Genomic DNA, 56,416 nt, shown 5'->3' with positions numbered 1-56,416 from the left:
AATAATCAATCCACCTGACAGGTGTGGCATATCAAGAAGCTGATTAAACAGCATGATCATTACACAGGTGCACCTTGTACTGTGGACAATAAAAGGCCACTCTAAAATGTGCAGTTTTGTCACACAACACAATGCCACAGATGTCTCAAGTTTTGAGGGAGGGTGCAATTGGCATGCTGACTGCGAATGTCCACCACAGCTGTTGTGAGAGAATGTAATGTTAATTTCTCTACCATAAGCCACCTCTGTCATTTTACAGAATTTGGCAGTACGCCCAATTGGCCTCACAACCGCAGACTATTTGAAACCACGCCAGCCCAGGACCTCCACATCTTGGTTCTTGGTTCTCTCCAGACCTGACTACCCTTAACCAACACAAAAACATCCTCTGGCGTTCTGTATTCACATCGAACAGCCCCCGTGAAATGCAACTTTTCAGGGAAGTTAGAAACCAATATACACAGGCAGTTAGAAAAGCTAAGGCTAGCTTTTTCGAGCAGAAATTTGCTTCCTGCAACACAAACTCAAAAAAGTTCTGGGACATTGTAAAGTCCATGGAGATGAAGAGCACCTCCTCCCAGCTGCCCACTGCTCTGAGGATAGGAAACTCTGTCACCACCGATAAATCCACTATAATTGAGAATTTCAATAAGCATTTTTCTATGGCTGGCCATGCTTTCTACCTGGCTACCCCTACCCCGGTCAACAGCATTGCACCCCCCACAGCAACTCGCCCAAGCCTTCCCCATTTCTCCTTCTCCCAAATGCAGTTAGCTGATGTTCTGAAAGAGCTGCAAAATCTGGACCCCACAAATCAGCCAGGCTAGACAATCTGTGTGAGGCCGATTGGACGTACTGCCAATTGCACTCTACAGACCCTTTCTTTCTAAAGTTATCGGCTGAAATTGTTGCAACCCCTATTACTAGCCTGTTCAACCTCTCATGTCTGAGATTCCCAAAGATTGGAAAGCAGCTGCGGTCATCCCTCTCTTCAAAGGGGGGAACACTCTTGACCCAAACTTCTACAGACCTATATATATCCTACCCTGCCTTTCTAAGGTCTTTGAAAGCCAAGTTAATAAACATATCCCCAACCATTTCGAATCCCACCGTAACTTCTCCGCTATGCAATCTGGTTTCAGAGCTGGTCATGGGTGCACCTCAGCCACGCTCAAGGTCCTAAACGATATCTTAACCGCCATCGATAGGAAACAATACTGTGCAGCCGTCTTCTTTGACCTGGCCAAGGCTTTTTTTTTTTTTTACTTTTTCTCCCCAATTTCGTGGTATCCAATTGTTTTTAGTAGCTAATATCTTGTCTCATCGCTACAACTCCCGTACGGGCTCGGGAGAGACGAAGGTTGAAAGTCATGCGTCCTCCGATACACAATCCAATCAAGCCGCACTGCTTCTTAACACAGCGCGCATCCAACCCGGAAGCCAGCCGCACCAATGTGTCGGAGGAAACACCGTGCACCTGGCGACCTTGGCTAGTGCGCACTGCGCCCGGCCCGCCACAGGAGTCTCTGGTGCGCGATGAGACAAGGACAACCCTACCGGCCAAGCCCTCCCTAACGACGCTAGGCCAATTGTGCGTCACCCCACGGACCTCCCGGTCGCGGCAGGTTAAGACAGAGCCTGGGCGCGAACCCAGAGTCTCTGATGGCACAGCTGGCGCTGCAGTACAGCGCCCTTAACCACTGCACCACCCGGGAGGCCCCTTGGCCAAGGCTTTCGACTCTGTCAATCACCACATCCTCATCAGCAGACTCAACAGCCTTGGTTTCTCAAATGATTGCCTCGCCTGGTTCACCAACTACTTCTCCTACGGAGTTCAGTGTGTCAAATCTGAGGGCCTGTTGTTCGGGCCTCTGGCATTCTCTATGGGGGTGCCACAGGGTTCAATTCTTGGGCCGACTCTCTTCTCTGTATACATCAATGATGTCGCTCTTGCTGCTGGTGAGTTTCTGATCCACCTCTACGCAGACAACACCATTCTGTAAACTTCTGGCCCTTCTTTGGACACTGTGTTAACAACCCTCCAGACGAGCTTCAATGCCATACAACTCTCCTTCCGTGGTCTCCAACTGCTCTTAAATACAAGTAAAACTAAATGCATGCTCTTCAACCGATCGCGGCCTGCACCTGCTCTCTCCTCCAGCATCACTACTCTGGACGGTTCTGACTTAGAATATGTGGACAACTATAAATACCTAGGTGTCTGGTTAGCCTGTAAACTCTCCTTCCAGACTCACATAAAACATCTCAAATCCAAAGTTAAATCTAGAATTGGCTTCCTATTTCGCAACAAAGCATCCTTCACTCATGCTGCCAAACATACCCTCGTAAAACTGACCATCCTACCAATCCTCGACTTTGGCGATGTAATTTACAATAGCCTCCAATACCCTACTCAACAAATTGGATGCAGTCTATCACAGTGCAATCCGTTTTGTCACCAAAGCCCCATATACTACCCACCACTGCGACCTGTACGCTCTCGTTGGCTGGCCCTCGCTTCATACTTGTCGCCAAACCCACTGGCTCCAGGTCATCTACAAGACCCTGCTAGGTAAAGTCCCGAATTATCTCAGCTCACTGGTCACCATAGCAGTACCCACCTGTAGCACGCATTCCAGCAAGTATATCTCACTTGTCACCCCCAAAGCCAATTCCTCCTTTGGCCGCCTCTCCTTCCAGTTCTCTGCTGCCAATGACTGGGACGGACTACACAAATCTCTGAAACTGGGAACACATCTCCCTCACTAGCTTTAAGCACAAGCTGTCAGAGCAGCTCACAGATCACTGCACCTGTACATAGCCCATCTATAAATAGCCCAAACAACTGCCTCTCCCTTGCTGTATTTATTTATTTTGCTCCTTTGCACCCTAGTATTTCTACTTTGCACACTCATCTACTGTCAAATCTACCACTCCAGTGTTTTAATTGCTATATTGTATTTACTTTGCCACCATGGCCTTTTTTTTGCCTTTACCTCCCTTATCTCACCTCATTTGCTCACATTGTATATAGACATATTTTTCTACTGTATTATTGACTGTATGTTTGTTTTACTCCATGTGTAACTCTGTGTTGTTATATGTGTCGAACTGCTTTGCTTTATCTTGGCCAGGTCGCAGTTGTAAATGAGGACTTGTTCTCAACTTGCCTACCTGGTTAAATAAAGGTGAAATAAAAAAATCTGGCTTCTTCACCTGGAGTATCATCTGAGACCAGCCATCCGGACAGCTGATGAAACTGAGGAGTATTTCTGTTTGGAATAAAGCCTTTTTGTTGGGAAAAAATAATTCAGATGCGCTGGGCTGGCTCCCAAGAGGGTGGGCCTATGCCCTCCCTGGCCCACCCATGGCTGCACCCCTGCCCAGTCATGTGAAATCCATAGATTAGGGATTTATGAATTTATTTAAATTAACTGATATCCTTATAGGTACTGTAACTCAGTAAAGTTGTTAAAATTGTTGCATGTTGCGTTTATATTTTTGTTCAGTTTCGAAACCGTGAATAAAAGTTTTTGTAGTTCTGAGTAGGGCGTTTGAACGACATATTCCACTTACCCGCAATTGTTACCTACGCACTTCCGTTGTGTCTTGTGTATTTCCTGTCACGGTTGGTAGGAGGAAAAGCAGCAGGCAACAGAGACGTGTATTTATAGAGTTGGAAGAAGGTAAACCGAAATTTTTATTTTCTAATAAATTACCTAAAGCTTATCCCAACGAATTAATAATGACTGTGCCATATGAGGTGTCGTGTTTCTTTGGTTTGTTCCCTAGCGTAGAGCCAAGCTAGAAAGCAAAATGCTAACTAGCGAACTTAGCTAGCTTGCGAACTCTTCTAAACGGCACTGTCATTTGTTAAACTAGTTTCACTTTCTAGTAGCTAAGTTGTGTGTTTTGGTTTCTAATAGAAGGGGTATTGTTTCACTTGCTTGACGACTTTCCAAAATTGTTAACTCTTCCACTAGCTAGCATATAGCTAGCTAGACTTTGGCCGTGTTGAAAATGTAACTTCGTCCACATGAATTCGTTGCTATGCTGGTAACTTGGCTAACTAACGTAAACTGTCGTTCGCCATTTCAGATACATTTTACATTAGTATAAGCGTGATTATTGGTGACCAACTGACCGAAAGCTAGCTAACTTAAAGGTTTAAACTAGACGTTTGGCAGTTACGTTTCTTGCTTTTCTCAAGTGCAGGTGCAACATGTGTTTTATAATAGCCAGCGAACATTTGAATATTCGGATCTGTAACAGAAACGGCACAGTTCGATTTTTCCATATACAAACATAATAATCGATTACCATTTTTTTGAATACTATGTTTCAGGCATTTCATCATGAAGAAACAGGACACGGAAGAGTCGGCCACGCAGGGCAGTGACGCGGCTCCACCACCTGGCACTGGAGAGATGGAGGGAAGCACAGCGGCAAAAGACGTTACAGAGACCAGTAGCCCAAAAGACGTTATAGATACTGTCAGCCCTAAAGAGCCAGACAGGCCTTCACAGATTGATGGGGCTGAAAGTTCAGGTAACGTTAGCACTGTGTCCTAGGTGACACTGGTTGTCACAGATGTGATGGAACTAATAACGCTAGTCAAATGCACCAATTTTCAATGTTTATGGTCAACATCTTTTGACAGGGTTGGCTATTTGTCACTATAGTTTTGTGTAGCTATCACATCTTTCAGCCACAACGTGTCAAGTTTTGCAGTATTAAAATAATGAACGTAACTCCACGTCTATTGCGCTAGGAACCTTCAACAACGCCCATGACACTGAATTCTTGTTTACACTTTAGGGTTGGAAATTTTCATGCTATTTTTTACAAATGTTCCATCCGGAGAATAAATCACTTTTCTGATTGAAAATTCAAGCCTGATGCTAAGCGGATCCTGATGAGCCATACATTAAATACACTTTGTCTGCCCTACATTAGACATTTCATGAGCCCAAGCCCCAAAAAAGCCCAAATGATTGTACCGTTATCCAATACAGAAAAACATAAAAGCTCATAGATGTGGCTAGATCAGGGGCTCTCTTGGGTAAATAAATGAAACTAGCTTCAGTAGGTTTATCGTTTTGGGTGTGAACTGTATTGTTGGGACTGGAATTACGCACATCCTTCAAACCGTGATAAAGCAGGGAGAGAACATGATTCTCGTGCAGCACATGCGGCCTACAAAAGTTATTTAATTGAACCTTTTATTTGACTAGGCGACTCGGTTAAGAACAAATTCTTATTTTCAAACCGTCCGGTACCTGGTTCGAATCCAGGCTGCATCACATCCAGCTGTGATTGGGAGTCCTGTAGGGCGGTGCACAATTGGCCCAGCTTCGTCCAGGTTTGGCCGGGGTAGGCCGTCATTGTAAAAAAAAAATATTTGTTCTTAACTGACTTGCCTAGTTAAATAAAGGTTCTTGTGTTTTTTTTTTTTTTTAATCCCCTAACCCAGCTGACGCTGAGACAATTTCTGCGCCACCCAAAGTTACAAGTATAGGCTAGAGAATTTGTTTTTCATTTAAAATATAAATGGGCCTATTTGTATTATTAGGCTGACTCGTGTGTGTGTGTGTGGTATGTGTGTATATATATCTTTCATAATAGTTCCCCTGTTATTAGCCTACCTCTATGTATTGTTGCTTCCTTCCTCACTTTCAAATGTTAAATGAAAGTATGTTTCATTGTCCTTACCTTCATCATTCTAATGACATCCTTGAATAATATAGGACTAGAATTAGATGCAGGAGGCTTTCACTTCTGTTCACGAATGGTTATGGGTCTGAATAAATAACTGCTATAGCCTACCACCATCTGAATGGTTATGGGTCTGAATAAATAACTGCTATAGCCTACCACCATCTGAATGGTTATGGGTCTGAATGAACAACTCCTATAGTCTACCACCATCTGAATGGTTATGCGTCTGAATGAACAACTCCTATAGTCTACCACCATCTGAATGGTTATGGGTCTGAATGAACAACTCTTGTAGTCTACCACCATCTGAATGGTTATGGGTCTGAATTAATAACTGCTATAGTCTACCACCATCTGAATGGTTATGGGTCTGAATTAATAACTCCTATAGTCTACCACCATCTGAATGGTTATGGGTCTGAATTAATAACTGCTATAGCCTACCACCATCTGAATGGTTATGGGTCTGAATTAATAACTGCTATAGTCTACCACCATCTGAATGGTAATGGGTCTGAATTAATAACTGCTATAGCCTACCACCATCTGAATGGTTATGGGTCTGAATTAATAACTGCTATAGTCTACCACCATCTGAATGGTTATGCGTCTGAATGAACAACTCCTATAGTCTACCGCCATCTGAATGGTTATGCGTCTGAATGAACAACTCCTATAGTCTACCACCATCTGAATGGTTATGGGTCTGAATGGTTATGGGTCTGAATTAATAACTCCTATAGCCTACCACCATCTGAATGGTTATGGGTCTGAATAAACAACTCCTATAGTCTACCACCATCTGAATGGTTATGGGTCTGAATAAATAACTGCTATAGTCTACCGCCATCTGAATGGTTATGCGTCTGAATGAACAACTCCTATAGTCTACCACCATCTGAATGGTTATGTGTCTGAATGAACAACTCCTATAGTCTACCACTATCTGAATGGTTATGGGTCTGAATAAACAACTCCTATAGTCTACCACCATCTGAATGGTTATGCGTCTGAATGAACAACTCCTATAGTCTACCGATATCTGAATGGTTATGCGTCTGAATGAACAACTCCTATAGTCTACCACCATCTGAATGGTTATGGGTCTGAATGGTTATGGGTCTGAATTAATAACTGCTATAGTCTACCACCATCTGAATGGTTATGGGTCTGAATAAATAACTGCTATAGCCTACCACCATCTGAATGGTTATGGGTCTGAATGGTTATGGGTCTGAATTAATAACTGCTATAGTCTACCACCATCTGAATGGTTATGGGTCTGAATTAATAACTGCTATAGTCTACCACCATCTGAATGGTTATGGGTCTGAATTAATAACTGCTACAGTCTACCACCATCTGAATGGTTATGGATCTGAATAAATAACTCCTATAGTCTACCACCATCTGAATGGTTATGGGTCTGAATTAATAACTGCTATAGCCTACCACCATCTGAATGGTTATGGGTCTGAATTAATAACTGCTATAGTCTACCACCATCTGAATGGTTATGGGTCTGAATTAATAACTGCTATAGTCTACCACCATCTGAATGGTTATGGGTCTGAATTAATAACTGCTACAGTCTACCACCATCTGAATGGTTATGGATCTGAATTAATAACTCCTATAGTCTACCACCATCTGAATGGGTATGGGTCTGAATTAATAACTGCTATAGCCTACCACCATCTGAATGGTTATGGGTCTGAATAAATAACTGCTATAGCCTACCACCATCTGAATGGTTATGGGTCTGAATGGTTATGGGTCTGTATTAATAACTGCTATAGTCTACCACCATCTGAATGGTTATGGGTCTGAATAAATAACTGCTATAGCCTACCACCATCTGAATGGTTATGGGTCTGAATGGTTATGGGTCTGAATTAATAACTGCTATAGCCTACCACCATCTGAATGGTTATGGGTCTGAATTAATAACTGCTATAGTCTACCACCATCTGAATGGTTATGGGTCTGAATTAATAACTGCTATAGTCTACCACCATCTGAATGGTTATGGGTCTGAATGGTTATGGGTCTGAATAAATAACTGCTATAGCCTACCACCATCTGAATGGTTATGCGTCTGAATGAACAACTCCTATAGTCTACCACCATCTGAATGGTTATGGGTCTGAATAAATAACTCCTATAGCCTACCACCATCTGAATGGTTATGGGTCTGAATTAATAACTGCTATAGCCTACCACCATCTGAATGGTTATGGGTCTGAATTAATAACTGCTATAGTCTACCACCATCTGAATGGTTATGGGTCTGAATTAATAACTGCTATAGTCTACCACCATCTGAATGGTTATGGGTCTGAATTAATAACTGCTACAGTCTACCACCATCTGAATGGTTATGGATCTGAATTAATAACTCCTATAGTCTACCACCATCTGAATGGGTATGGGTCTGAATTAATAACTGCTATAGCCTACCACCATCTGAATGGTTATGGGTCTGAATAAATAACTGCTATAGCCTACCACCATCTGAATGGTTATGGGTCTGAATGGTTATGGGTCTGTATTAATAACTGCTATAGTCTACCACCATCTGAATGGTTATGGGTCTGAATAAATAACTGCTATAGCCTACCACCATCTGAATGGTTATGGGTCTGAATGGTTATGGGTCTGAATTAATAACTGCTATAGCCTACCACCATCTGAATGGTTATGGGTCTGAATTAATAACTGCTATAGTCTACCACCATCTGAATGGTTATGGGTCTGAATTAATAACTGCTATAGTCTACCACCATCTGAATGGTTATGGGTCTGAATGGTTATGGGTCTGAATAAATAACTGCTATAGCCTACCACCATCTGAATGGTTATGCGTCTGAATGAACAACTCCTATAGTCTACCACCATCTGAATGGTTATGGGTCTGAATAAATAACTCCTATAGCCTACCACCATCTGAATGGTTATGTGTCTGAATAAACAACTCCTATAGTCTACCACCATCTGAATGGTTATGGGTCTGAATTAATAACTGCTATAGTCTACCACCATCTGAATGGTTATGGGTCTGAATTAATAACTGCTATAGCCTACCGCCATCTGAATGGTTATGGGTCTGAATTAATAACTGCTATAGCCTACCGCCATCTGAATGGTTATGGGTCTGAATAAATAACTGCTATAGTCTACCACCATCTGAATGGTTATGGGTCTGAATTAATAACTGCTATAGTCTACCACCATCTGAATGGTTATGGGTCTGAATTAATAACTCCTATAGTCTACCACCATCTGAATGGTTATGGGTCTGAATGGTTATGGGTCTGAATTAATAACTGCTATAGTCTACCACCATCTGAATGGTTATGCGTCTGAATGGTTATGGGTCTGAATTAATAACTGCTATAGTCTACCACCATCTGAATGGTTATGCGTCTGAATGAACAACTCCTATAGTCTACCACCATCTGAATGGTTATGGGTCTGAATGGTTATGGGTCTGAATAAATAACTGCTATAGTCTACCACCATCTGAATGGTTATGGGTCTGAATTAATAACTGCTATAGCCTACCACCATCTGAATGGTTATGGGTCTGAATTAATAACTGCTATAGCCTACCACCATCTGAATGGTTATGGGTCTGAATTAATAACTGCTATAGCCTACCACCATCTGAATGGTTATGTGTCTGAATGAACAACTCCTATAGTCTACCACCATCTGAATGGTTATGGGTCTGAATAAATAACTCCTATAGCCTACCACCATCTGAATGGTTATGTGTCTGAATAAACAACTCCTATAGTCTACCACCATCTGAATGGTTATGGGTCTGAATTAATAACTGCTATAGTCTACCACCATCTGAATGGTTATGGGTCTGAATTAATAACTGCTATAGCCTACCGCCATCTGAATGGTTATGGGTCTGAATAAATAACTGCTGTAGTCTACCACCATCTGAATGGTTATGGGTCTGAATTAATAACTCCTATAGTCTACCACCATCTGAATGGTTATGGGTCTGAATGGTTATGGGTCTGAATTAATAACTCCTATAGCCCACCACCATCTGAATGGTTATGGGTCTGAATGGTTATGGGTCTGAATTAATAACTGCTATAGTCTACCACCATCTGAATGGTTATGGGTCTGAATGAACAACTCCTATAGTCTACCACCATCTGAATGGTTATGCGTCTGAATGAACAACTCCTATAGTCTACCACCATCTGAATGGTTATGGGTCTGAATTAATAACTCCTATAGCCCACCACCATCTGAATGGTTATGGGTCTGAATTAATAACTCCTATAGCCCACCACCATCTGAATGGTTATGGGTCTGAATTAATAACTGCTATAGTCTACCACCATCTGAATGGTTATGGGTCTGAATTAATAACTCCTATAGTCTACCACCATCTGAATGGTTATGGGTCTGAATTAATAACTGCTATAGCCTACCACCACCTGAATGGTTATGGGTCTGAATTAATAACTGCTATAGTCTACCACCATCTGAATGGTTATGGGTCTGAATTAATAACTGCTATAGTCTACCACCATCTGAATGGTTATGGGTCTGAATTAATAACTGCTATAGTCTACCACCATCTGAATGGTTATGGATCTGAATAAACAACTCCTATAGTCTACCACCATCTGAATGGTTATGGGTCTGAATTAATAACTCCTATAGCCCACCACCATCTGAATGGTTATGGGTCTGAATTAATAACTGCTATAGTCTACCACCATCTGAATGGTTATGCGTCTGAATGAACAACTCCTATAGTCTACCACCATCTGAATGGTTATGGGTCTGAAATAATAACTCCTATAGCCCACCACCATCTGAATGGTTATGGGTCTGAATTAATAACTGCTATAGTCTACCACCATCTGAATGGTTATGCGTCTGAATGAACAACTCCTATAGTCTACCACCATCTGAATGGTTATGGGTCTGAAATAATAACCTCTATAGTCTACCACCATCTGAATGGTTATGGGTCTGAATTAATAACTCCTATAGTCTACCACCATCTGAATGGTTATGGATCTGAATAAATAACTCCTATAGTCTACCACCATCGGAATGGTTACGGGTCTGAATAAATAACTGCTATAGCCTACCACCATCTGAATGGTTATGGGTCTGAATTAATAACTCCTATAGTCTACCACCATCTGAATGGTTACGGGTCTGAATTAATAACTGCTATAGCCCACCACCATCTGAATGGTTATGCGTCTGAATTAATAACTCCTATAGTCTACCGATATCTGAATGGTTATGGGTCTGAATGGTTATGGGTCTGAATTAATAACTCCTATAGCCCACCACCATCTGAATGGTTATGGGTCTGAATTAATAACTGCTATAGTCTACCACCATCTGAATGGTTATGGGTCTGAATTAATAACTCCTATAGTCTACCACCATCTGAATGGTTATGGGTCTGAATTAATAACTCCTATAGTCTACCACCATCTGAATGGTTATGGGTCTGAATTAATAACTGCTATAGTCTACCACCTTCTGAATGGTTATGGGTCTGAATTAATAACTCCTATAGTCTACCACCATCTGAATGGTTATGGGTCTGAATTAATAACTGCTATAGTCTACCACCATCTGAATGGTTATGGGTCTGAAAAAATAACTGCTATAGCCTACCACCATTGCATGTTTGCTCTTCTTTCAAACTTACCTGTGAGTTCTGTTGGCTGCTGTACTTAACATTCAGCAAACGAGCTTGAGACCCTCTTCGAATAGTCTTTTGGTAGAAGAAAAGCTACAAACAACGATTTCCGGCAAGCTACTCTAATCTAGCTTTTCCTGCATGGGACCCCAAGAGCTAAGGAAGGTTTTTTTTTTTTTTTAAAGAGAGGGGCCAGTGGAGCAGAGGTGTGTGTATTGCTCAAGAAACAGGTGCTAAAGGCGTAGTTACGAGCTCATTTTGCTTAACCCATCGTTAATGAACTAAATATAAGGCTAATTCTGCATTGAGTTTATTACCTGAAAGGGGTCGGCTAGTGTGTGTGTCTGTGTTTTGAGTGCTGCTTTAATGGGGTTTTTGGGGAGAGGTTGAGAGTGTGCTCGCGAGTGTACTGATATAAAGCAACGATATTCAAGTGAAGTTTTAAAACTCTGCAGCTGCAATGAAAAAATTCTTTACTAAAAAATGTGACCCCAGAAAGCCAGATAGAGATGGGTAAATTAGACATTCGTTCTTTATATTACTGTAGTATAGGCTATGCAGCAGCAAATGTAGGCCTACCTGTCACAAGAAGAAAACGTTACCATGATAGGTCTACGTGCATTGGTAACTCACTCCACCCGGAGATGGGCCGCCTGTCCCCCCCCGCCCGGAGATGGGCCGCCTGTCCTGCGCCCGGAGATGGAGTGTTTTATGATTCATCATGTAAAGAAGCCAGATTTAAACATTACAGTTCCATTTCACGACATGCTGTTCTTTTTAAAAATACTTCTCCGTTATTTATCCTGGGTAAAGGGAGTGATTTGAGGTGGTAAATCTCAGTAACTGGGTTCCCACCCTTCAACCTCAGTACACATAAGCAGGACTGCAAAGTATCACAACTATGGCAGTAGCATAGCCATATATTGTGAAGGTGATAAGTTAATGCTTCCATACATCCGGTACACCTTAGCTAATGTTGTAATAACATATTTGTCCTTCCCTTCTGTGTCTAGTGGGTGAGGTGTCTGCCGTTCCCAACACAGCAGAGTCTGCAGCTCTCCCCGCGGTCCCACCTGTAGAAGAGCCTGCTTTCGTCCCAGTCTCTACTATAGCAGACCCCGACCCCGTCCCAGTCTCTACTATAGCAGACCCCGTCCCAGTCTCTACTATAGCAGACCCCGTACCCGTCTCTACTGCAGCGGAGGGGGTGTCGTCTCAGTGTGACATGGCTGAGGAGCTGAGCCGCCAGCTGGAGGACATCCTCAACACCTACTGTCTGGAGGACAACGGGGAAGACGGGGTTAACCTGCCCAACGGCCAATCACACGGCCCTGTGCTCAACGGCCTGGCCAATGAGAAGGAGCTGGACGTGAAGCCAGAGGATGTCAAAATGAACGCCTGCGGAGCGGAGAAGGCAAAGACTCAGGACAAGAAGAAGGTGAAGGGTCTGGGTAAGGACTGGTTCTGTTGCTCTGTCTGAAATCAACCCCTAGGGTGTATTCCTAGGTGCTTGTCGTTGGATCCTGGTCCGGAAGAACAGTATGGAGCTCTTACCCATCCATATTGGTCACTAATATATCTAGCTGTCATCCATTAGATTCCTTTATTCATACAGGTGGTGGCTAGGGGTTTAGGACTGGACAGCTTCCCCTTGTGTGTTGCTAGGCACCTGTTGTGATGAGGTGGTGTTGCACTGAATGCCCCCCCCCCCCCCCCCCATCCTGTGTGTTGCAGGTAAAGAGATCACCCTGCTGATGCAGACCCTGAATACTCTGAGTACACCAGAAGAGAAACTGGCAGGCCTCTGTAAGAAGTATGCTGATCTGGTTAGTAGTGACTCTAATAAAGTCTCTGGTGTGGTGTGTGTGGCTCGAAGGCTGTTGGTTTAGTAAATTAACTTTTTTATTTGTTTCATTTTAGCATGCTAGCAGCCCTCTTTTATATCTAGCCTCCATCTGTGTATCAGCCAGTAGTAGTTTGTTTTGTCTGTCTGTCTGTCAGGGCGCTTTCCCATGTGGGAATGAGTCGTGGATTTATTGCTGATTTCTGAATGTGTGATGCAGGTCTGTCCTGTGTGTCCATAACGTGTGATTACGTGATAGATTGCAGCAGTGTATGTAACTGATCAAGGGGGTGTATGTGTGACAGGCCTATGTGTTTTTAAGTCCTTTTCTGGATGTGGCTGATGGAGGGGAGGGAGCCCAGAGGGGGAGGGAGGGAGGGAGGCTGGCTGGTGGAGGGGAGGGAGGCTGGCTGGTGGAGGGGAGGGAGGCTGGCTGGTGGAGGGGAGGGAGGCTGGCTGGTGGAGGGGAGGGAGGCTGGCTGGTGGAGGGGAGGGAGGCTGGCTGGTGGAGGGGAGGGAGGCTGGCTGGTGGAGGGGAGGGAGGCTGGCTGGTGGAGGGGAGGGAGGGAGGCTGGCTGGTGGAGGGGAGGGAGGGAGGCTGGCTGGTGGAGGGGAGGGAGGGAGGCTGGCTGGTGGAGGGGAGGGAGGGAGGCTGGCTGGTGGAGGGGAGGGAGGCTGGCTGGTGGGGGGAGGGAGGCTGGCTGGCTGGTGGAGGGAGGCTGGCTGGCTGGTGGAGGGGAGGGAGGCTGGCTGGTGGAGGGTCTTTACTGGACAAGGACATGGCTAACACACCCAGCCACCCTTGGCAGCCTTGTTTGTTTCCCCTCTAGCCTTCATTTGTCTCATTGTAGCCATTTTATCAATGGCTTTTCATTTAAGTGTACTGGAGTTTTAATGTTTTATTATTATTAGTTCAACATTTAATAGTGTTTTTATAAATTAAACTCTAATTTCTCTCTGTGTGTGTGTGTGTGCGCGTGCGCAGCTGGAGGAGCAGCGAAACAGTCAGAAGCAAATGCGGGTCCTACAGAAGAAACAGTCTCAGCTGGTGCAGGAGACAGACCACCTAAAGAAGGAACACAGCAAGGCTATCCTGGCACGCAGCAAACTGGAGTCACTCTGTAGGGAGCTGCAGAGACACAACCGCACACTCAAGGTTGGCAGGATTCCCCAACTGGTGGCACCCAGGCCGAATTTGGCCCCGGGTGATATTAATTTGGGCCCCCAAAGTTTACCGAGCTGTAAATCTGTTCCAAAGTATTCCCACGCATAATAGAGAGATCTGATCGTATACAAATATATATAATATATATATTTAACTTATAAGGTATGAACTTATGTTTTAGTCAAACATCTGTTTGGGCTTCTTGCAGTTCAATTTGCTGTCTACAAATTATTCAAAAATTATGTTCCGGTCCCTTGACCATCTGCTCAAGAATAAAAACCGCCCCTTGGCTGAATCTAGGTAATGATCCCTGAGGTAAAGGATGATGAAGCTGTACCTTTTTCACACTCCTGAGCCAAACCGGGCTGAGCTTGAATGTGCTGGCCACCATTGTTGCTTGAACACTGCTGGAAAGGACGGGCCAGCACAGTGTGGCGTAAGTCGGGTATTCAGGCCAGCACAGTGTGACTCAGTCAAAGGTCAGACAGAGAGGGCGGAGCTCACATAGGAGTCACTCTAAAGCAACCAACTGCAGATAAGTCGGGGGAGGTGCATTTGCGACAGCCGAAAGTTGGACACCAATGTGGTTTTCCAACAAGAAGGCTCAGATCAACATGGCAGTGTTGCCATTGCTTAAAAAAAAATAACATTTTCTTGATAATGTCAAAATACACACGTCTCCAACCCCCAAATCATAGACTCACAAACTGGAATCATGTTTGTAAATTGTATAATCAATTATTGATAAAGAGCCTTAAATATCACATTAATTTACACTTTCTTTCAAAAGTTTGGGGTCACTTAGAAATGTCCTTTTTGAAAGAGCACAGTTTTTGTCCATTAAAATAACATCAAGTTGATCAGAAATACAGTGTAGACATTGTTAATGTTGTAAATGTCTATTGTAGCTGGAAGCGGCAGATTTTTAATGGAATATCTACATAGGCGTACAGAGGCCCATTATCAACAACCATCAGTCCTGTGTTCCAATGGCACGTTGTGTCAGCTAATCCAAGTTTGTCATTTTAAAAGGCTAATTGATCATTAGAAAACCCTTTTGCAGTTATGTTAGCACAGCTGAAAAATGTTGTCTTGATTAAAGACGCAATAAAACTGGCCTTTAGACTAGTTGAGAATCTGGAGCATTTGTGGGTTCAATTACAGGCTCAAAATGGCCAGAAACGAAGACCTTCTGAAACTCATCAGTCTATTCTTGTTCTGAGAAATGAAGGCTGTTCCATGCAAGAAATTGCCAAGAAACTGAATATCTCGTTCATCGCTGTGTACTACTCCCTTCACAGAACAGAGCAAACTGGCTCTAACCAGAATAGAAAGAGGAGTGGGAGGCCCCGGTGCACAACTGAGCAAGAGGACAAGTACATTAGAGTGTCTAGTTTGAGAAACAGACACTTCACAAGTCCAACTGGCAGCTTCATTAAATAGTACCCCCAAAACACCAGTCTCAACAGCGAAGAATCAGCCTAATGATTGGCTGACTGCAGAGCCTCCCACTATGCAGGGGATTGGCTGCAGGATTAAGTTGAAGTCTGACAATTTTATCCCCCTAAAGGCGGTACACCCCTCGAAAGGCGGTAACCAATGATGCTCAACGACTTGACAAAAGTGACCTGCTCCAACCCACTTACACATTTCAAAAACTAGAAGATGAGTCTTCTAGTTCTCTGATTGCTAGGACCATTATCTTTGTGAACCAAAATGTTTATTTTTTTATTTTTTAATGATTTATGAAGTGAACAACTTTTTGGGAGTAAAATGGAGCTGTGCATTTTAAAACCTAACTTGCTCTTGCAGGAGGACGGGACACAGCGTGCACGCGTGGAGGAGGAGAAGAGGAAGGTGGTGACATCACACTTCCAGGTGAGCCACTAGCATTGTGTGTAAAGAAGGGATGAATCTCTAGTCTTTCCTTGATTTATTGCCACAATCTTCTCCCAATTAGTGTTGAGAAGTAGGCCAAGCACTTCCTGGTTGTTTATCATGATGTAACATCCTCTAGTTCCTGTGTGTGTGTGTGTGTTCCCAGGTGACTCTGAATGACATCCAGGCCCAGATGGAGCAGCATAACGAGAGGAATGCCAGTCTGAGGCTGGAGAACTCTGAGCTAGCAGAGAAGCTCAAGAAACTCATCCAACAGTACGAACTACGAGAGGAGGTGTGTTTTGGAGTGGGGAGAATGGTGGGAGTGTGGTTTGGAGTGGTGGGAGAGTGGGTGGAGAGTGGTGGGAGAGTGGGTGGAGAGTGGTGGGAGTGTGGTTTGGAGTGGTGGGAGACTGGTGGGAGAGTGGTGAGACTGGTGGGAGAGTGGTGAGACTGGTGGGAGAGTGGTGAGACTGGTGGGAGAGTGGTGAGACTGGTGGGAGTGGTTTGGAGTGGGGAGAGTGTGGTTTGGAGTGGGGAGAGTGTGGTGTGGGGAGAATGGGAGTGGGGAGCAGACAGGAGTGCTGCAGCTCTACCAGGAAGGACATGGACATTTACTTGCATAACTAAAGCACACAAGGTGCAACTGCAGAAAAGGTCTAACGATGTTCTGGTCATGTGAGTATTATAACCCCCTGTCCTCTCTCAGCACATTGACAAGGTGTTCAAGCATAAGGATCTGCAGCAACAGTTGGTGGATGCGAAGCTACAACAGGCTCAGGAACTGCTCCTGGAGTCTGAGGACCGACATCACAGAGAGAAGGACTTTGTGAGTAACAATTGAATATGGTTGTTTGGTGAACACTCTAGTCAACGTGTTCAACTCAATGACTATATCATGTGGGATTAGAAACTGGGTGGTTCGAGCCCTGAATGCTGATTGGCTGAAAGTATACCACGAATATGACAAAACATTTACTAGTACTGCTCCAATTACCTTTGGTAACCAGTTTATAATAGCAATAAGGCACCTTGGGGGTTTGTGGTATCTGGCCAATATACCACGGCTAAGGGCTTTTCTTAGCCATGACGCAACGCCCCCCTCGTGGGTTTGATTTAAGCAATAAGGCACAACTCTTTATTTTGGTCTTCTGATGTCTCTCCGGCTGTTGAAGGAAGCGGTCGAGTCTGACGATGTGTTAGGGTTGATTTCATGTTAGTCTCCTCTTCTCTCCAGCTGTTGAAGGAAGCGGTCGAGTCTCAGAGGATGTGTGAGCTGATGAAGCAGCAGGAAGTCCATCTCAAACAACAGGTGTCTATTTAAGAACGCTCTCAGATGCATCCACTCTGTCCCATCTCTGGTAAACAACCAGCTGGGAAGTTACTGTGTTGGAACTGACCTTCCTCTCTTTCCCATCTGCCCATCCAGCTGTCCTTATACACAGAGAAGTTTGAGGAGTTCCAGACTACTCTGTCCAAGAGCAATGAGGTGTTCACCACTTTCAAACAAGAGATGGAGAAGGTGAGTGTCTGTCACACATCAGCAGAGATCTCAGAAGATGGTCTGTCTTGGTTGTAGTCCGTGGTCAGAAGATGGTCTGTCTTGGTTGTAGTCCGTGGTCAGAAGATGGTCTGTCTTGGTTGTAGTCTGTGGTCAGAAGATGGTCTGTCTTGGTTGTAGTCTGTGGTCAGAAGATGGTCTGTCTTGGTTGTAGTCTGTGGTCAGAAGATGGTCTGTCTTGGTTGTAGTCTGTGGTCAGAAGATGGTCTGTCTTGGTTGTAGTCTGTGGTCAGAAGATGGCCTGTCTTGGTTGTAGTCTGTGGTCAGAAGATGGCCTGTCTTGGTTGTAGTCTGTGGTCAGAAGATGGCCTGTCTTGGTTGTAGTCCGTGGTCATGTGACCCTGTGATCATGTGACCCTGTGTGTCCGTAGATGACGAAGAAGATCAAGAAGCTGGAGAAGGAGACGACCATGTATCGTTCCAGGTGGGAGAGCAGCAACAAGGCCCTGCTGAACATGGCTGAGGAGGTAGGCTGGGTTTTACTCACTGAATGGGGCCTTTTCTATTGGTTTGCCTGTATTTTGTGTTTTGTTGGGAAAAGTGCAAGATATACACTCGAGTGGACGAAACATTAGGAACATTCTTGATACACACAGGAAACTGTTGAGTGACAAAATCCCAGCAGCGTTGTAGTTCTTGACACAAACCGGTGCGCCTGGCACCTAGTACCATAACACAGCACTTAAATACATTTTTTTTGCCCATTCACCCTCTGAATGGCACATATACACAATCCATGTCTCAATTGTCTCAAGGCTGAAAAATCATTTTTAACCCGTCTCCTCCCCTTCATCTACACTGATTTGAAGTGGATATAACAAGTGACATCAATAAGGGATCATAGACTGACCAGGTGAATCCAGGTGAAATGTCATGGGGAGAGGAGGTGTTCTTAATGTTTTGTACACTAAGTGTAAGTTTGTGTATCTGTGTGCCTTCTGTAGAAAACTCTGCAGGACCGTGAGTTTGACAGCCTCCAGGGGAAGGTAGGGAAGTTGGAAAAGCTTTGCCGGGCGCTGCAGAACGAACGCAACGAACTCAGCAAGAAGGTTCAGGGCCTGAGCACCGGCCCCGGGGACAACAGCCCAGGGGCTGAATCCCCTTCCCTACCCCCCACAGACTCCCAGGAGCCTAGCCCAGACCCCGACACCACCACCCCTAGCTCCCCAATACCCTGCTCCCACGGCTGCCACTGTGGCCCAGAGTTGGACACTGAGAACCAGGCCTGTGCAGCCACCCTCACTGCCCAGGAATGAGACCTCTTGCCTGGGCAACACCGCTCAGTCTCCCCTTCACCGACCGATTACCAACTACCAGCCTGCAAGCCAAGCCACTATTAATGTGGGAGTTAAGAGTGTGGGTCTGTATGATTTCCCCCAGAGTTAGATAAAGTTGTCCCCTAACCACAGATCTAGGATCAGATTCCCTAACGTCCAACTTAAAACCAATAGAGCGGTGCAAGAACATCTGACCCTGGATCTGTAGTCAGTTAGCAGCTTCTACCTACTCTGGTGGCTCCTGGAGAGTTGAAGGTGATGATGATGATGGTGTCAGTCAGGGACGATTATTGGAGGTTCTTCATCCTGTGTGTTTTGTTTTTTGGTCTTTTTCTTTTTACATTTTCCTTTTGAGAACTCTAGCACACAAATGTTCATGGAAATCACAGCTTTTATGCGAGGCAAAGCCAGCTTTAAAAAAAGAGGCTTCATCCCAAATGGCACCCTATTCCCTATGTAGTGCACTACTTTAGACCAGAGCCCTATGGAACCCTATTCCCTATATAGTGCACTACTTTAGACCTGAGCCCTATGGAACCCTATTCCCTATATAGTGCACTACTTTAGACCAGAGCCCTATGGAACCCTATTCCCTATATAGTGCACTACTTTTCACCAGAGCTCTGTTGGAATAGTGTGGTATTTGGGACACTGGCTGCTTAGGAAGGTAAATCTACAGTAAAGATGTTGGGACAGGAGGGTTTTTCGTGTGTGTGCTTGTCTCCATCAGTCCCTCTTTTTCGTGTGTGTGCGCGTGTCTGTCAGTCATAGAGGTTAAGATATAGTGAATCTGCAAATGTACGGCCACAGTTAAACTTGAATTCTAGGATTTATATTTTTTTAAGTTGAACACACTGAAAGCATGGCTAACTCATCAGCGCATGTAGGAATCACCTGACCTTTCCTTCGGCACAGAGAGCAGAGTGTATAATATCTAGGTTGGGGATAATCTTGCAAAAGGGTCACTTTCGTTCCATTTTAGACGTCCTTGTTTAGGTCCAGAGCATCAAAACACTTAAAGGGATGGTGTAGATATTCTTTATGAATCTTACAGTATCGTTGGATCCACACAAAATGCTCTTAGACCACGAGGAACCAACCCGGAAGCAAATGGGGGGGGGGGGGGGGTGAAATAGCCGGCAGGGTGGCCGGCAGGGTAGCCTAGTGGTTAGAGCGTTGGACTAGTAACCGGAAGGTTGCGAGTTCAAACCCCCGAGCTGACAAGGTACAAATCTGTCGTTCTGCCCCTGAACAGGCAGTTAACCCACTGTTCCCAGGCCGTCATTGAAAATAAGAATTTGTTCTTAACTGACTTGCCTGGTTAAATAAAGGTAAAATAAAAAAAAAAATAAATAAAAATGAGGAGGGACCTGAGCTGAATTTGTCCAAGAAAAATTGTTTTCATTGCTTAATGTTTTCCGCTGCAATAATGTTTTGTTACGGTTTGTACTAATGAATACACCCGGAAGATTAGACAAAATCGCCTTGTTCTTTTCGTTTTGGTTTTGGGTTGCTTCTTTTATAGCGGTGTTGGGTTTTTTAATTCCGTTCAATTGTCCTCAATAGTTTTCAATTGGAATTGACCTCGACTCTGCTTAATATCATGCTGTACTCTGGACCTCCTTTATGTTGCAAAGAGTTTATACATTGTATTTGTTTGATATGCAACTGTTTCAAAAATAAATATATATATCTAAGGAAGAGTCAAAACACCGCTATATATATATATATATATATATATATATATATCTAAGGAAGAGTCAAAACACCGCTATATATATATATCTCTAAGGAAGAGTCAAAACACCGCTATATATATATATATATATATAATCTCTAAGGAAGAGTCAAAACACCGCTCTATATATATATATATATATATCTAAGGAAGAGTCAAAACACCGCTATATATATATATATATATATAATCTCTAAGGAAGAGTCAAAACACCGCTCTATATATATATATATATATATCTAAGGAAGAGTCAAAACACCGCTCTATATATATATATATATATCTAAGGAAGAGTCAAAACACCGCTCTATATATATATATCTCTCTAAGGAAGAGTCAAAACACCGCTCTATATATATATATATATATATATATATATATATATATATATCTCTAAGGAAGAGTCAAAACGCCGCTCTATATATATATATATATATCTCTAAGGAAGAGTCAAAACACCGCTCTATATATATATATATATCTAAGGAAGAGTCAAAACACCGCTCTATATATATATATATATATCTAAGGAAGAGTCAAAACACCGCTCTATATATATATATATCTCTAAGGAAGAGTCAAAACACCGCTATATATATATATGTATATATTTTTTTATTTATTTTCATTTTAAGCATTCATTGACCAATTTGACGTTCCTCCTCATTCCCACAATATGTTTCAGAGATGAGATAAGCCCTGATAGCTATGGTGGGAGGTGATGAGAGGATTGTGTTCGGTTTTTACATCTTTATTTACATTCCACACTCGTATTACGTGCTTTTCAATTTCATTCTACAACGTTGGTTCCGATGTAAAATGTTTTAACGGTTTCCTGCTGGCTGTCTTTGCGAACGTGATCGTTCATGGTTAAGATGTGTAGATTCCACTGAAACGGATGTGGAAACGTACTGACACAGGTGGCTGGCTACCAATGATACATTCTCTATTCCGTGTGTCCTTTTTGAGAATGCATATCTTTTAACAGGATTGTAACTCAACTTGGATAGTTTTTTTGGTTCAATCAGGTCAAGTAAAAGACGTTTAAACAGATTTAATCTATGCAACCTTGGCGTTGTTATCTAGTTCTGTGTCCGTTTTGATTTGAGAAGCACTACACTGAGAATGTATGATCAACTCCCTTTGATGTGCACTGGCCTGGGGTGTGTTCACTAGGAACCAAATGTTAGCAAACAGAATCTAACGGGGAGGGACCGACCTGAATTTCTCCCAATAGAAACTCACATTTTTGTTGCAAAAGGTGTTCCTGTTTGTGAGACTGTTTGTGCTACATGTTGAACCTGAACCTCAGTGGTTAATTGCAAATTCTTCCTTCTATATAAACCGTGTCACAAAACAACTTGCTTATTTTCTCTGTACTGTGTGGTGTTATGTTGACACAACGTGTATATGCTGTGTATATGCTGTGGTGCGGTCAGTGTGTTCCCCATACTCTCTGGGAGGGGAGGGGAGGGTGGGGAGGGGAGGAAAACATTCCGTTTTCTGTCCTGAGTTTATTTTCACCATCAGAATTATGTTGGAAGAATGATCGCTTTATTGCAATGAAAGTACATGAATAATTTCTGTAGAGTCTACCCTTGTTAGCATCACATGTCTTCCTCGTTTTAGTTTGTAGTGTTGGTCTGGCTCTGGGGGCTGCCGTTTGAGTAATGCAATACTTTTCTTAATTACATACAATAAATAAAATAAAGACTAACTTTCTTCAGCTTCATATTGTGTTTTTAGAGATTCATCCATGTTGATTCAGAACCCAAGATGGTTTCTCTTATTTTGGGTTTTTCCCCATTTTTTTTATTTTATTTTCCATGTGTTTTTCTTACCCTGTATACTTAATGTCTTGCTAATTAAAATATGTACATGTTGTGATTTGGTCATTGGTCTTTATTTCTACCCCCCCCCCCCCTTTTTGCAAGTACTTTTGAGAGCGTTGACCATTAAGTTTATTTATTTTTTTACCTTTAACTAGGCAAGTCAGTTAAGAACAAATTCTTATTTAAAATGACGACTTAACCCAGACGACGCTGGGCCAATTGTGCGCCGTCCTATGGGACTCCCAATCACAGTTGGTTATGATAAAGTCTGGACTCGAACCAGGATCAGTAGTGACACCGAGATGCAGTGCTGAAAACCACTGAGCCAATACCTTTTAACTTGGCAACAATGTACAATTCGCTGCAGTCTATCGCTGTACAACTTCTTAAATTACCTGTAAGCTTTTCCTTACATCCTTAATAGTTTATCCCAGTGAATATCTAAACTGGACACCGGGGGGCACTTTTAGCCTGAGCAAAATGCGCCATTTAAAATGTTCAGGGGTCACTGCTTGACACGGAAGTACTATCGCTCCTTTTCCGCCTTCGCCCCGGCGCCGAACAACACGCGTCTTCATCCTTTCTCGTTTTTGTGGCACATATAACGATTACAACGGATAAAGCGACCAGTGTAAAGCTTCGGCTATGGTGAGTATATCATATTAGAACTGCTTAAATTTGATTAGCCAATATGTGCTGAACTTAAGTGAAATTGTCTAGAATGTCCGCGGTTTATGCTAACCAGATAGCTCGATGGTGGCTAACTCGTTAGCATGAAAAGGATGATGCGTTGTCAGTCGAGCTAGCTAATAGTATAATACAAGCTGGCAAGTACATCGAACATGTGGTGCCTTTTTGGTTGATCATTTTATGACGCTGGTCATCCCCAACATTTTCGATGTTAAGCATAATGCTAATAAGTTATTATTTGGTTGTCCCATATGTTTGATTGCTTCTCCATACAGTCAATGAGCCACCCGTTAGCACACAGCTAGGTAGCAAGTTACTCCCATTCTCAACAGTTTAGAAGATTTAGATACTAGCCAGCTATAAACATCTATAAACATCTATCTTAGTCTTTTCGGTCTCGTCTCTTTTAAATACTGGTTTAGTTAGCAAGCTGCTAGTACTAGTAAAAAAGCTGGCAATATTAAACTGTCTGTGCAGTTTAACTAACATGTCTTATTCTTGTGCCCTGCAGAAACCCATCTTGCTACAGGGCCATGAGAGGTCTATCACACAGATCAAATACAACCGAGAGGGAGACTTGATATTCTCTGTGGCCAAAGACACGGTAAATAAGAAATTATACACAACACAGAAGAATGCCATGTATGTAGAAAATATATCACTCGTCCACCAGTAAGTTGAACAATTCACATTGTGTGTGTGTGTGCGCTTTATTCACAGGTAGCGAACGTGTGGTACTCTGTGAACGGGGAGAGGCTAGGAACTTACAATGGACACACTGGAGCGTTGTGGTGTGTGGACTGTGACTGTATCCTTTTACTCAAGACCTCTTAACAGCCATGCGCACCGTGGTGCAAGTTACCATTTATAATGGCCATCATGTCACATGACCAAGATTTTAAACTTCATTTGAAGCCCTTTCCAAAAATGAGAATTTTACAACAAAAATAAAAGGTTTGTCTGAGGATGGTGCTGGACCATCAAAGGGACAGTTTGATGAAAAAGCTTTAAATAAAGGTCTGGGTGATGTTACGTGGGATGTTTCTAGAAGGGTCATTGAGTGTCAGGGGTTTTGATTCGGGTGTATATGATGTTTCTAGAAGGGTCATTGAGTGTCAGGGGTTTTGATTCGGGTGTATATGATGTTTCTAGAAGGGTCATTGAGTGTCAGGGGTTTTGATTCGGGTGTATATGATGTTTCTAGAAGGGTCATTGAGTGTTGGGGGTTTTGATTTGGGTGTGCCTTACAACTGTTGCGCGAGCCCCATTGGGTGTTGGGATTTTTGTTTTGGTTCCTTGTTATGGGCAACATGAATTTACAAAGGGTTAGGCAATAGGATTGTTGGTTGTCCTTAACTATGCTCTCAGGGGACACCAAGAACGTGCTGACGGGATCGGCAGACAACAGCTGCAGACTATGGGACTGTGAGACTGGTACGTAGGTGTGTGTGTGTTTAAGAGAAAACAAAAGAGAACTCCTTTTGGTGCTTGGATGGGATACCTGTATGTGTGTTAGCGCATGGCTGTATGAGACTGAGGTTTGTTGATCAACTTCCTGGTTTGTGATGCAACTGTGTGTGTGTGATATGACCCCTCCTCTCTCTCTCTCAGGTAAACAACTAGCCATGTTGAACACCAGCTCGGCTGTGAGGACCTGTGGCTTTGACTTCAGTGGCAACATCATCATGTTCTCTACAGACAAGCAGATGGGCTACCAGTGTTTCCTCAACTACTTCGACCTACGGGACCCCCAGCAGATCGGTAAGTAGTGTACACTTCAGATTAGTATTAAAACAGGATAGAAACTGCTGTTTGCAGGTAAAGGTGAACGCAACATTGTGATAACTTTCCCTTGCCTTCTAATAGGCTTTCTGGGGTGTCCTTTAGATCTGAATGTATATATCTGGTTTCACAGCCATCAGTTGTCTGAGGATGTTTCTTCCTATCTTTCCCACTATCTCCCCACCTCTCTCTCTCTCGCTCTGTCCATGTCTCTCTCTGTCCCCGTCTCTCGCTCTCTCTGTAGAGGACAACCAGCCATACCTGACAGTGCCCTGCGCTGAGTCTAAGATCACCAGTGCTGTGTGGGGGCCTCTGGGAGAGTTTGTTATTGCTGGTCATGAGAACGGGGAGATCAACCAGTTCAGCGCCAAGGTGCACACACTGACACATTAACACACAACACTGAAGCATGCATGAGAGCACCAGCTGTTCTGGATGATTGTGTGATAACGCTCTCGGTAGTCAATGTGAGCAAGACCTTTAAACAGGTCAACATTCACAAAGCCACAGGGCCAGACGGATTACCAGGACGTGTACTCAGAGCATGCGCGGACCAACTGGCAAGTGTCTTCACTGACATTTTTTACCTCTCCCTTTCTGAGTCTTTAATACCAACATGTTTCAAGCAGACAACCATAGTCGAAGGTAATCTGCCTAAATGACTCACTTCGGTAGCCATGAAGTGCTTTGAAAGGCTAGTCATGACTCACATTAACAGCATCCTCCCTGACCCACTCCCATTCGCATACAAATCCAGAGATGTCGCAATCGCACTCCATACCTCTCTTTCCCACCCGGACAAAAGGAACACCTATGTGAGAATGCTGTTCATTGACTACAGCTCAGCGTTCAACACCATAGTGCCCTCAAAGCGCATCACTAAGCTAAGGACCCTGGGACTAAAAACTCACTTTGCAACTCTGGATCCTGGACTTCCTGACAGCCCCCCCCCCCAGGTGGTAAAGGTAGGTAACAACACGTCTGCTACGCTGATCCTCAACACGGGGGCCCCTCAGGGGTGTGTGCTTAGTCCAAATCAAATGTTTTTATATAGCCCTTCGTACATCAGCTGATATCTCAAAGTGCTGTACAGAAACCCAGCCTAAAACCCCAAACAGCAAGCAATGCAGGTGTAGAAGCACGGTGGCTAGGAAAAACTCCCTAGAAAGGCCAAAACCTAGGAAGAAACCTAGAGAGGAACCAGGCTATGTAGGGTGGCCAGTCCTCTTCTGGCTGTGCCGGGTGGAGATTATAACAGAACATGGCAAAGATGTTCAAATGTTCATAAATGACCAGCATGGTCGAATAATAATAAGGCAGAACAGTTGAAACTGGAGCAGCAGCATGGTCAGGTGGACTGGGGAAAACAAGGAGTCATGTCAGGTAGTCCTGGGGCATGGTCCTAGGGCTCAGGTCAGTTGAGTCCCCTCCAGTACTCCCTGTTCGCCCAAGAAGGCGTGGCCGAACACGACTCCAACACCATCATTAAGTTTGCAGACGACACAGTGGTAGGCCTGGTCACCAAAAACAATGAGACAGCCTATAGGGAGGTCAGAGAACTGGCAGTGTGGTGCCAGGATAACAACCTATCCCTCAATGTGAGCAAGACAAAGGAGATGATCATGGACTACAGGAAAATGGGGCCTGTTCGACCTGCCATTAACATCGACAGGTCTTTAGTGGAGTGGGTCGAGAGTTAAGTCGTTTCAAGTTCTTTGTTATCCACATCGCCAACAAACTATCATGGTCCAAACACACCAAGACAGTCTTGAAGAGGGCACGACAACACCCTTTCCCCCTCAGGAGACTGAAAAGATTTGGCATGGGTCCCCAGATCCTCAAAGTTCTACAGCTGCACCATCGAGAGCATCCTGACCGGTTGCATCACCGCCAGGTACGGCAACTGCTCGGCATCTGACCGTAAGGCACTACAGAGGGTAAGTGTGTGGGGCCAAGCTTCCTGCCATCCAGGACTTATATACTAGGTGGTGTCAGAAGAAAGCCCCAAAAAAGTGTCAGACTCCTTTCTCTGCTACCGCACGGCAAGCGGTACCCGAGCGCCAAGTCTGGGACCAAAAGGCTCCTTAACAGCTTCTACCCCCCAAGCCGTAAGACTGCTGAACAATTAATCAAATGGCCACCGCATTATTTACATTGGACCCCCCCCCCTCTTCATTTTGTTTTGACTCGGTACCCCCTGTATAGAGCCTTGTTATTGTTATTTTATTGTGTTACTTTTTACTATTTTCTTAACTCTTCTTGAACTGTTGTTTATGGCTTGTAAAGTAAAGCATTTCACGGTAAAGTCTACATGTTGTATTCGGCGCGTGTGACAAATAAAGTTTTTTAACACTTATTGAAGACAGAGGGGAGAGACGTGGATAATCTAGTACATGCAGGACATCATTATACTGACAGTATCGTCTCTGACGTGTGTTGCAGTCTGGAGAGGTGCTGAAGAAGGTGAAAGAACACAACAAACAGATCAACGACATCCAGACCTCCGTTGATCTGACCATGGTCATCACAGCATCTAAAGACTGCTCCTCTAAGGTATGCAGGGATGACCGCCCAGTGGAGAGATGTTGATGGACGAGAGGTGGGGGGGTTTAAAGACGAGAGGAAGAGTGATGGACTGGGGCTTCTTAACTAGTTTGAGTTCAACAGCTGACTGCCTAATATAAGTACTGTCTGACTGACTTGTCTGTCTACCCCACAGCTGTTTGACTCTACAACTCTAGATCACATCAAGTCCTTCAAGACTGAGAGACCTGTCAACTCTGCCGCCATCTCCCCCATCATGGACCACGTAAGACACTCCAGACAACCACTTATGTCAGAACATTTCTGCAGCACCTCTTTATCCCAGAGCTGACCTTTAACCCCTGTGTGTGTTGTAGGTGGTGATGGGAGGAGGTCAAGAGGCCATGGAGGTCACCACCACCTCCACCAGGATCGGCAAGTTCGAGGCCAGGTTCTTCCACGCAGCTTACGAAGAGGAGTTTGGCAGGGTCAAGGGTCACTTCGGACCCATCAACTGTGTGGCGTTCCACCCAGACGGCAAGAGGTAAGGTCCAAAAGGCACTAAAGAATAGAACTTGATTATCCTTCCAAGTGTAGCACACAGTCCTCAACCTAAATGTCCCCACTGGCGCTGCTGAGTAGCTAGCTTTTTGGTGCCGCGACTGGAAAGCCGTTTCGTTGAAAGACGGTCGTGTTTCCAGGGCAGAGGTTCTGGGTTGGAGCTTTGGTTGTGAGCTGAAACGGGGGGGGGGGGGGGGGGGGGTACTTGCTAATAAGCATGCGTTTGTGATGGAAATGAGTTGCCTTGTGATAAGACAAATCTATATTTAATTGGTGATTATTCTTCAGCTCTCGTTGTATGCAAGTAACAGTTTTGGGTTCCATTTAGGAACTCAAGTCGTGTAATGTCAACACTATGACCAGCTGTCCAACTCTGACCAGTGTCTCTTGGGAAACAAACCTGTTTTTTGCCTCTCGTCTTCAGCTACTCCAGTGGGGGAGAGGACGGCTATACGAGGATCCATCACTTTGACCCTCAGTACTTTGACTTCGAGCTGGAGGCGTAAACAGAAGACCAGCAGCGATACTCTTGTTTTTCTTCTTCTCTTTTTTTTTAAGCTGATAACACCAGACAGGAAACAACAACAGGACACCAGGGGTGCATCTCAATACTCTGTAGTAGCCTCCTCTCCTGATCTGAGGACGCAGGATAAGGGGACAGCAATAATGGTGGTGGATGACTACCAGGAATTGTTTGTTACTTGTTCAGTGGTTTTTTTTAAATCTGTGAAGGAGAGAAGCCACTGAAGACGATTGAGATGCACCCCTAGTGGTGGGGGAGGGACTTTAGGCCTTTGAGAATTATTTTGGCTGGTCATCATAAATCGCCTGGAATGTTTGGATTGCCACAGCTGACTATATATAGAAAGCAAAATTAATAAAAAATGTACCCTTGGTTTTACCCTCACCACCATATCTAAACTGATTAAACAAATGAATTTTGAGCTAAATTTATTAGTTTTATTGCAGGGTTTGTCTGTGTACATGTGAAGGGTACTATCCAAACCTGAAAATGGCGATAAACATGTTGGATCCGTTTTAAGAATTGTGAGAAATACCTTCATGGGGGCGAATATTGGTTAAAGTTAACATGTGGTCCTCCCACTAACTGCACGCTTTCCCGGCTTGTACTTAATATGAAGCCTATGAACTTGACAGGGCAGCGGTGAGACTGATTCGCCTTTCCAATAAATAGAGGGTCTTGTTCTGATGACATTATCGATGCTTGCTGTTTGACAAATAATCTCAGCTCTTGTCCATACTTAGGATGGAGCCATTAAAACTAATTTAATCAACCACTCCACGCATTTCTTGTGAACAAACTAGCTTTGGCAAGTCCACTTTGCATGGCACAAGTCATTTCCAATGGGTCAGAAGTTGACTGTGCTTTTAAACAGCTTGGAAAATTTCAGAAAATGTCATGGCTTTCAAGGCTTCTGATAGGCTAATTGACATTTCAAAGACCTTAGGGAAAAAAATTGTAGACCACAAGTCTGGTTCATCCTTGGGAGCAATTTCCAAATGGCTGAAGGTACCACGTTCATCTGTACAAACAATAGTACATCATACAGTTCAGGAAGGAGATGTGTTCTGTCTCCTAGAGATGAAAGTACTTGGTGCAAATCAATCCCAGAACAGCTGAAAAGGACCTTGTGAAGATGCTGGAGGAAACAGGTACACATATCTACAGTAAAACGAGTCCTGTATCGGCATAACCTGAAAGGCCGCTCAACAGGGAAGCAGCCACTGCTCCAAAACCGCCTTAAAAAAGCCAGACTATGGTTTGTAACTGCACTTGGGGACAAAATATCATACTTTTTTACTTTTCCAGGACATCAGACAGGAAGTTAAAGCTTGGTCGCAAATGGACAATGACCCCAAGCATACTTCCAAAGTTGTGGCAAAATGGCTTAAGGACAACAAAGTCGAGGTATTGGAGTGGCCATCACAAAGCCCTGACCTCAATCCTATATAAAATGTATGGGCAGAACTGAAAAAGTATGTGCGAGCAAGGAGACCTACAAACCTGACTCAGTTACACCAGCTCTGTCAGGAGGAATGGGCCACAATTCACCCAACTTATTGTGGGAAGTTTGTGGAAGGCTACCCGAAACGTTTGACCCAAGTTAAACAATTTTAAGGCAATGTTACCAAATACTAATTGAGTGTATGTAAACTTCTGACCCACTGGGAATGTGATGAAATAAATAATTTTCTCTATTCTAACATTTCACATTCTTAAAATAAAGTGGTAATCCTAACTGACCTAAAACAGGGAATTTCTACTATAATTAAATGTCAGGGATTGTGAAACTGAGTTTAAATGTATTTAGCTAAGGTGTATGTAAACTTCCGACTTCAACAGTAGGGTAGCCTGTTTAGAGAGAATGTGGGCAGATTCACGACAAAACCATCCGTAGTTAGACAGAAACCCATTTATTTTTATTCAGTACATGGGCATTTTAACCTCTGAAAGTTGTGCACTGACGTCACACTGACTTATGGGTAAAGTGCGCATGTCGTTTTTAACCGGGTTTCGGAATATTTGCATGAGAATCTGGTCACCAATTGGATGGAAACCAAGCTAGTGTGAAATTGAGAGTAAATGAAGACATGCGCTGTAGTAAACTAACAAGTGAGAAGTCATTTCCCCCCCCACTAGACTTGGATAACCATAATCTGGTAATCAAATGATTGCCTTTATAAATTCTTATAAAAAAAGAAAAGAGACCTTAAGAAAAACAACCAAGCACAAAATCAATACTTTTTTTCCATTATAAAAACAAGTTACACACATTTGTAAACAACATATTCTCACTTATTACAGTAGAAAATACCAAGGGCCTAAAACATGGTTCCCAACGGTGTAGGGTGAAGTTGCCCCGACACACTGAGGGGAAACCTTACCCTTGAACGTTCAACATACCCGATGACCTTTTAGAAATATAAAACGAGGTAAAAAGAAAGGAGTGTGGAGCGTACAGTCATCCGAGAGAAACCAACCCAGGGAACAGAGTAAAGCAGAATGTATAGTATATAAAACATGAACCTCTCTTCATGACAGACTGGCCAGGTGAAATCAGCTGAATTTATTCATTCGGGCTCCCGAATGGCGCTAGGCACTGCATTTCTGTGAAAGAGGCACCACTACAGTCCCCAGGTTCGATTCCAGGCTGTATCGGATTCAGCTGCGATCGGGCGGCACACAATTGGCCCAGCGTCATCGGGGTTTCGCCATCATTGTAAATAAGAATTTGTTCTTACTTGCCTGGTTAAATTAAAATAGATGTCACTTGTTAAATCCACATCGATGAAGGGGAAGAGACAGGTTAAAGAAGGATTTTTAAACCGGGACTAATCTTTTGTCTTGCTCATTCACCCTCAATGTTGCGCACACACAATCCAAGTGCCTTTGAACAGGGTACGGTAGTAGGTGACAGGTGCACCGGTTTGAGTCAAGAACTGCAGCGCTGGTTTTTCACGCTCAACAGTTTCCTGTCAAGAAACATTCAGCAAGCAAAGCACATCCAGCCAACTTGACACAACTGTGGGAAGCATTGGAGTCGACATGGGCCAGCATCCCTGTGGAACGCCTTCAACACCTTGTCGAGTCCATGTCCCGGTGAATTGAGGCCGTTCTGAGGGCGAAAGGACAGTGGGTGAAACTCAGCATTAGGAAAGTGTGCTTAAAAAGACTGCACTATGCAGAAATCTCTCTGCCATTTCCTGGTTGTTAAAATTCAAATAGTTTGTCTAATTTCAGTTTGACAAAACATGTATATTGAACCATCTCTTCCATAATAAATAAACTAATTGTATTGTCAGCTGTTTGAAGCTGATTTATAAAAACAAAGTGCTTCAAAACTAAACTTAGAAAAGGGAAGCATAAAAATAAGACAGAACAGATCTACTTCCTTTCAATTAAAAATGACAGATCTATAAACACAGACACACACACACAGACCAATTGGGTCAGGTCACCCAAAAAGTTACATATAGCAGCCGTAAAAAATGTTTTGTTGATCCATGATTCAGTAGAACTTCCTGTAGAACTTCCTGTAGAATAGGGTCTGGTGACTGTTGTTCAAAAAGGGGGAATGTCTGCAGTGGAAAAGTGGGATTCCCTTTTCAACTCTTGAGTTCTTGGATCAGTCCAGATGTACAGGTGATCAGGGCTTTCACTGGTGTTACCTCAGGGGGTGATTGGCTTTCACGGATACCTCAGGGGGGGATTGGCTTTCACTGATACCTCAGGGGGGGATTGGCTTTCACTGATGTTACCTCAGGGGGGGATTGGCTTTCACTGATGTTACCTCAGGGGGGGATTGGCTTTCACTGATGTTACCTCAGGGGGGGATTGGCTTTCACTGATACCTCAGGGGGGGATTGGCTTTCACTGATACCTCAGGGGGGGGATTGGCTTTCACTGATACCTCAGGGGGGGGATTGGCTTTCACTGATACCTCAGGGGGGATTGGCTTTCACTGATACCTCAGGGGGGGGATTGGCTTTCACTGATGTTACCTCAGGGGGGGATTGGCTTTCACTGATGTTACCTCAGGGGGGGATTGGCTTTCACTGATACCTCAGGGGGGGATTGGCTTTCACTGATGTTACCTCAGGGGGGATTGGCTTTCACTGATGTTACCTCAGGGGGGGATTGGCTTTCACTGATGTTACCTCAGGGGGGGATTGGCTTTCACTGATGTTACCTCAGGGGGGGATTGGCTTTCACTGATGTTACCTCAGGGGGGGGGGGTTGGCTTTCACTGATGTTACCTCAGGGGGGGGGGGGGTTGGCTTTCACTGATGTTACCTCAGGGGGGGATTGGCTTTCACTGATGTTACCTCAGGGGGGGGGGGTTGGCTTTCACTGATGTTACCTCAGGGGGGGGGGGGGGGTTGGCTTTCACTGATGTTACCTCAGGGGGGGATTGGCTTTCACTGGTGTTACCTCAGGGGGGGATTGGCTTTCACTGATGTTACCTCAGGGGGGGATTGGCTTTCACTGATGTTACCTCAGGGGGGGATTGGCTTTCACTGATGTTACCTCAGGGGGGGATTGGCTTTCACTGATGTTACCTCAGGGGGGGATTGGCTTTCACTGATGTTACCTCAGGGGGGGATTGGCTTTCACTGATGTTACCTCAGGGGGGGATTGGCTTTCACTGATGTTACCTCAGGGGGGGATTGGCTTTCACTGATGTTACCTCAGGGGGGGATTGGCTTTCACTGATGTTACCTCAGGGGGGGATTGGCTTTCACTGATGTTACCTCAGGGGGGGGATTGGCTTTCACTGATGTTACCTCAGGGGGGGATTGGCTTTCACTGATGTTACCTCAGGGGGGGATTGGCTTTCACTGATGTTACCTCAGGGGGGGGATTGGCTTTCACTGATGTTACCTCAGGGGGGGATTGGCTTTCACTGGTGTTACCTCAGGGGGGGATTGGCTTTCACTGATGTTACCTCAGGGGGGGATTGGCTTTCACTGATGTTACCTCAGGGGGGGGATTGGCTTTCACTGATGTTACCTCAGCCTTAATCGACGTCCTTGATGCCCGGGGAACAGTGGGTTAACTGCCTTGCTCAGGGGCAGAATGACAGATTTTTTTTACCTTGTCGGCTCGGGGATTCGATCCAGCAACCTTTCGTACAACTAGGTATCCCCCTTTCCCCTCAACACCACCTGAGAATCTAAAGCAGGCTCCCCACAACAGGCTCCCCACAACAGGCTCCACTACTGCTTCAGATTCTCACGTGGTTCAGGGAAGAAAATAATTTTGAAAACACCTTGCATTTCAACACTGACAAAAATCCCAAAAGATTTGACCGCGTATGAGGAAATACTAACACAGCATTAAGAGAATCATTTTACACACACACTCACACACACACACACACACACACACACACACACACACACACACACACAACTGGAAACTCATATCTGATGCTTCAACATGTCTTAGCTTCTTCTTTTGGCCTGGTGGTGAAATGAAGAAACATTAGTTAAATGGGACAAGACTGGACACACACAAGACTGGACACGGACACACAAGACTGGACACGGACACACAAGACTGGACACACAAGACTGGACACGGACACACAAGACTGGACACGGATACACAAGACTGGACACGGACACACAAGACTGGACACGGACACACAAGACTGGACACGGACACACAAGACTGGACACGGACACACAAGACATATTCCTAGATGTTATATTTAATGTGGTCACTACTCACCCTGTTGTGTCCATCTTCTCTTCAGCGTCTTTATCCTCGTCTTTCACTTCTGGGGAAAACAAAGAGAACGTTGACCGGGCGTTACTCCCCCCAGTGTCCTGGGCCAGTCACGGAGGCGTTATGCCCCCCCCCAGTGTCCTGGGCCAGTCACGGAGGCGTTACTCCCCCAGTGTCCTGGGCCAGTCACGGAGGCGTTACGCTCCCCCAGTGTCCTGGGCCAGTCACGGAGGCGTTACTCCCCCCAGTGTCCTGGGCCAGTCACGGAGGCGTTACTCCCCCAGTGTCCTGGGCCAGTCACGGAGGCGTTACGCCCCCCCAGTGTCCTGGGCCAGTCACGGAGGCGTTACGCCCCCCCAGTGTCCTGGGCCAGTCACGGAGGCGTTACGCCCCCCCAGTGTCCTGGGCCAGTCACGGAGGCGTTACGCCCCCCCCAGTGTCCTGGGCCAGTCACGGAGGCGTTACTCCCCCAGTGTCCTGGGCCAGTCACGGAGGCGTTACGCCCCCCCAGTGTCCTGGGCCAGTCACCGGAGGCGTTACGCCCCCCCCAGTGTCCTGGGCCAGTCACCGGAGGCGTTACGCCCCCCAGTGTCCTGGGCCAGTCACCGGAGGCGTTACTCCCCCCAGTGTCCTGGGCCAGTCACGAAGGCGTTACGGCCCCCAGTGTCAGTCACGGAGGCGTTACGGCCCCCAGTGTCAGTCACGGAGGCGTTACGGCCCCCAGTGTCAGTCACGGAGGCGTTACGGCCCCCAGTGTCAGTCACGGAGGCGTTATGGCCAGTGTCAGTCACGGAGGCGTTATGGCCAGTGTCAGTCACGGAGGCGTTATGGCCAGTGTCAGTCACGGAGGCGTTTTGGCCAGTGTCAGTCACGGAGGCGTTATGGCCAGTGTCAGTCACGGAGGCGTTATGGCCAGTGTCAGTCACGGAGGCGTTTTGGCCAGTGTCAGTCACGGAGGCGTTTTGGCCAGTGTCAGTCACGGAGGCGTTATGGCCAGTGTCAGTCACGGAGGCGTTACTCCCCCAGTGTCAGTCACAGAGGCGTTATGGCCAGTGTCAGTCACGGAGGCGTTACTCCCCCAGTGTCAGTCACGGAGGCGTTTTGGCCAGTGTCAGTCACGGAGAAGTTATGGCCAGTGTCAGTCACGGAGGCGTTATGGCCAGTGTCAGTCACGGAGGCGTTATGGCCAGTGTCAGTCACGGAGGCGTTATGGCCAGTGTCAGTCACGGAGGCGTTATGGCCAGTGTCAGTCACGGAGGCGTTATGGCCAGTGTCAGTCACGGAGGCGTTATGGCCAGTGTCAGTCACGGAGGCGTTATGGCCAGTGTCAGTCACGGAGGCGTTATGGCCAGTGTCAGTCACGGAGGCGTTACTCCCCCAGTGTCAGTCACGGAGGCGTTATGGCCAGTGTCAGTCACGGAGGCGTTTTGGCCAGTGTCAGTCACGGAGGCGTTACTCCCCCAGTGTCAGTCACGGAGGCGTTTTGGCCAGTGTCAGTCACGGAGGCGTTATGGCCAGTGTCAGTCACGGAGGCGTTATGGCCAGTGTCAGTCACGGAGGCGTTTTGGCCAGTGTCAGTCACGGAGGCGTTTTGGCCAGTGTCAGTCACGGAGGCGTTATGGCCAGTGTCAGTCACGGAGGCGTTACTCCCCCAGTGTCAGTCACAGAGGCGTTATGGCCAGTGTCAGTCACGGAGGCGTTACTCCCCCAGTGTCAGTCACGGAGGCGTTTTGGCCAGTGTCAGTCACGGAGGCGTTATGGCCAGTGTCAGTCACGGAGGCGTTATGGCCAGTGTCAGTCACGGAGGCGTTATGGCCAGTGTCAGTCACGGAGGCGTTATGGCCAGTGTCAGTCACGGAGGCGTTATGGCCAGTGTCAGTCACGGAGGCGTTATGGCCAGTGTCAGTCACGGAGGCGTTATGGCCAGTGTCAGTCACGGAGGCGTTATGGCCAGTGTCAGTCACGGAGGCGTTATGGCCAGTGTCAGTCACGGAGGCGTTACTCCCCCAGTGTCAGTCACGGAGGCGTTATGGCCAGTGTCAGTCACGGAGGCGTTTTGGCCAGTGTCAGTCACGGAGGCGTTACTCCCCCAGTGTCAGTCACGGAGGCGTTACTCCCCCAGTGTCAGTCACGGAGGCGTTTTGGCCAGTGTCAGTCACGGAGGCGTTATGGCCAGTGTCAGTCACGGAGGCGTTATGGCCAGTGTCAGTCACGGAGGCGTTTTGGCCAGTGTCAGTCACGGAGGCGTTATGGCCAGTGTCAGTCACGGAGGCGTTATGGCCAGTGTCAGTCACGGAGGCGTTATGGCCAGTGTCAGTCACGGAGGCGTTATGGCCAGTGTCAGTCACGGAGGCGTTATGGCCAGTGTCAGTCACGGAGGCGTTATGGCCAGTGTCAGTCACGGAGGCGTTATGGCCAGTGTCAGTCACGGAGGCGTTATGGCCAGTGTCAGTCACGGAGGCGTTACTCCCCCAGTGTCAGTCACGGAGGCGTTATGGCCAGTGTCAGTCACGGAGGCGTTTTGGCCAGTGTCAGTCACGGAGGCGTTACTCCCCCAGTGTCAGTCACGGAGGCGTTACTCCCCCAGTGTCAGTCACGGAGGCGTTACTCCCCCAGTGTCAGTCACGGAGGCGTTTTGGCCAGTGTCAGTCACGGAGGCGTTATGGCCAGTGTCAGTCACGGAGGCGTTACTCCCCCAGTGTCAGTCACAGAGGCGTTATGGCCAGTGTCAGTCACGGAGGCGTTTTGGCCAGTGTCAGTCACGGAGGCGTTATGGCCAGTGTCAGTCACGGAGGCGTTATGGCCAGTGTCAGTCACGGAGGCGTTTTGGCCAGTGTCAGTCACGGAGGCGTTATGGCCAGTGTCAGTCACGGAGGCGTTTTGGCCAGTGTCAGTCACGGTGGCGTTATGGCCAGTGTCAGTCACGGAGGCGTTATGGCCAGTGTCAGTCACGGAGGCGTTTTGGCCAGTGTCAGTCACGGAGGCGTTATGGCCAGTGTCAGTCACGGAGGCGTTATGGCCAGTGTCAGTCACGGAGGCGTTATGGCCAGTGTCAGTCACGGAGGCGTTTTGGCCAGTGTCAGTCACGGAGGCGTTATGGCCAGTGTCAGTCACGGAGGCGTTTTGGCCAGTGTCAGTCACGGAGGCGTTATGGCCAGTGTCAGTCACGGAGGCGTTATGGCCAGTGTCAGTCACGGAGGCGTTTTGGCCAGTGTCAGTCACGGAGGCGTTATGGCCAGTGTCAGTCACGGAGGCGTTTTGGCCAGTGTCAGTCACGGAGGCGTTATGGCCAGTGTCAGTCACGGAGGCGTTATGGCCAGTGTCAGTCACGGAGGCGTTATGGCCAGTGTCAGTCACGGAGGCGTTATGGCCAGTGTCAGTCACGGAGGCGTTATGGCCAGTGTCAGTCACGGAGGCGTTATGGCCAGTGTCAGTCACGGAGGCGTTATGGCCAGTGTCAGTCACGGAGGCGTTATGGCCAGTGTCAGTCACGGAGGCGTTATGGCCAGTGTCAGTCACGGAGGCGTTATGGCCAGTGTCAGTCACGGAGGCGTTATGGCCAGTGTCAGTCACGGAGGCGTTATGGCCAGTGTCAGTCACGGAGGCGTTATGGCCAGTGTCAGTCACGGAGGCGTTATGGCCAGTGTCAGTCACGGAGGCGTTATGGCCAGTGTCAGTCACGGAGGCGTTACTCCCCCAGTGTCAGTCACGGAGGCGTTATGGCCAGTGTCAGTCACGGAGGCGTTTTGGCCAGTGTCAGTCACGGAGGCGTTACTCCCCCAGTGTCAGTCACGGAGGCGTTTTGGCCAGTGTCAGTCACGGAGGCGTTATGGCCAGTGTCAGTCACGGAGGCGTTATGGCCAGTGTCAGTCACGGAGGCGTTTTGGCCAGTGTCAGTCACGGAGGCGTTATGGCCAGTGTCAGTCACGGAGGCGTTATGGCCAGTGTCAGTCACGGAGGCGTTATGGCCAGTGTCAGTCACGGAGGCGTTATGGCCAGTGTCAGTCACGGAGGCGTTATGGCCAGTGTCAGTCACGGAGGCGTTATGGCCAGTGTCAGTCACGGAGGCGTTATGGCCAGTGTCAGTCACGGAGGCGTTATGGCCAGTGTCAGTCACGGAGGCGTTATGGCCAGTGTCAGTCACGGAGGCGTTATGGCCAGTGTCAGTCACGGAGGCGTTATGGCCAGTGTCAGTCACGGAGGCGTTATGGCCAGTGTCAGTCACGGAGGCGTTATGGCCAGTGTCAGTCACGGAGGCGTTATGGCCAGTGTCAGTCACGGAGGCGTTACTCCCCCAGTGTCAGTCACGGAGGCGTTATGGCCAGTGTCAGTCACGGAGGCGTTTTGGCCAGTGTCAGTCACGGAGGCGTTACTCCCCCAGTGTCAGTCACGGAGGCGTTTTGGCCAGTGTCAGTCACGGAGGCGTTATGGCCAGTGTCAGTCACGGAGGCGTTATGGCCAGTGTCAGTCACGGAGGCGTTTTGGCCAGTGTCAGTCACGGAGGCGTTATGGCCAGTGTCAGTCACGGAGGCGTTATGGCCAGTGTCAGTCACGGAGGCGTTACTCCCCCAGTGTCAGTCACAGAGGCGTTATGGCCAGTGTCAGTCACGGAGGCGTTACTCCCCCAGTGTCAGTCACGGAGGCGTTTTGGCCAGTGTCAGTCACGGAGGCGTTATGGCCAGTGTCAGTCACGGAGGCGTTATGGCCAGTGTCAGTCACGGAGGCGTTTTGGCCAGTGTCAGTCACGGAGGCGTTATGGCCAGTGTCAGTCACGGAGGCGTTTTGGCCAGTGTCAGTCACGGAGGCGTTTTGGCCAGTGTCAGTCACGGAGGCGTTTTGGCCAGTGTCAGTCACGGAGGCGTTATGGCCAGTGTCAGTCACGGAGGCGTTATGGCCAGTGTCAGTCACGGAGGCGTTATGGCCAGTGTCAGTCACGGAGGCGTTATGGCCAGTGTCAGTCACGGAGGCGTTATGGCCAGTGTCAGTCACGGAGGCGTTATGGCCAGTGTCAGTCACGGAGGCGTTATGGCCAGTGTCAGTCACGGAGGCGTTATGGCCAGTGTCAGTCACGGAGGCGTTTTGGCCAGTGTCAGTCACGGAGGCGTTATGGCCAGTGTCAGTCACGGAGGCGTTATGGCCAGTGTCAGTCACGGAGGCGTTTTGGCCAGTGTCAGTCACGGAGGCGTTATGGCCAGTGTCAGTCACGGAGGCGTTACTCCCCCAGTGTCAGTCACGGAGGCGTTTTGGCCAGTGTCAGTCACGGAGGCGTTATGGCCAGTGTCAGTCACGGAGGCGTTATGGCCAGTGTCAGTCACGGAGGCGTTTTGGCCAGTGTCAGTCACGGAGGCGTTATGGCCAGTGTCAGTCACGGAGGCGTTACTCCCCCAGTGTCAGTCACGGAGGCGTTACTCCCCCAGTGTCAGTCACGGAGGCGTTATGGCCAGTGTCAGTCACGGAGGCGTTATGGCCAGTGTCAGTCACGGAGGCGTTATGGCCAGTGTCAGTCACGGAGGCGTTATGGCCAGTGTCAGTCACGGAGGCGTTACTCCCCCAGTGTCAGTCACGGAGGCGTTATGGCCAGTGTCAGTCACGGAGGCGTTATGGCCAGTGTCAGTCACGGAGGCGTTATGGCCAGTGCCAGTCACGGAGGCGTTATGGCCAGTGTCAGTCACGGAGGCGTTATGGCCAGTGTCAGTCACGGAGGCGTTATGGCCAGTGTCAGTCACGGAGGCGTTATGGCCAGTGTCAGTCACGGAGGCGTTATGGCCAGTGTCAGTCACGGAGGCGTTACTCCCCCAGTGTCAGTCACGGAGGCGTTACTCCCCCAGTGTCAGTCACGGAGGCGTTACTCCCCCAGTGTCAGTCACGGAGGCGTTATGGCCAGTGTCAGTCACGGAGGCGTTACTCCCCCAGTGTCAGTCACGGCCAGTGTCAGTCACGGAGGCGTTATGGCCAGTGTCAGTCACGGAGGCGTTACTCCCCCAGTGTCAGTCACGGAGGCGTTACTCCCCCAGTGTCAGTCACGGAGGCGTTACTCCCCCAGTGTCAGTCACGGAGGCGTTACTCCCCCAGTGTCAGTCACGGAGGCGTTACTCCCCCAGTGTCAGTCACGGAGGCGTTACTCCCCCAGTGTCAGTCACGGAGGCGTTACTCCCCCAGTGTCAGTCACGGAGGCGTTATGGCCAGTGTCAGTCACGGAGGCGTTATGGCCAGTGTCAGTCACGGAGGCGTTATGGCCAGTGTCAGTCACGGAGGCGTTATGGCCAGTGTCAGTCACGGAGGCGTTATGGCCAGTGTCAGTCACGGAGGCGTTATGGCCAGTGTCAGTCACGGAGGCGTTATGGCCAGTGTCAGTCACGGAGGCGTTATGGCCAGTGTCAGTCACGGAGGCGTTATGGCCAGTGTCAGTCACGGAGGCGTTATGGCCAGTGTCAGTCACGGAGGCGTTATGGCCAGTGTCAGTCACGGAGGCGTTATGGCCAGTGTCAGTCACGGAGGCGTTATGGCCAGTGTCAGTCACGGAGGCGTTATGGCCAGTGTCAGTCACGGAGGCGTTATGGCCAGTGTCAGTCACGGAGGCGTTATGGCCAGTGTCAGTCACGGAGGCGTTATGGCCAGTGTCAGTCACGGAGGCGTTATGGCCAGTGTCAGTCACGGAGGTGTGTGAGGTTTACTTTACCTTTCTTCTCCTCAGTCTCCTCTTTCTCCTCCTCAGTCTTGACTCGTTTGGTCTTCTTATGGTTGGCAGCGTTCCTCCTTCCCCCTCCTCCCTGTCCCTCATCCTCAGAGTCAGAGAACTCCTCTTCACAGGCTATCCTCTTATCATGGGCCCTGACTGAAACAAAACCACCCTCTTATCATGGGCCCTGACTGAAACAAAACCACCCTCTTATCATGGGCCCTGACTGAAACAAAACCATCCTCTTATCATGGGCCCTGACTGAAACAAAACCATCCTCTTATCATGGGCCCTGACTGAAACAAAACCATCCTCTTATCATGGGCCCTGACTGAAACAAAACCATCCTCTTATCATGGGCCCTGACTGAAACAAAACCATCCTCTTATCATGGGCCCTGACTGAAACAAAACCATCCTCTTATCATGGGCCCTGACTGAAACAAAACCATCCTCTTATCATGGGCCCTGACTGAAACAAAACCATCCTCTTATCATGGGCCCTGACTGAAACAAAACCATCCTCTTATCATGGGCCCTGACTGAAACAAAACCATCCTCTTATCATGGGCCCTGACTGAAACAAAACCATCCTCTTATCATGGGCCCTGACTGAAACAAAACCATCCTCTTATCATGGGCCCTGACTGAAACAAAACCATCCTCTTATCATGGGCCCTGACTGAAACAATACCCTCGTCTTATCATGGGCCCTGACTGAAACAATACCCTCGTCTTATCATGGGCCCTGACTGAAACAATACCCTCGTCTTATCATGGGCCCTGACTGAAACAATACCCTCGTCTTATCATGGGCCCTGACTGAAACAATACCCTCGTCTTATCATGGGCCCTGACTGAAACAATACCCTCGTCTTATCATGGGCCCTGACTGAAACAATACCCTCGTCTTATCATGGGCCCTGACTGAATCAAAACCATCCTCTTATCATGGGCCCTGACTGAAACAATACCCTCGTCTTATCATGGGCCCTGACTGAAACAAAACCATCCTCTTATCATGGGCCCTGACTGAAACAATACCCTCGTCTTATCATGGGCCCTGACTGAAACAAAACCATCCTCTTATCATGGGCCCTGACTGAAACAATACCCTCGTCTTATCATGGGCCCTGACTGAAACAATACCCTCGTCTTATCATGAGCCCTGACTGAAACAATACCCTCGTCTTATCATGGGCCCTGACTGAAACAATACCCTCGTCTTATCATGGGCCCTGACTGAAACAATACCCTCGTCTTATCATGGGCCCTGACTGAAACAAAACCATCCTCTTATCATGGGCCCTGACTGAAACAATACCCTCGTCTTATCATGGGCCCTGACTGAAACAAAACCATCCTCTTATCATGGGCCCTGACTGAAACAATACCCTCGTCTTATCATGGGCCCTGACTGAAACAATACCCTCGTCTTATCATGGGCCCTGACTGAAACAATACCCTCGTCTTATCATGGGCCCTGACTGAAACAATACCCTCGTCTTATCATGGGCCCTGACTGAAACAATACCCTCGTCTTATCATGGGCCCTGACTGAAACAATACCCTCGTCTTATCATGGGCCCTGACTGAAACAATACCCTCGTCTTATCATGGGCCCTGACTGAATCAAAACCATCCTCTTATCATGGGCCCTGACTGAAACAATACCCTCGTCTTATCATGGGCCCTGACTGAAACAAAACCATCCTCTTATCATGGGCCCTGACTGAAACAATACCCTCGTCTTATCATGGGCCCTGACTGAAACAAAACCATCCTCTTATCATGGGCCCTGACTGAAACAATACCCTCGTCTTATCATGGGCCCTGACTGAAACAATACCCTCGTCTTATCATGAGCCCTGACTGAAACAATACCCTCGTCTTATCATGGGCCCTGACTGAAACAATACCCTCGTCTTATCATGGGCCCTGACTGAAACAATACCCTCGTCTTATCATGGGCCCTGACTGAAACAAAACCATCCTCTTATCATGGGCCCTGACTGAAACAATACCCTCGTCTTATCATGGGCCCTGACTGAAACAAAACCATCCTCTTATCATGGGCCCTGACTGAAACAATACCCTCGTCTTATCATGGGCCCTGACTGAAACAATACCCTCGTCTTATCATGGGCCCTGACTGAAACAATACCCTCGTCTTATCATGGGCCCTGACTGAAACAATACCCTCGTCTTATCATGAGCCCTGACTGAAACAAAACCATCCTCTTATCATGGGCCCTGACTGAAACAAAACTTACTGGAGATGCGTTTGTCAGGGTCCTCGTCCTCCTCATCTCCAGAGTCCGGGTGTGGAGCGTCTTCTGGGATGGCCTGTATCTGGACCCCCGGGGCGTGGGGCAGCATACGCAGGTTCTCAAACAACCTCTGTCTGGGGAGGGAGAGAGACGTTAGTGTCTGTACCACAGTATGACTGTCTGTATATATACACACACACATCTATCTTTGTAACTTACTTGATCTTCTCCAGGTAATCATTGGTGTTCTGGTTGGTCATGTTAGACGGGCTGATGTGGAGCTTGAAGTCAGGACCAAAGTACTCAAAGTAGTCGTTGTATGGCAGCTCTGATTGGACGAGAGAGATCATCAAGGTTGTTGTAATAAAACAACCTACCAGGTTACATCAAAGTAATACATGAACATAATGTGTGTGTGTGTGTGTGTGTGTGTGTCGTTAGGTATGGTGCTGTGTGTGTGTGTGTGTGTGTGTGTGTGTGTCGTTAGGTATGGTGCTGTGTGTGTGTGTGTGTGTGTGTGTCGTTAGGTATGGTGCTGTGTGTGTGTGTGTCGTTAGGTATGGTGCTGTGTGTGTGTGTCGTTAGGTATGGTGCTGTGTGTGTGTGTGTGTGTGTCGTTAGGTATGGTGCTGTGTGTGTGTGTCGTTAGGTATGGTGCTGTGTGTGTGTGTGTCGTTAGGTATGGTGCTGTGTGTGTCGTTAGGTATGGTGCTGTGTGTGTGTGTCGTTAGGTATGATGGTGTGTGTGTGATGGTGTGTGCCGTTAGGTATGATGGTGTGTGTGTGATGGTGTGTGTGTGATGGTGTGTGTACCGTTAGGTATGATGGTGTGTGTGTGTGTGTACCGTTAGGTATGATGGTGTGTGTGTGTGTGTGTGTACCGTTAGGTAGAATGCTGTGTGTGTGTACCGTTAGGTATGATGGTGTGTGTGTGTGTGTACCGTTAGGTATGATGGTGTGTGTGTGTACCGTTAGGTATAATGCTGTGTGTGTGTGTGTGTGTGTACCGTTAGGTATGATGCTGTGTGTGTACCATTAGGTATGATGCTGTGTGTGTGTGTGTACCATTAGGTATGATGCTGTGTGTGTGTGTGTGTGTGTGTGTGTGTGTGTGTACCGTTAGGTATGATGGTGTGTGTGTACCGTTAGGTATGATGGTGTGTGTGTGTGTGTGTACCGTTAGGTATGATGGTGTGTGTGTGTGTGTGTGTGTCCCGTTAGGTATGATGGTGTGTGTGTGTGTGTGTACCGTTAGGTATGATGGTGTGTGTGTACCGTTAGGTATGATGGTGTGTGTGTGTGTGTGTACCGTTAGGTATGATGGTGTGTGTGTGTGTGTACCGTTAGGTATGATGGTGTGTGTGTGTGTGTGTGTGTGTACCGTTAGGTATAATGCTGTGTGTGTGTGTACCGTTAGGTATGATGGTGTGTGTGTGTGTGTGTGTACCGTTAGGTATGATGGTGTGTGTGTGTGTGTGTGTATCGTTAGGTGTGTGTGTGTACCGTTAGGTATGATGGTGTGTGTGTGTGTACCGTTAGGTATGATGGTGTGTGTGTGTGTGTGTGTGTACCGTTAGGTATGATGGTGTGTGTGTGTGTGTGTGTACCGTTAGGTGTGTGTGTGTGTGTGTGTGTGTACCGTTAGGTGTGTGTGTGTGTGTGTGTGTGTACCGTTAGGTGTGTGTGTGTGTGTGTGTGTGTACCGTTAGGTGTGTGTGTGTGTGTGTGTGTGTACCGTTAGGTGTGTGTGTGTGTGTGTGTGTGTGTGTGTGTGTGTGTGTGTGTGTGTGTGTGTACCGTTCGGTATAATGCTGTGTGTGTGTGTACCGTTAGGTATGATGGTGTGTGTGTGTGTGTGTGTGTGTGTACCGTTAGGTATAATGCTGTGTGTGTGTGTGTACCGTTAGGTATGATGGTGTGTGTGTGTGTACCGTTAGGTATAATGCTGTCCAGAGCCACGGCGGTCTCGTAGGTCCAGCAGCGGGCCACGTTACGGATGGTATAACCGCCACCTCCCAACATCAACAGAGGCAGGTTGAAACTCTTCATGTACTCAACACACTTAGCATGACCTGAAACACAGCGCCAGGGGTTCAACACACTTAGCATGACCTGAAACACAGCGCCAGGGGTTCAACACACTTAGCATGACCTGAAACACAGCGCCAGGGGTTCAACACACTTAGCATGACCTGAAACACAGCGCCAGGGGTCCAACACACTTAGCATGACCTGAAACACAGCGCCAGGGGTTCAACACACTTAGCATGACCTGAAACACAGCGCCAGGGGTTCAACACACTTAGCATGACCTGAAACACAGCGCCAGGGGTTCAACACACTTAGCATGACCTGAAACACAGCGCCAGGGGTTCAACACACTTAGCATGACCTGAAACACAGCGCCAGGGGTTCAACACACTTAGCATGACCTGAAACACAGCGCCAGGGGTTCAACACACTTAGCATGACCTGAAACACAGCGCCAGGGGTCCAACACACTTAGCATGACCTGAAACACAGCGCCAGGGGTTCAACACACTTAGCATGACCTGAAACACAGCGCCAGGGGTTCAACACACTTAGCATGACCTGAAACACAGCGCCAGGGGTTCAACACACTTAGCATGACCTGAAACACAGCGCCAGGGGTTCAACACACTTAGCATGACCTGAAACACAGCGCCAGGGGTTCAACACACTTAGCATGACCTGAAACACAGCGCCAGGGGTTCAACACACTTAGCATGACCTGAAACACAGCGCCAGGGGTTCAACACACTTAGCATGACCTGAAACACAGCGCCAGGGGTCCAACACACTTAGCATGACCTGAAACACAGCGCCAGGGGTTCAACACACTTAGCATGACCTGAAACACAGCGCCAGGGGTTCAACACACTTAGCATGACCTGAAACACAGCGCCAGGGGTTCAACACACTTAGCATGACCTGAAACACAGCGCCTTAACAAATGATTCATACCCTTCGACATATTCCTCATTTTGTTGCGTTTCTCACCCATCCCCACACAACCCCATAACAAAAGTGAAAACATGTTTTCAAATGTTCTGAGAATGAAATCTAATTTACAAAAATCACTCACACCCCTGAATCAATACATGTTAGAATCACCTTGGACAGTGCTTAGAGCTTGTGAGGCATTCTGGGGAAATCTCTAAGAGCTTTCCACACCTGGATTGTACAATTTTCAAGCTCTTGTACAGTCTTCAAGCTCTGCTGTCAAGTTGATCGTTGATCATTACTCGACAGCCATTTTCAAGCCGATTTCAGTTTAAACTGGAACTAAAGCCATTCAGGAACATTCAGTGTCTTGGGAAGCTACTCCAGTGTGTATTCGGCCTTCTGTTTTAGGTTTTTGTCCTGCTGAAAGGCACAGCGCATTCAGTAATGTGAATTCATACCTTAACTTTTCCCACACTACAGCCTTATTAGAAAATGTATTCAATTGTTGTTGTTTTGTTGTTGTTGTTGTTGTCAATCTACACACAATAGCCCATAATGACCTTCAGGCAAACTCCAAACACACAGGCTGTCTATGTGCCTTTTACCCGAGATACATTTTTAAAAAGTCTCATAGCAAAGGGTCTGACTACTTCATGTAAATAAGGTATCCAGTTTTTTTATTTTTAATAAATTTGCTACATTTTTCTAAAAACCTGTTTTCGTTTGGTCATTATGGGGTATTGTGTGTAGATTGACGGGGGTTGTTTTTTAAAAAAAAAATCCATTTTAGAATAAGGCTGTAACGTAACAAAATGTGGAAAATAGTGAAGGGGTCTGAATACTTTTCCCAAAATGCAGTGTACAATGTCTCCCAGCAGACAAACAGGGTTTTCCTCCAAGACGTTTGCCTGTCATTTCGTTGACCAACAAACGGTCATCTAAAAATCCCACGACCGTCAGAGCCCTAAAGACAGCCCTCCTTCAGGTGAGTTACCTTTGATGGTGAGGTTGAAACAGCCCAGTCTGTCTCCTGAGAGAGAGTCGGCTCCACACTGTAACACGACTGCACTGGGCTGGAACATCTCCATCACTTTAGCCATCACCTAGCAACACACAAAAAAATAAATAAAAGAGAAAAGTATAAAAAGTGAGAAACACACACGAAAATATCACCTAGCAACACACACACACACACACAGATTACAACAACACACCAAATAAATAAAAAGAGAAATGTATAAAAAGTGAGAAACACACAAAAACAAAAAGAGGTAGAATCCATTTGACCTCTGTAAGGAACCAAAACACTGAATGACTTGAAGCAGGAGACTCACAGGTTTGAAGATGGCTTCGTAAGACTCATCGTCGATGCCGTCTCTGAGGGGGTAGTTTACAGCGTAGTACTTCCCCTTCCCTGCTCCAATGTCCTACACACACACACACACACACACACACACACACACACACACGTCAGTGTACATACTGGAATACAAAATTACTCAAATGTAGGTTGACAATCCAACACACACACACACACACACACTGAAAGGGGAGTGTAGTCATACACATCAGAACACACACTGAAATGTAGACACACTCACCCTCGGGTCTCCGGTACCAGGGAGGTATTCTCCCAGAGGACACACACACACACTCACCCTCAGGTCTCCGGTACCAGGGAGGTATTCTCCCAGAGGACACACACACACACACTCACCCTCAGGTCTCCGGTACCAGGGAGGTATTCTCCCAGAGGACACACACACACACACTCACCCTCAGGTCTCCGGTACCAGGGAAGTATTCTCCATACTTGTGGAAGGACACCGTCATGACCCGGTCTGTGGTGAAGAAAGCCTCTTCCACTCCGTCTCCATGGTGAATGTCGATGTCTATGTACAACACCCTCTGGTGGTACCTGACAGGACAGACAACTCATTACATACAATATCTACATTAGATTCATATTACCTGACAGGACAGACAACTCATTACATACAATATCTACGTTAGATTCATATTACCTGACAGGACAGACAACTCATTACATACAATATCTACGTTAGATTCATATTACCTGACAGGACAGACTATACAATTAAATGAATACACTCATATCTATGTTTCTCATCAGAGCCTGAGTGACTATTCATTTCAACAAGAGAAACACACACCATGACAAGCCAAGGACACGTCACCATTCTGTTCTGTCTTTTAGAGGCTGACCGATGAATTAGGGCCGATTTCAAGTTTTCATAACAAAAATCGGTAATCGGCCTTTTTGGATGCCAATTACATCGCACTCCACGAGGAGACTGCGTGGCAGGCTGACCACCTGTTACTCAACGAGGAGACTGCGTGGCAGGCTGACCACCTGTTACTCCACGAGGAGACTGCGTGGCAGGCTGACCACCTGTTACTCCACAAAGAGACTGCGTGGCAGGCTGACCACCTGTTACTCCACGAGGAGACTGCGTGGCAGGCTGACCACCTGTTACTCCACGAGGAGACTGCGTGGCAGGCTGACCACCTGTTACTCCACGAGGAGACTGCGTGGCAGGCTGACCACCTGTTACTCCACGAGGAGACTGCGTGGCAGGCTGACCACCTGTTACTCCACGAGGAGACTGAGTGGCAGGCTGACCACCTGTTACTCCACGAGGAGACTGCGTGGCAGGCTGACCACCTGTTACTCCACGAGGAGACTGCGTGGCAGGCTGACCACCTGTTACTCCACGAGGAGACTGCGTGGCAGGCTGACCACCTGTTACTCCACGAGGAGACTGCGTGGCAGGCTGACCACCTGTTACTCCACGAGGAGACTGCGTGGCAGGCTGACCACCTGTTACTCCACGAGGAGACTGCGTGGCAGGCTGACCACCTGTTACTCCACGAGGAGACTGCGTGGCAGGCTGACCACCTGTTACTCCACGAGGAGACTGCGTGGCAGGCTGACCACCTGTCACTCCACGAGGAGACTGCGTGGCAGGCTGACCACCTGTCACTCCACGAGGAGACTGCGTGGCAGGCTGACCACCTGTCACTCCACGAGGAGACTGCGTGGCAGGCTGACCACCTGTTACTCCACGAGGAGACTGCGTGGCAGGCTGACCACCTGTTACTCCACGAGGAGACTGCGTGGCAGGCTGACCACCTGTTACTCCACGAGGAGACTGCGTGGCAGGCTGACCACCTGTTACTCCACGAGGAGACTGCGTGGCAGGCTGACCACCTGTTACTCCACGAGGAGACTGCGTGGCAGGCTGACCACCTGTCACTCCACGAGTAGACTGCGTGGCAGGCTGACCACCTGTCACTCCACGAGGAGACTGCGTGGCAGGCTGACCACCTGTTACTCCACGAGGAGACTGCGTGGCAGGCTGACCACCTGTTACTCCACGAGGAGACTGCGTGGCAGGCTGACCACCTGTTACTCCACGAGGAGACTGCGTGGCAGGCTGACCACCTGTTACTCCACGAGGAGACTGCGTGGCAGGCTGACCACCTGTTACTCCACGAGGAGACTGCGTGGCAGGCTGACCACCTGTTACTCCACGAGGAGACTGCGTGGCAGGCTGACCACCTGTTACTCCACGAGGAGACTGCGTGGCAGGCTGACCACCTGTTACTCCACGAGGAGACTGCGTGGTAGGCTGACCACCTGTTACTCCACGAGGAGACTGCGTGGCAGGCTGACCGCCTGTTACTCCACGAGGAGACTGCGTGGCAGGCTGACCGCCTGTTACTCCACGAGGAGACTGCGTGGCAGGCTGACCGCCTGTTACTCCACGAGGAGACTGCGTGGCAGGCTGACCACCTGTTACTCCACGAGGAGACTGCGTGGCAGGCTGACCACCTGTTACTCCACGAGGAGACTGCGTGGCAGGCTGACCCCCTGTTACTCCACGAGGAGACTGCGTGGCAGGCTGACCCCCTGTTACTCCACGAGGAGACTGCGTGGCAGGCTGACCACCTGTTACTCCACGAGGAGACTGCGTGGCAGGCTGACTACCTGTTACTCCACGAGGAGACTGCGTGGCAGGCTGACCACCTGTTACTCCACGAGGAGACTGCGTGGCAGGCTGACCCCCTGTTACGCAAGGGCAGCGAGTAGCCAAGGTACGTTGCTAGCTAGCATTAAACATATCTTGTAAAAAAAAAAAACTCTTAACATAATCACTAGTTAACTACACAAGGTTGATGATATTACTAGTTTATCTAGCTTGTCCTGCGTTGCATATAATCAATGCTGTGCCTGTTAATTTATCATCTAATCACAGCCTACTTCAACGTCACCAAACAGGTGATGATTTAGCAAAAGCACATTAATGAAAAAAGCAGAATAGTTGAGCGAATGTACCTAACCACTAACATCAATGCCTTTAAAATCAATACACAGAAGTATATATTTTTAAACCTGCATATTTAGCTAAAAGAAATCCAGGTTAGCAGGCAATATTAAACTAGGGAAATTGTGTCACTTCTCTTGAATTCTGTGCAAGCAGGGTATATGCAGCAGTTTGGGCCGCCTGGCTCGTTGCGAACGAAATGAAGACCACATGTTTCATTATTTATTTGAGACTAAATAGATTTTATTGATGTATTATATTAAGTTAAAATAAGTGTTCATTCAGTATTGTTGTAATTGTCATTATTACAAATATATACTTTTTTTTTTAAACTTGGTCGATTTATCGTTATCGGCTTTTTTGGTCCGCCAATAAATCGGTATCGGATTTAATAATCGGTCGACCTCTACTGTCTTTCCTCAAAAGTGAAAGAGGAGGAGAAAGACACAGACAAGAAGATGGGCCCCACCGGGGTGAGGGGGAGTTGGCGGGGCCCACCGGGGTGAGGGGGAGTTGGCGGGGCCCACCGGGGTGAGGGGAGTTGGCGGGTCCCACCGGGGTGAGGGGAGTTGGCGGGTCCCACCGGGGTGAGGGGAGTTGGCGGGCCCCACCGGGGTGGGGGGAGTTGGCGGGCCCCACCGGGGTGGGGGGAGTTGGCGGGCCCCACCGGGGTGGGGGGAGTTGGCGGGCCCCACCGGGGTGGGGGGAGTTGGCGGGCCCCACCGGGGTGAGGGGAGTTGGCGGGCCCCACCGAGGTGAGGGGAGTTGGCGGGCCCCACCGGGGTGGGGGGAGTTGGCGGGGCCCACCGGGGTGAGGGGAGTTGGCGGGTCCCACCGGGGTGAGGGGAGTTGGCGGGTCCCACCGGGGTGAGGGGAGTTGGCGGGTCCCACCGGGGTGGGGGGAGTTGGCGGGCCCCACCGGGGTGAGGGGAGTTGGCGGGCCCCACCGGGGTGGGGGGAGTTGGCGGGCCCCACCGGGGTGGGGGGAGTTGGCGGGCCCCACCGGGGTGGGGGGAATTGGCGGGCCCCACCGGGGTGGGGGGAGTTGGCGGGCCCCACCGGGGTGGGGGGGTGGGTGACCACACAGGGCTCTTACTTGAGCAGCTCCAGGATGGCGAGGACGATGTCGTTGACGTAGCAGAACCCAGAGGCCTCAGACTTCTTGGCATGATGGAGTCCTCCGGCCCAGTTGATGGCGATGTCCGTCTGCTGCTTGTTCAGCTTCACTGCCCCCGCTACACACACACACACACAGAGGGAGGAGGGAAGAGTCAACACAGGAAGTGAGAGGTAGATAGGCAAGCGAAGTCAGTGGTAGACAGTAAGGCAGATGGAGAAAGAAACTAGACTTACCGACAGAGCCTCCCGTTGAGAGCTGACAGAACTCAAACAGGCCGTCAAACACTGGGCAGTCCTCTCCCACATTAACTGTTAGAGAGCAGCAAGGATAGAAGTTATTCATTTGAGATGTTTGATTGAGGCCTGCAGGTTTGTTTCAATGCGTAAAGCTGTAACCTACATGACAGATGCGAGTGTGGAGTATAGACATTATGAACTGGGTGATTCGAGCCCTGAATCCTGATTGGCCGGCAGCCGTGGTATATCACAAAACCACAAAACATGTATTTTTACTTCTCTAATTACATTGGTAACCAGCTCAACATTAGCCCATATGAAAACATGACAAAAAAAACAAGGTATTACAAGGTATGCTAACCTATAGTTTCGGGGTGAAATACCCCTTTAAAAATGCACCCCCCCCCCCTCCCCGCCTGAGCAATGCTAGGAGAAAACAATGTCTGCTACTCACATCTCTGCATCTGTTTGCTGTGTTCTGACATGTTGTCTGGCCGGATGGTACGCAGGAACTTGATGTAGTCGTCACTGTGGTACTTGGTCATCTCCTCTCCACTGGCCTTGTGGGGTCTCTAGGGAGGTCAGAAAAGTGTGTTGCCAAGGGACGCAATAGGTAGAAAAACATGCCGTTACCTCGTTGCTAAAAACGTTCGCCCGATTTCACTTTAGATAATATATTTTTCAATAACCAAAACATACGGGGCGGTCAGAAAACTTGTAGTCCACAACTATCCAATTTAGACTTTTATAAAGTCTAGAGGACAGCTCAACTATACAGAATGTTACTTCAGACACGTGTTGAAAAAAAAAAGTCATTTTCTGTGTTGAAGAATCAGTCCAGTCCCATCAGCTTCAGTTCTATAAGATATCTAAGTGATAAAATGGCCACATATTCTGTCCGTCACCTTGGAAATAATGGAAGACGCAGCGTTATGAAGAGTCCCTATGTGGAGTTAATTTACCCAGGTAATGTAACGTTACAGAATGGAGGTGTTTGTCCCGCTGATACCACAGTTGCCGAATAAATCAACATGAAAACACACATTTACCGATAGAGACATTGTTTTTTTTTGGGGGGGGGGGGGGGGGTTGTTGACATCCATTTTAAAGTTAATTCATATTTGGGTTGTCGTTTGTTCGATATTTACAGATGTGACCCAATCGTTCGTTCTTTACGTGCAGCTGCCATGCTCAGTGGCAACGTTGTTGTTATTATTACCCCTTGCTTGCGTCTAGCCAGTCAACTAGCTACACAGTTAACCTCTGCAGCCAGAATAACAGCCCCTAAAATAACATGTCTCCGCAAAAAACAAATAAATGCTAGCTACGCTTTCTTCCCCCATCGTTGGACCTGCGTTTACTATGCATCTCATTTCAGTTCGTGTGGTTGTTGGTTTAGCTTTCTGTACTTTTGTAGCAAGTACTCTCTGCATTTGTATGAGCATACTGCCTCATGATTGCACGATGTCCCGATAGCTTTTCCAACTGTCCCGTTATCTGGCTATAAATGGCCAATTTAGAATGCCATTCTAGCCAATCTGAAACGATTATTCAGCAGTGCTGTTGAATACATTTATTTATACCATAAATATCAAACTAATCGAAGAAATCGAAGAAAAAAAATAATATCTATACATAAGCCCACTGTGGCTTGTTGTACTCACGTATATCTCCATCTTCCTGTACAGTCCATAGTTGAGCAGCAGGTTGTGGGTCATACGGATCCTGTGGGGTTTCATGGGATGACCCTGACCATAGTAATAATTACCCACGTCGCCTGGGGGGGAACAAAGAGTTTTAGACAAAACTAGTGAAACAACAAACCATACGTCCTTCCCCTAACCCAGATGTAGGGTAGCTCTGGGCTTTACATTTTAGTCATTTAGCTGACCCTCTTATCCAGAACGATTTACACGAGCAATTAGGACTAAGTGCCTTGCTCAAGGACACATCGGCATATATATATATATATATATATATATATATTTGGGGTGCCACCCAAAGATGTAAAATTAATCTAGTCGGTTCTGGGATTCGAACCAGCGACCATCCGGTTACTGTCCCAGCGCTCTTAACCGCTAGGCTTCCTGCCGCTTTGAGCAGCACTATCAAACATACAGCCTGGTAACTAACTGCACAGCACGAAACAACATACCTATACTAGTTTTAAAATGACGAATAAAATGATCAGCCTCTGCAAAGAGATCTAAATCTTCATAGCGCAGATACAGCGCATTACTTGCTCAACAACCTCCCTCCAGCACAATTCACTTACTAACCCACAAAAGTTGTCTATCAAAACACCGCTAGCCACGTTTAACTGACAAACCCCACTTTACTAAACATATGTAGCGAAATATCAAGAGGTTATTCGTGATTCAAAGATACTTATTAGTAACACTAAAATCATTTTCTGGCTATCTAACGTTAGCTAGTTGTGCATGCTCAGTCAGTTGGTTATAAGCCTACTAACCGTTAGCTAGCCAAGTTGCCACCAATTAATATACTCAACTTACTAGTTAGCTAGAGATTGGCAATTCATTTGATTGCAACATTACAAAATAATGAGGGAAAAAAAACGACTCTCAAGTTGCTTTGGCAAGCTAACTAAAGTCTTCTTCCTAACTAGGTAACTAGCTAATGATGGTAAGCTAACCCCTCGGTAGCTAGTTAGCTGCTAACTCGCCTTACGGCACTTCTCTCAAGAGGGGACATAGGCCTTTCGACCACCGAATCCTCTCCGATACAACAAATAATACTCCGGAAAAACCAACGAGCTACAATAACATCAAATCTTACCGTCATAATAATAGCAAACTTTCTTCTTTGTTCCTCCTGCAGACGACAGCGCCATTTTACTCCACAATTAGTACCGCACAGTTCTTTGTGTCCACGCCGGGGAATTTTTACACTGTCGTCTCGTCCAATCACCGAAGTCTGCTCTGCTCGAAGGCGTTGTTGCGAAGGATGCACTCTTTCTGTTTGCATGGTGCCACCCAAAGATGTTCTACTCATCTATCTGGGGTGCCACCCAAAGATGTTATAGTCATCTATCTGTGGTGCCACCCAAAGATGTTCTAGTCATCTATCTGTGGTGCCACCCAAAGATGTTCTAGTCATCTATCTGTGGTGCCACCCAAAGATGATCTAGTCATCTATCTGTGGTGCCATCCAAATATGTTCTACTCATCTATCTGTGGTGCCACCCAAAGATGTTCTAGTCATCTATCTGTGGTGCCACCCAAATATGTTCTATACATATATCTGTGGTGCCACCCAAAGATGTTCTACTCATCTATCTGTGGTGCCACCCAAAGATGTTCTAGTCATCTATCTGTGGTGCCACCCAAAGATGTTCTAGTCATCTATCTGTGGTGCTACCCAAAGATGTTCCATTCATCTATCTGTGGTGCCACCCAAAGATGTTCTATACATCTATCTGTGGTGCCACCCAAAGATGTTCTACTCATCTATCTGTGGTGCCACCCAAAGATGTTCTAGTCATCTATCTGTGGTGCCACCCAAAGATGATCTAGTCATCTATCTGTGGTGCCATCCAAAGATGTTCTACTCATCTATCTGTGGTGCCACCCAAAGATGTTCTACTCATCTATCTGTGGTGCCACCCAAAGATGTTCTAGTCATCTATCTGTGGTGCCACCCAAAGATGTTCTACCCACTATCTGTGGTGCCACCCAAAGATGTTCTACCCACTATCTGTGGTGCACCGGTCTGTGGAGTCAAGTTATGTGCTGTTAACAAACCCCCACTCCCACTCAAGTGTACATTGAATAAATAAACCCTCATATATATTCCTCCTATTGCTGTATGATGAACGCCAACGTTGCCACCTAACACTGCAACACTAATGATATTGCACATAAATCGGCACATTCCTGTACTTTGATCTTGCACATTAATAGTTTTTTTTCTCATTGAGCTGGATACTGAAGTACATAGTGAAAAATATGATGAACAGGATGATGATGATGACAGCCTACTACTTATTATATACAGTATATATACTAAGTAGCTTTCACACATAATTTTCAATAGTTCAGTTTTTAGCCACCAGATGGTTCCATTGTACTACAATAAGCAATCTGCTCCGTGTTACATGTGTGTTACTGCTCACAGAGTTGTTGGCTATAGGCCTACTATCTCTGGCACTGATGGTCGCTCTGCAGCATTGTCCTTGTCCTTCTGGAGGGTTCTCCCATCTCTGCAGCACTCTACCAATCAGGTCTTTATGGTAGAGTGGCCAGGCGGCAACC

General features: G+C 47.1%; 3 protein-coding genes across 6 annotated transcripts; 2 read left to right on the top strand and 1 right to left on the bottom strand.

Annotated features, from left to right (window-relative positions):
* The first annotated feature begins 3,591 nt into the window (after window positions 1-3,591).
* Window positions 3,592-20,570, top strand: txlna (taxilin alpha). The gene is made up of 12 exons (XM_036953590.2): window positions 3,592-3,686; window positions 4,346-4,548; window positions 12,433-12,870; window positions 13,154-13,245; window positions 14,248-14,418; window positions 16,240-16,305; window positions 16,472-16,600; window positions 17,015-17,134; window positions 17,543-17,617; window positions 17,735-17,827; window positions 18,238-18,333; window positions 18,811-20,570. The coding sequence occupies exons 2-12, from the start codon at window positions 4,356-4,358 to the stop codon at window positions 19,120-19,122; spliced, it is 1,785 nt and encodes a 594-aa protein (XP_036809485.2). The 5' UTR covers window positions 3,592-3,686; window positions 4,346-4,355; the 3' UTR covers window positions 19,123-20,570.
* Window positions 20,571-23,247: 2,677 nt separating this feature from the next.
* eif3i (eukaryotic translation initiation factor 3, subunit I) lies at window positions 23,248-29,564 on the top strand. The gene is made up of 10 exons (XM_021572773.3): window positions 23,248-23,361; window positions 23,915-24,007; window positions 24,124-24,211; window positions 24,772-24,837; window positions 25,015-25,164; window positions 25,430-25,557; window positions 27,628-27,738; window positions 27,905-27,994; window positions 28,086-28,252; window positions 28,694-29,564. Exons 1-10 carry the CDS (start codon window positions 23,359-23,361, stop codon window positions 28,773-28,775), a joined length of 978 nt encoding a protein of 325 aa, XP_021428448.1. The 5' UTR covers window positions 23,248-23,358; the 3' UTR covers window positions 28,776-29,564.
* Window positions 29,565-30,689: 1,125 nt separating this feature from the next.
* On the bottom strand, window positions 30,690-55,155 carry LOC110496898 (histone deacetylase 1). 4 transcript variants are annotated; one of them, XM_090209408.1, is made up of 15 exons: window positions 54,942-55,155; window positions 53,807-53,919; window positions 52,597-52,714; window positions 52,140-52,214; window positions 51,883-52,021; window positions 48,214-48,355; window positions 47,772-47,864; window positions 47,432-47,540; window positions 45,402-45,542; window positions 43,690-43,798; window positions 43,474-43,604; window positions 41,202-41,357; window positions 34,526-34,574; window positions 32,519-34,254; window positions 30,690-32,460 (listed from the first exon to the last, which is right to left on the bottom strand). In XM_090209408.1, exons 1-14 carry the CDS (start codon window positions 54,994-54,996, stop codon window positions 34,227-34,229), a joined length of 1,458 nt encoding a protein of 485 aa, XP_090065534.1. In that variant the 5' UTR covers window positions 54,997-55,155; the 3' UTR covers window positions 30,690-32,460; window positions 32,519-34,226. The 4 variants fall into 4 exon arrangements, with proteins under 4 accessions (XP_090065534.1, XP_090065533.1, XP_090065536.1 ...); XM_090209407.1 differs by lacking the exon at window positions 32,519-34,254 and having other exon boundaries at window positions 30,690-31,907; XM_090209410.1 differs by lacking the exons at window positions 32,519-34,254; window positions 48,214-48,355; window positions 51,883-52,021; ... (2 more) ...; window positions 53,807-53,919; window positions 54,942-55,155 and adding an exon at window positions 48,096-48,123 and having other exon boundaries at window positions 30,690-31,907.
* Between the last annotated feature and the right edge of the window lie 1,261 nt (window positions 55,156-56,416).

Source organism: Oncorhynchus mykiss, chromosome 18 (genome assembly GCF_057628025.1).
Source record: "Oncorhynchus mykiss isolate SJ-2025 chromosome 18, ASM5762802v1, whole genome shotgun sequence".
Taxonomy (NCBI): Eukaryota; Metazoa; Chordata; class Actinopteri; order Salmoniformes; family Salmonidae; genus Oncorhynchus; species Oncorhynchus mykiss.
The sequence above is the reverse complement of the archived record's forward strand: the minus strand, read 5'-3'. Positions and strand labels throughout refer to the sequence as shown.

Bases quoted from the DNA above. Each gene is read 5' to 3' on its own strand.
- txlna (XM_036953590.2), top strand. From the start codon at position 4,356: ATGAAGAAACAGGACACGGAAGAGTCGGCCACGCAGGGCAGTGACGCG. The intron at 13,246-14,247 runs GTTAGTAGTGAC...GCGCGTGCGCAG, and splicing joins GTAAGAAGTATGCTGATCTG to CTGGAGGAGCAGCGAAACAG. The intron at 17,618-17,734 runs GTGTCTATTTAA...CTGCCCATCCAG, and splicing joins AAGTCCATCTCAAACAACAG to CTGTCCTTATACACAGAGAA.
- eif3i (XM_021572773.3), top strand. The intron at 25,165-25,429 runs GTAAGTAGTGTA...CTCTCTCTGTAG, and splicing joins ACGGGACCCCCAGCAGATCG to AGGACAACCAGCCATACCTG. The intron at 27,995-28,085 runs GTAAGACACTCC...TGTGTGTTGTAG, and splicing joins TCTCCCCCATCATGGACCAC to GTGGTGATGGGAGGAGGTCA.
- LOC110496898 (XM_090209407.1), bottom strand. From the start codon at position 54,996: ATGGCGCTGTCGTCTGCAGGAGGAACAAAGAAGAAAGTTTGCTATTAT. The intron at 52,022-52,139 runs GTAAGTCTAGTT...GTGTGTGTGTAG, and splicing joins CTCAACGGGAGGCTCTGTCG to CGGGGGCAGTGAAGCTGAAC. The intron at 47,865-48,213 runs GTGAGTGTGTGT...GTGTGTGTGTAG, and splicing joins CTGGTACCGGAGACCTGAGG to GACATTGGAGCAGGGAAGGG.